The sequence below is a fragment of the Glycine soja genome, chromosome 7, assembly GCF_004193775.1.
Source record: "Glycine soja cultivar W05 chromosome 7, ASM419377v2, whole genome shotgun sequence".
NCBI classification, from domain to species: Eukaryota; Viridiplantae; Streptophyta; class Magnoliopsida; order Fabales; family Fabaceae; genus Glycine; species Glycine soja.
The window spans coordinates 7,146,459-7,216,480 of NC_041008.1; the positions used below are offsets into that span (position 1 = coordinate 7,146,459).

Genomic DNA, 70,022 nt, shown 5'->3' on the forward strand with positions numbered 1-70,022 from the left:
GAACATAAAGGACACCCAAGATAATTTTTTATATGTGTTTATTTTTGCTTCATGATATTTGATACAACAAAAGAGTGGTTCAAACTCCACATCTGAAGTTCTTTTCCTCAATCGGTATATAATACTTGTGTTCTTAGGATGATTATATAATATTCTTGGTGTATTCTTATAGTATATTAATATACTAGTGATTTGATCCCTCGCTTACACAATCATCATGTGAAAACATAATGACCATAGCTAACATGCACACTATTTTTACATGTATCTTCTATTCTAGACATAATCTGATATTAAAAGTGGATACTTCTTCCAATGAAAATTTAAACATTGATTTATTATGAGACTAATAATATCTTCTGTTAGATCTAATTGTTATTACTACTCTTCTTTCTTGTTAATTACGTATATTTTCTTTTAACATACATGACACTAAAATTAAGAAATACAGTTATATCTGTGTGTTATATTAAAATTGAATTTTATTTTTTTAATATGTCATTTTCAATTAACATGTCTATATATATATATATATATATAGAATTGTTGACGAAACCATAGATATGCTCCATGCATTGTAGCTGTCGTCACCAATGGTCCAGAAAACTAGAGAAAGACCCACACTATTTGAGGGGGAGAGAAATACTAATGATACTCTATATCTGATCGATATTCTCTTTTCAATACTCTTTATTGATTAAAATTTATTAAAAAATTTCATTTAATAATTTTTTTATATTAAAATTATGATCAAAACCAATGTTCAGAAAAAAAACAAAGTAGAAAATTGGAAAGGGTGTATGCAAAGAGAGAAAGAAAGTACTACATTGTGCAAGAATCAATGAGAAAATGCTTTCTAATATGATATTTAGTGGACAATATGTATCAAGAGAAGATAAATGAATGAACTTTTTCTTTCATACTAAGTCTAGACAAGTCTTTTATTAAGAGATCTTTTATACACAAGGATTAATATAACTAAATTCTAACTAACCAATAATATTAATTAGAAACTATTAACAGATAACTAAAGATTATCAGTTAAATATTGCGAGTTATAACCGAACAATATTTATAATTGAATATTTAGGATACAAGAATCACAATAGTTCGATCACCAGGTTTATATGTATGAAAAGTACTTAATGAAAAAGATCAATTGATTAAATAAATCTAAAAAATATTTGTTGAGAGAAGTTAATTAACACCTTTAAATAGATTTTGGTATTTAAAAATATATTTCTTGAGAAATTTGATTCCTGCCTAAGAGATACCCAGGTTCACTTAAAAAAAGAATAGCAATATCTAAGATACCTATGGACTACAATTTTAACTAAAGATATTTTATTTGAATAAAGATAAAAGTAAGGGAAAATGGTAGACTATAGACAAGGAGAAGTGGCAACGTTTTCTATTTATTTGATGCATGTTTTTAATTAATAAAATATTTAGATATGCTTTTAATTTTTGTAAATATGGAAAATTTTAGTTTATAGTCAATTGATAAATTAGATTTCTCCTATGTGTTTTTTGTCATTATCATAATTTAAGTGATGATGTGTCTGGTATATAGTTAGACATGATATGTATGTATTATAACTATGATCTAACATGTTTAGATGTATGTCACATAATAATTAAATAATAATAAAAATCATTATTTAAAATTTTTAAAATTTATAAAAACTGAAACCAAAAAAAGTTGAAAAATTAAACAAAAATTCCTATATTCATCGGAACTAATTTCTGTAGTAGTATAACATTTTAAACCTTCAAAAATTATTATGTAGTTTAAGCTTAACAAATTCAGATATTTCAGAATTATGAAATTAATGTTTAAGAGTTTGTTGATGGACTATTTATTAGTCTTATATTAAAACGACCATTTAAAAATTGGACAAAATTAATTAACTAAAAGTAAAAATACGAACGCAAGCAGTCCAAATTATAGTGATGAACTGATGGCTAATGATTTTTGATTTCTGTGGTAGGCACTATCTATCAATAATCGCGATGTCAATGAAAGCTCTGAGGCTGCTAGAGTGATGATGGATGTTTTAAGAAGTCAAATATGTCGTACGTGATGTAAATTGAAATTGAAAGACTATCTACTAAAGAAAATCACTGAGTCAAATAAAACTCAAATTATATATTTGGATGCATATAACATTATAGACTATTTAAAGTGTCCCTCTTTGCTCAGTTCCTTTCCTTTCTATTTGTTTTCCAAAGAAAAACAAAAATAAAAATAAATTGTCCTTGTACAGTTCACTCAGTGCTAATTATTTCCAACTGTATAAGAGTGTCCCCTAGTATAATTTTATTTCCTTTAGTATAATTTTATTTAGTTAGTTCAGTTGGTTTTCATGCTATGACCCAATCAATTAACATCCTTAAACAAAGTTGAATTCCTGCTATTTTTTAATCGATTTATTTGAAAACCCAACTTATTCTGACTGTATTAATTGTTTTTACTGTTAATATAATATATTTATTTATTAGTAAAAAATTGTTTCTTTATTATGGTTTAGAAGGGAAAGATGAATAATACATTCCTATATATATATATATTTTAAATAGCATGTATTTTTTTATAAAGAAATAATCTTCCTGAACATAATATGATTATTATAGATAATAAAATTTGTTAAACCACCAAATAATATTTAACACAACTATATGTGCACGTCTGTTGCAATGTACTAGCATGAAATGTTAAATCATCTAACGTGAGCATGGCATTCACATTGAATGCATCATAAGCCATTCTTAAATAACTATATCAAAAGAGTAAAGGCTCCACCATCTGAACTGTGGTACGAAAAACTCCCAGCATCTCCTGTCTTGTGTTAATTTTTTTGTGTTAATGAAAGTTTAAAACATGATTTGGCCAGCACCACATGTGATAGAGGACTGTGCCAAGAATTTTTGGAGTCTTATGCAAAAGTATCTGAGATACTTAATATAACATAAATAATTATTACTCATTATTTTGCTTTTACCTTTTTTAAGTTGTGAAATCATTAACCAAAATCACTATCTTGGGGTTCCGATTTACTTTTCTTCCCTTGGGAACAGCAAGGAGTTCTCGCAAAACCAAAACTCATTCATTATATTTAAAAAAACAAACAAAATTGAATATCGAAGTTTCATACTATATATTATATATTAAAAAAAATTACATCTTGATTTTAGGTTCTCTTCTCTTCCATCTATTACACCAGTTAGTAAGATAGAGAAAGAGACATAGGATAAGTGAGTGTCACCTGGTTCTCATGTCTCTTTTTCTCTAATTAGAGATTATTACTTTAAGAGAAAAGTTTGAGAATTATCCCTTAAGAAAAGAGAGAATATAAATAGAAAAATAATAAATGTGATTAAATAAATTAAGAAAGTAGAAAAATATATATAAGATAAGTATAAAAGATAAAGTGTAAAAAAATAGAATTATTTAAAAAATGCCCATAGTACTATCTCCTCTTCTATGTAATTATATGTACTTGCTGAGTTACCGGTACTCTATTTTTTTTTAAATGTTATATCTTTTTTATGATTTTCTCTTTATATTAAATGAAAAAAAACACGTTTATATTTTGAAAACATTAAACCATTTAGCGTTTCTTACTTAAAAAATTATAAAATTATTAAAAATGATATAAAAACTTTCTTTTTGACTGCAAAAAAATGATATAAAAACTTAGCATTATAAAAAATGGTTCATGGACACTGTGGGAGTGTTCAAATTCATACAGCATTGTTTAAAATTATTATTCAAACGGAGAAAAAAAAGAGCAGAAGAAGAGGTTTACATGCTCCCAACAGAGTTTCTGCCTCCCAGGACACATCCTCTAGCATTTTTTGCAGAGCTTTCAATTTCTAACTTCCTTACACTTTAATTTTCTGCAACACAAACCACTTGAAAAATACACTTGTCTGTAGTATTAATCAACTACGAAGTTGGTTAAAAAGGGTAGAGTTTTTTCCACTACCTGTTATAAGAAGCCACAATAATTCAACTTTTTTCTTAAAAATAAAAATAAAAATCTATCTGTTAGCCGTGTGTAGTGTGTTCCCCAATCCTGAAGCAGCTTCAACCTGTTCCTCCTGCACTAATTAATGTGTAGCTTTCAAGTAGCCAACTAAGTTTTAGGATCATGTTTCTGAGATATGCTTGTCACTTGGCATCAACTTGTGAGTCAATATGATAACAAAAAATTGTGTGCCCCGGCCCCACTCCCCATTCCTTCCTTCTCATGAAACTTGAACCAGTTCAAAAGAATATTTGATTTGCCATGTGAAGTTGATTATAAATCAGTTGATAAATTATTGAATGAGTTTAATTTTTATGTTTGGTTAGAGTTACATACATTATTAATCAATTAAAAATGATTCTACTAAAACTTTTAGGGTAAATATTGTATATATTAATAAATTTATTATATATAATAATTTGTGATGAAATGAAATTATGATAGTGTAAAAATCATTTATCTTGCCAATGCAAACTTATTACTTTTTCCCTTTCATATTATTTGTCTTTTAAATTAATACATTTCTTCAGAAATTATTAACTATAAAATATATTCCTATTTAAAAAGTTAAAAATATATGTAATTGTAAATTCATTTAAATATTTAATTAAGATATCAATAAATGAAGGTATATAATGTTAAAAAAGAATTAATGTTTTCTTAATTTTCTAAAAAATAAAAAATATTTTAAGATAAACTAAAATACTCAAAATGACATAATATGAGAAAAAAGAGTACATGATATATCAATCATGTCAAGGTACATTTTAGAAGATCTTGTAGGAAGATAATTAATACATTTATTTTAAAAACAAATATTGAATCTCACATCTTTGAATTAATTTTATAACATCTGTTTTTTATGAATATTTTTTTAATTGAAATATTGAACCCTAGAGTGACATTATCAATTGTCATTTGAGATTGGGTTCCACCTTCCAGAATAAATAAAAGCACCATAACATGATCCTGACATCTCAAGGTACATTTTGATGCCTTTGCACTGAATCATATATATAAACGAGTGTAATTTTTTTGGTTAAATGAAAGTGTTGATACCGTATAATATTCCAAGAATTTATGAAGAGTTACTTTCATGAAATTTACCATTCACTTTCATTCAATGCATATCAGCACAGCAAACAATTCCATACATAGTCTATCACATCCTGTCATGTATTATATATTGTGTTTAATGAGACAGTCATATCTGTTGTTCGTCATTACAACAATTAATCTGAGCTCATGCAACCTATACATGAAGCCTGAAGGGTTCTTGTTTGATGTGTTTTGACACGTGCAATAGCTAGAAGCAGTACCAAATCATGATTTTGGTTGGTGTTTGAAATTAAATTAAAATTAATGGACTAATTAAGGATTTAAGTTAACCATGATTTGTAATGTTTTTTTCTCCTATCGATTTTTCTTCTTCTTTCATCTGCTTACTCCTTGTTGGTACTCTACCAAAGTATAAGTTGTTTTACACTTGTTTTCCCCCCTTTTGTTACATGTCTTGTTTATATACATTTCGTGAGAAATTGAAACCAAATAAGAATTTGAATCGGTACTTGGCATCAACAACAAGTGAAACTACCATTTTGCAAATTTTATTTCAATTTTAGACTGCATATGTAGATAAGCCGACTGAGCATAATAAGTGTCTCTAACTTTTAAGCTTTGAGTTTGAGGAGTTGTAGGTTGTCTAACAAGAGAAACCAAAAGTGGACCGTCCATGGTAGGACAATTAAACCTCTAACCTCGGGCCTAATGACTTTTCCTAGTGTAGGATGATTGGACCTTTGACCTTGATTCAATCACATTCAATAAATAAGGGTGACTTCTCCCTCGGTCACTCTAAATCATGCATTCTAGAATTTTTAAGCTACCTTGAGTATATGACTTTAGGGTCTTCAGGAGTTTTGGACTTAAACAAATTTACTATGGAGGCTCGGAACATCTACCATAAATTGTGGCCTTATGGCTGTTTTAACTTTTCTATATTTCAGTGTGCATGTATCATCTTTGTACTTTGAAATAGTCTCTTATCAAGTTCCTGAACTTGTGTAGCTATGATCTGTTTTATAGATACGATCGGAAATACAGGCGCTAGCACGCATGCATATCTGTATTTTTAGTGTGCTATCATATTTTATTGTGTTAAAATTTATATATTAAAATAATATCTCTTATTATATGTAAATTGATGGGTATATTAATTTTATTTTAATATGTTTTGTAATGTATAAATAATTTACTTCTTACATCTCTTTGTTTGTTATGATAACATAATAAATTAATATATTATGGTTGTAAATATATGTCTGTCTATACATAGTTCATCAAACCATTTGTGATATATATTTGAATATCATTCTATTTGATAAATGTATTTGTGAAATATTGAAATAGTAACATTATTGTGTCATGTGTTAGAATTTTTTATTTATTATTTTGATCTTTAATTATCTTTACTCTTAGGGTGTATATACTTCAATTCTAAGGATTTTTTAATATATTTTAAAATAAGATATGTGGTGAAGAGAAAAATAAGAGAAATAGATAAATATATAAAGTAAATATAAAAAAATATATGTGTAGAAAGTAAATATTATCTAAACATTTTTCTAATTATAATTGTAAAACAAAAAAAAAATCATTCAAACCATGTTTCCTTTGACAATATTTTTGAGTTTGTTATCATTTTTTAAATATTTATACCCAAAATTAACAAATTATAGAAATATACAATGATGTTTATTTTTTTTAGAGTTTGATAAATAAGAAATTTCTAGGACAATGAAAAATAATTAATTAATCTTTTTTATTTACTTTTTTAGAAGAAAAAAAAATAAGGATAGTATTATGTTGAACATGTTAAAGATATTAAAATTCATGTTTTTCTTTTGTAACAAAACATTCATGTTTTAATGGCTTACATATTCATTTGATAAACTCTCCCTAAGAGAAAAAGTCATCTTAAACACTTTACAAAAGTTCAATAAAAATTATTTTTTAACATTATCAACTATCAATTAAGTCATTTCTTACAAAATTTGATGTTCATGATCCAAATATAAAATTTAGCAAATTTTTTTTATCCAAATACAAATCCAAAAATTAATTTTAATATAAATTTGTATGACTAAATACTAAAAGCATAACATAATCAAAGACAAAAAGAAAAAGATACATATCATCCATTGTTCCTTTCTTCGTTTTCCTTTCCCATAAACTCATCGCATGCAAACTTCAAATACTCCAACTACATATAAAAATGAGAAAAAGAAAATCAGAGCAATAAAAATAAAAGGAAATTAATGAAAAAAAATTAATTGAAAATATAAATAAAAATAGCACATAAGTAGACAAATAAAAAGTCTATAAAATGTAAGAGATTTTATTATTTTGTCTACCTCATTTTTTCTTTATTTTATCTTCCGATCAAAGACTTTATCAATGCAACTTCATATATATATTTTCATTATCCTTGAATATTAAAAAAAAATATTCTCATGACTTTCATTCACTAAAGACGCAAAGATAAAAAAAAACATATAATATGAATGAGATAAAGAAAAAATTATTCTATTTTTCCTTTTTTGTTAGTAAAAATAATTAAGAAGAAACAATAAAATAAATAAAAATAATACACAAAGGACGACCAAACGAGATGCCATGATTGCTGTCTAATTCTTTATTCTACCAAAATGTATGAATAGAAATAGAAGCAATAAATGGTGGTAACCCAATGCCAAACAGTAGAGAGGAGTATATAAAGAGTACATGAATATTTGAGAGAGAAAAGGTTTAGTGGGCAGTTTTGGCCATAACATGGGGGTAGTATGCAATGGTGGTTACACCTTCATGTAGCTGAGAGAGTAGGTAACGCGATCACTTTGGGATTCAGCCAACTGCAGGTTACTCACATTTTGAAATTAAATTGCCATTTGTATTTTCGGGTGATAAAACATGATTTTACCGGATTATTTTACTATTTTGTTATTACTACTTTAATATTATTAAAGATAAAATAGTCTAAAAAATAATTACACAAAGTTGTATTACGTTTATATATTTGTATAAATTTCCCTAATAACTCCCATTCCATATTACAAGTGGAAAGCTTATTTTTATCATTTTAAGCTAGCAGCAGTTTCTTAATTTACATTTCTTTGCATTCATGACTTATTCTCTGTGTCCACGAAGAATATAATTTCGCAAAACGGGGGCAATAGTTGCTGCATGTTTCATTATATAATGTTCTTTATTACATGACAACCTTAGAAAACATGCACCAGTGGTCTAGTGGCAGAGTAGTATCCTGCCACGGTACAGACCCGGGTTCGATTCCCGGCTGGTGCATTTCTGAGGAAACTGTGATGATAATTGCAAGTGATTGATGGGTCAATCACCCTCATCGAAGTTAGATGAAATTTGCATCTGAGATTCCTTTGAATAAATGTTCTTCTGAGCTTTCTTTTTTCTAATTATTATATTCCCATTTTATGTGTTTTCTCTTATATTTTTGTGCTTGCATTTTGCTCAGTTATAACTTGAGATTTTCCATAAAAATGCATATTTGAACAGCCCAATGATTTCTTCAATTGCTTAGCAGATATAGTTATTGTCATAATGACAAATAGCATATACTGCAAAGCCATACATACATTGCCCTTAATTCTGGTTGTTATAAGTTGAAGCACGGGAGTAAAAATGATTGGATTGAATTACTCCCATTAGATACGTTAAAATTTAAACCTGAGGAAAATTTAGTGGCACAAGTGTTTTATGTTTTTTTACTATTGTAATTGGAGTTTTTGATTTTAAGGATGAATTTTTAAGTATTTTTACAAATTTCGATCCTTTAAATCAACTATAAAACTAATCATCGATTTGAATTTAGTTAAATTTAAAATTTATTATTCTTATCCAATAATGTTATGGGAGGATTGAATCAAAATTGTCCTTAAAAATAAGGTATGTTTTGTTAACTGAGTTAAATGATAGAAAATAAAAAGAAATAAAAGAAAACTTGTAAAAAATAAAATAATTTTTTAGGTTGTTTGATAGAAAAAGAAAATAAGAGAGAAAAGAGAGTTATAATTTTTCTTTTTCACTTAATTTTATAGGAAGTGATAATGTAATATGTGTGTGTAAAACTATTATAGCTCTTTTAATAGTAATGTAATATGTGTGTGTAAAACTATTATAGCTCTTTTAATAGAGATAATAATTATTGGAAAACAATTTTTCCAACAAGTAAAACTATTATAGACAAAAGAACTCTCTAAATATTTAAACACAATGGCAAAACTTAACAGTAGCTACATCTTTTAAACAAAGTTAAAATGCTTCTCACACACATTAATAAACAAGTCCATCTTCTGCAATCACTTTTTTCAATTTAAATTACTTCCAAAACTGCACTCATGCTACAAAAATGCCTTTTGTTTGCATTCATGGCCTATTCCACTTGGCAACAGTAGCACACGTTGCAGAACATTATAATATCACAGGGTAAAATGTGTCAGGAGCACCAGTGGTCTAGTGGTAGAATAGTACCCTGCCACGGTACAGACCCGGGTTCGATTCCCGGCTGGTGCATCCCTGAGGGAGCTGTGATGATAATTGCCAGTGATTGATGGGTCAATCACCCTCATCTTCTATAAGTTAGATGAAATGTGCATCTGAGATTCCCTTCATTTTTTTTCTATTTTGTATTTATTTTGTCTTTTTGTTAATATCACAAGTTCTATAATTTTATTTGTCAATTTGTTGTTTTTTACGCAACTAATTTGTTCTTATATAATTATATTGCATATTAAGCATTTGTTGTCTCACGTCTTTAGCTTTTGTAATTAATGTAAATCATGCTTTTATACCTTTTACTATTTGAACAATTAATCAGATTCTTTACATTTAAGAATTTCTGGAATTTAATTATCAAACGTTTGGGCCAATCCACAAGCCAAGGGGTGTTTGGCATAAGGAAATTTTTTTGGTATATCTATGGGTTACTATTCCTTAAAATCATGAATTCTATGAATGAGTAAATTTGTTTGATTGAACATTAATGTTGTCATATATATTTCTTAGGAATATAAAAGTAAAATAATATATTTACTATAATATTTAATTATTTACCTCATTAAATAATTTAATGATAGTTACGTAATATTTTTATTATAATTAAACTGGTTTTTTTAACTTGGAAAACTTAGATTCCTATTTCTCCTTATGAGAATATTTTTGTGGGAAAGTTAACCAAATTGTTTTTAGTAAACGTTTTATGGAAATGTTATTTTCTAAATATCAAATCCAACATGAAAAACTAACATTCTTAACTTAAGATTTCAAAAACACAAAAAATATTTCCTTGTATCAAACATCCCTGAATGTTTTGTAAACTCCTTTGGGCTTGGGTTGTTGCTTCCTGGACTTCCAAGTTGCTTTCTGCACCTTTTTATGATTTTTTTTTTTACTTTCTGTTTTGGTTATTCCGAAAGCCAAAATCTATACTGAGTCTGGAATGTAATTTAACATTCCAGAAGTCAAAAAAGGGGTATAGGAAGCAACAATCTTGGGTTTGCCTGTTGGCTTTGCAGAACAACTCGATCCAGTCCATTTAATTACAGGTGAGTAGAAACCTGGCTTAAATTAAGTGAAATGGCTTGTATACTCACCTATACTTTCATGTAACAAAACTTGTTGAATAAACTTTTTTTTTAATACGCAAAATTGAGTTTTATTGATAAAGTTCCAATTCAACACAAGATGTGCAAGAATTGGTAAGAAAATGCAAGTTACATATCTCAGAATTGTGACAGCCCCTCCCCTATACAAATCCAAACATAATTGGTAAGAAAATGCAAGTTACATATCCGTTGTTGAACCATGGTTTCAATTTAAAATGTTGATTAAAATATGATAATTAGAATTTAATGATCAAGTACTAATAATATAAAACAGTTATATACTACTATGTTCCAGTCCACTTTGTTCCATTCTCGACCACCAATCCAAACATTACATTCCCCCATTTAAACAAGACATTAATAGCATTGACTAAAATTTGTAAATGAAAACACACCCTTTACTCGAAATTTTAAAAACAATGCTAGTAGTTGGAGCGAACATCAGGGAAGAAGTCTTCATAGACATGGTAGTGAGGAGAGAATTAAATTACACCGTACATATTAGAACATAAGTTAAAAAGCCAATTAGATCAGTGATGGCTGTTTTAATAAATACGCAATGATAAATAAAAGCACTGAATTACAAGTCCTTAATGGCAAAGAGAAAATATAACTAACACTGGCTCGTGCTTTCCATATAAAACTGCACACTCTTCACATCTTAGTTTTCTCAGATCCTAACTTTACTTTCTCTTTATATAAACACTGAACAGGAAAGGAAACCACATCGCTTTGATGCACAGAGAAAGGTAGCCTTGAAAACCTCATCCCCGAAACAGCGAGAAGGAAATTTTACCTATATTAAACAGCTATGTTAGTGGGATGAGAATTAGCTCTTCCAGAAGGTCTTGGTTGCAACTAGGATTTTCTCCCTGCCATGTGATTCAGGTTCTTTATTATATATGGTGGGCTTCCACCTCACTGCACGCACAACCCGAGCTACTTTCTCAATTACTTCAGGGGTATCCCTCACCACAACAGTGCCTTCTGGGCGTAAAATTCGATCGAGTTCCACCATCAAATCAAGAAGGCTACATCTGCAATCAAGTCAAGAAGCGATCAGGCGAGCTCATTATTTACGTGAAACATTGTTGTGTCTGCTGGGATACAAATTATAATAGATAATCATTTTGCATTAGTATAGAGGAAACTGTGGTAAGTTGAGATCTGACATCAATTTAATAGAAGGAAATTTGGAACCTAGGCAAAACAGAACTGCATTTGAGTATCTGTTCAACCACTCCTTGGTCCATACTGTGTTTCTTAATAATTCCAGGAAGAACAATGAACAGACTATGCATAAATGCTAACTAATATGTAACGGTTGCAGTAGTAGACCATAAGTTTTTACATTTGAAAATTTGAACATTTGAATGCAATCAATTTAATGCTGTAAGCATTCATATTAAAGGAAACAAAAGTAATTATGTTAAAACATGTCATAGTCTCAGAGATGCATGGAAAGCTCCAAGCCGTCAACATACTTACAAACACTAAGAGAGTGTTAAGTAGTAAAACTGTTGATTGTAAGAAAAAACATGGCTTCAGACAACTCTAACACATGAAATTAATGACCCACAAGTCAGTTAAGGAAGCAATTTACTAGCACTTTTAGAATGAAAATACCTATTTCTGCCAGAAGCTGGATCCTTTATAAGTGATTCAATGCTTGTCGCATGAATCAGATCATAGGTGCGAGGATATGTTGAGAAAGGTTCACACCTGGGAACAGTAATCAAACAACTTAGATTTCAAATATTTGTCCATTACAAACTGTAATACATGTTCAAAATGCACTAAAATAAGTAAGAGGTGAAGTACTTCACTTCAGTTTTCATTTTTCATAAAGATAACTAGAGGACTACCTAAAAAGCATACAGTTATAAAATCAATTAAATAATTATTAACTGTCTCATGCCATTCAATATTTAGCTTAGTTGAGCAGATTTCAACTGCAACTTAAATCCAAGATACTAAAGCTGATTGAGAACTGGATCATAAAGATAAATTCTGATACATACAAACATACATAGCAAAATACAAGATAAAATATAGTGGAAAGTAGTAACTGCCTGGAAAAGAAAAGCCACAAGGATGACAAACAAGTCAAACTGTAGACCAGGAATCAACTTGTAAGCAAAATAATTTCAGTGAATCCCTAGTTGAAGGAAACAGTCTCTACTCTCTGGTGTTATAGTATGAAAAACCTTTATCATCAAAAACAAAAAAATTCCCACACTAACCTGATTTTCAAGTCATATCAACACTCAATTTACCATTGATTAAGACAAGCCAAAAGATACAACAAAAAGTCCTTTTAAGAGAAACACTAGAAATTTTCAGCAAAAAACTCACCAATCATGATAGACTCCAATAAGACCTCTGTCAAAGATTGCATCAAGAGTTATTGGCTTGTGAGATGGAACAACATTCATTACCCACACAGGATCAGAATTTAGTGCTGCTGCAAATCCCCCAAAAAATGCATTCATGTCCATGACATTGCGTACTGCTGGAGTCCCCAACTTTATTTTTAGGGAATTCTTATAGTGTGCAACCCTCCTTACCCATCGCTTAGTGTCTGCCTCATATACATCAGCACCATTTTTCAGGACTGTGGATCTTGGTAGAGAAGCAGTTAGCCTTTCTGGCCACTTGGGAATCGTGCCAATAGCATATTCACCTTTGACAGAAGACATCCTAGTGATGCATTTCTTCAATTTGAAGTACCTGTGAAATAAATCATCTTATTAGTGGAATCTCAAGTAAACTATGAGAAGTCCATAAACCAATAACAAAGATAGCATTATCCCGAGTGGTATTATTGCCAGGTCCATATGATACAGAAATGTGTAGCAAGCATAAACAATGGATGTTAAATACAGTGATGTGAAGCAAAGAAGTTAAAGAAAACACTAACTAGCAATAGCCTACTGGAAATTACCATGCAAAACTTGGGTCATCTGAATCATCACATAAGTCTAGACCAAATTCATTTTGGTTGGGGAGACACATCTCCACTGCTGGCTTTTTCCAGATCACAGTGTTACCATCTACGGCAATCAATTCATAACACAAAGCTCTTGCCACAGCCTGGAGATCAGACCATTCTTTATCTTGTTTAGGCCACTGAACAGGGGGACCAGAAATGACTAAATATCCACCAGGGCGAAGTAATCTGTCCACTTCAATGAAATAAGATGCATCTGCAAGGCAAGGTTTCTGCATTAGGGCAGTGATGTCTATTTAGAAGTTTGCAAGATATGCAAAGGTCAGCTGCAATTAAGAACTTACTGTAGGCTGTAAAAGGGATTAAACACCGGGAACAATGGACTAAGTCAAAGCCAAATGCAGGAAATGGAAGTCTGCGAGTACCAAGCATGGCAACAAAAGCTGGTACTCCTCTTTCAAGTGCAAATTGAATCTGTGATTTGTGTGAATCTCTTGGAGCAAAAGACATGGTTAATATGTTTTGAGCTAGCAAATATCCTCCAAAACTGGCAACCTGTAAAACAAAAGAAATATTTTCATGCTAAACAACAAATACTAGTAATAAGGTCTCAAAATGAAACAGGAAAATAGATCCCACCCCACATCCCATATCAAGAGCAGTCCTCAGAATACCGCCATTCATTGGAATGTATTGACCAAGTTTTTCAATATACTGCTCTGCTCCATCTGGAAACATTGTGCCACCTCCAGGGAATATAAAGTGAGGACCATCAAGCTTCATCCATCCTTGGTGACCTTTCCTGTCAGCAATCTTGTTGTATGGCATGTTGCTGTGCCATATCTACATGAATACATCAGTGCTTTTAGATAGATAGATCACTAAATAACAAACATCAATCAACAACATTCTAAAAATTAAAAACATTTTTCTGACACATAATATATTAGCTATTCTGGACACAAACATTTTTCATCCTAGGTTCTTAAAAAAAATGTCCTAGGGCCTAGGTTGCTCCAAAACTTGGCTTCCAGATAATTTGAACAGCATTCTATTACATCATCAATTACTTAAAATGCAATCATTATTTTTAAAAGGCCTCACTCAAACACCAAAAACTTATAAACCTATATGCTATGAATCAATCACAAGCTAGAAAACACTCAAAAACAAGCTCCTATCTTCCAAACATGATAATTATCCACTTCCAGTTGCCAAACACTAACATAATAGCTCCCCATGTAGAACCAGCAACCATAATTTAGAAAAAGTGTCCCACTAATGACTGCCCTGAAATAAATAGAAAGTTTAATCAGAAATTTCACTGACGTTGGAGATAGTTGTTATAAAATTGATAGAACCTAAAATGGATGAAACACCAGATAGATGAAGACTAGAAATTGCTGAATCAACTGCTCCTCCAGAATGGCTGGTAATACCACTTAAGGGTGTCCACCCAGTGCTGCTACCCACTTCTACTAAGGCTGAGCTTAATTTCGTTATATTAAAAATCACGGCTTGAAGTCTTAGCAACACTTTTTCATAAAAATTTTCCACTTTTGCTTTGTCATTCTACCTAAAAATTAATTTACAACACACTTATAATGTAAAAAATTTGTATAATCTTCCCCGTAAGAATGTTGACTGAGAAAACATCTAAAATGTAAAGATTTTTTATACTATCATCCTGATAAAAAAATTGACTTTTGTAATATTTACTCTTTTTTTTTTGCCAAGGGTATCCTTGGTCGAAAGCAAAAGACTAGTTTTTTAAAATAAGAAAATCCATTTAAGAGACTGACTTTTCAGCATCATGTTTTTCCATACTCATGAACATAGAAAATAGGGATGAAACCCTCACCAGATAGTTAAATTTGCCAACCATATCGCTTCATATTGGTATATCACTTTGTGAATCATATATCTAGAGTAGTTTAACATGAACACCCACAGTACTAACACCTAGTTGACACTCTTCATTTCGATTGATCTCTCCTATTGTTACATCATATCACCTATCATATCTATATTTTTTCTATCTTAATATCAGTTAACAATGTAAAAAACATTTAGGCAGAGTTCTAATTAGTTAACAGTCCAAGAATCTCAAAATTAACATATAAACAACAGCATTCTGCATTCCCCGTACCTTGTGCAAGCTCTCCGGCCACTGCACCGGCACCTTGTATCCCTTCGGCGGCGGAACGAGGCAGAGCGGCGAGGTCTCGAGCGGCGGGCAGTGCCTCTCGCGGTAGTAATTCATCTCCCTGCTGAGCTGGCTGTTGAGCCGCGGATCCTCGCATGGCATGTGGTCGGCGGCGGTGTCGGCGGGGCAGGCATCGATCACGCGCGACTGCTGACCCGCCTCTATGGCCGCCGCCACATGGAGGCGCTGTCTTGGATCCGCGGAGGCGGAGAGGAGGAGCGTCTGGCGGCCGGAGGCGGCGAGGGAGTCGCCGGCGGGAGTGAAGACGAGCATGAAGAAGAGGAACACCAGGCCGAAGAACGCCGCCGAGATGAGGTCCAGCACGCGCCACTGCCGAACGCGCTTGGAGGCTGGGAGGTTGAGGTGAGGCATTGAATTGTTGGATGGGATCAAAAGGGCATGGGGGGTTTGGCGTTTAGGTGATGTTAATGTTAAATTGTAAACGGATGAAACTAACTAACTAACGGGGAAGAAGCGTGGTGTTGTTGTTGGCATGTATGGATGAGTTGAGACTTGGGAGTCACTCAATTCATGACGGTGGATGGAGTGAGTGAGTGATGATGTACATCTTATTCTTACTAAAATAATAATAATAATAATAAACAAATTAATATTAAAAATAGAAGGAAGATATGAGGCAGGAAATGCGGGAGCCTTCCTTTCCTTCAAGGTTAGATAAATGTCGGAAGCTTGAATTGAACAAAATAATTTAAAATTTTCAGGAAAAAGAAATACAAAAATTGTTTACAATTCTATGTTGTTTCGTGCTATGTTTTATTTTTATTATTATTATTGCAGTTTTTTTTTTTTTTTTTTTTTTATGTTTACTTGTTTAGAATTAGAAGTAACAATAAATATATAAAGTTTCACAATACATATATGATTTTTTTTTAATTTAACGAATATCATGTTACATAACATAATATTACACTGGTTAAAATATTTTTTTACTGCATCTTAAATGTATTTTAGTCTTTATAAAAAGAGTGTTTTTATTTTAGTTTCTATAAAAAAATTCTCTGTATTTTATTCCTCTAAAATTTAAAATTATTGTTTAGTCCTTATAAAATAACAAATTTTAATTTTGGTCCCAATAAAAAATCATTTGATTTTAATCCTTCCAAAATCTTATATAACTATTTTTATCTCTAAAATTCATTTTAAGATAGATAAATAATATTTATTTTAACAATCAAAATCTTTTGGTAGTATCATATAATAATAATAATAGGGATTCAAAACAAAATAGTTATGAGTGTGAAACTTAAATAAAAAACAAATTATAAGGACTAAAATAAATAAAAAAACACTAATGTTATAAAAAATAAAAATATATTTAAGTCTATTAATTTATATTATATATATAACACTTTTCTAATTTGATTCACTAGAAAAAAATGAAAGATTTTAGAAAATAATTGTTGTGGTTGCTTCAAATTCATAAGACATTCAAATATGTTAAAAAACAATATAAAAAAATATAGTCATGATCCAACAATTAAACGTATGCATATAAACCCAAGCAGCCAACCCGCCCCCACCACATTTTCTTGACAGGTCAAGGTTTAGTAAGTTGAAAACTTTAAACCTTTCCTGCCAAAATAAGCAAGTTAAACGAGTTGATTTGACACAACAGGTCCAACCCAGCACAATTACTATCTTCTAAGAGAACACTAATATAATTTTTACCAGAACAAAGAATTCTTAAGACAGATCATGAGAATGTTTTCATCAACACTCAAGTCTTACGCAACGGAGTTACCAAAAATGAGGTGCAGGTTAAAAACAGGAAATGAAGATCTTGTGACGAATTAATTGAGAAATTATGAAAGAGTATATACAAAAGAAACCATAATATGCCGTTAAATGTTTGCACAAAGTACGTTTGCAACCTTGATTCACTCCAGAAACTTGCTTCGTTATAGTTGATCAATGCCTGCTATAAATAAAATAGCAACTTGGTCCCATTATCATCAGTTCATAATCAAAGTTTCCGTAATGCTCTAAGATTGAACTCATGCTTGATAAGATTTGATCTCAGTAACATGGAACGAACATCACGATCAAATTCCCTTCCAGTTTCCAGAACCCTTTGAAAGGTGGCATTCCTTTGATCTGCATGCCGCGCATACAAAATTTTGTTGTGCGAATCAATTCGAGCCTGCAAAGTGCAAAAGGTTCCACCAAAAATAAACTGCTTAAATCCCATACAAGTCTGTTTTATTGTAAAGATACAAAAAAAAAAAGAATCATCTTCAAAAGTTATTTGGCCACAGGCAAATAAAAAAAATGAAAGTATGTAATACTGAGATGTCGATTTTTTCCATTATAAATTCAACCCAATCAAGCTATGGACTAGACAAGGCAAATTAAGTCAAACGGCACCTGTATCTGATTATCAGTAATCAGTGCTTCTAGTTCTTTCTCAAGTCCAGCAACAGTTGTCTTGAATGCATTAGCCATCATGTTCAAATCAACAGACACAAATGGGTGTGTGTACTGGATAAGGGCTTTGTGACGAATTTGATCATAAAGTGTCTCAACATGGTCATGCAAATGTATATCAAGCAATAGGTTTGCTTTGAGGTTCCCGAGGTATTCCAGACATGAAGCATAGTGACTGAGAAAAGGAAGCAAAGAGATCAAGATATATATATTTCCAGAGAGCCAGAGCAAAAACACGTAAAGAAAGAAAGTAAGACATTGCAAAGAAACAATATGAGCAACATATATATGCAAAACAATCAAGAGTAAAATAAATATTGAAAGATGTAATTCATGTCACGAGCCACTTTTCAGATTCCACCAATTCAACAATATTAAAATAAGAATTTAATTAGTATGCACAGACAGTAATCACATATTGTCTTGTATGGTTTGTTTATTGACTTTTGACTTTCCTGGGATGATTTTTAATTAGAGTTGACAATATAAAACTTTTAACATTGCGAAATGCAAATCCTTAAAATATCATGATATTTAAATCAAAAGGACAACAATCAAGAATATCAGTTAACTCTAACCAACCTCCTTATCAAGGGGAAAAAAAAGAAAAAAGGTTCAACAACATCAATAATCAATATAACGAATTCATGTCTATATTCTCCACGCATACCTTCCAATCTAATTTCTTAAAGATCCTGGTAATTTTTTCAGACCAGCTTAGCACCACACACGAAGAACTTCATGTACCTATTTTACCGGTAATTCTTTATAGTTTTATTTTAATTCAGTTAAGCAAGAAAAGAAAAGTGACGCCTAGTGACTAACCCCTAATACATTACATAGGTGAACAACAAAGAAAAAGAGAACATGAGGACCAACTTACCTTGAGTAAAAATCATTTATCAGTTCCCTTACTTCAGGTACTAACTCTAAGAAATTGCGGAAGTTGGAATTGTCTATAACTTTGCTCTGCCAAATATTGAAAAGGAAAAAAGAGAAAACAAAGATAATGTCATCAACGTTTCAGAGCAGTCATTCAAAAGAAGAACCATCGTAACAATATAATGGAGTACTTGCCTTTAACTCTGCCCGATCAAATGTTGCAAGTGCACAAAGTCCTCCATATGTTGCAACATCTTGAGATGCAATTACGTCATTATAGTGACTTCCCAGTTCAGGTCCTGTTTCTAGAAACTGCATTAAATAAAGAAAACAAGGTTGCCAAAGTTATTTGCCATGGTAGTTCAATCGGGATACAAATCATGTATTGGAAAGCTTCTGAATCGAATGGTAAGAATCATGATCAAAAGCATAACACACACACAAAAACATTGTAGGAGCATTTGAACATAAAGAAACATGAAAAATAAAAACATACATATATTATGGTTTATTTAGTTTTTTTTACTATTATTATTTAGTTTATATATTATATGTTATGCTTTAAATAGTTTATTACATTTTGATCACTATGTTTATTTATTGTATTATATTTATTATTAATATATTATTTAATTTGTTATACTATATGTTATGGACTATTTAGTTTTTTTGTAACTACTATTATTATTTAGTTTATATAAATGCCTCCTGATAATAAGGGGTATTACTTGCTGCAGATGCTGCAGGAATTCTATTTCGTAGGGAGTAGTTTTACTTATTGTTTCTTTTGTTTTTTCCATGAATTTTACCACAGAGAGAGAGAGAGAGACTAATCTGGACACAAATTAGAACCCAACAAAAAAAAAAGAAAATAAGGTTGGGCCACATGGCCCAATTTGTCTCCTGAAATCCTAATTCCTTGAGGAGAGATTGCAGCGCCGCAAACAATAACAGGGAGGTTGCAGCGGAAAACAAAATTGCTCCCGCTAACCTGCATGGCCACTGCGATTCAGCCACAAAACGGAGCCAATTCTGCCGCGACAGCAAACATGCACCACACCACTGTTACAGAGTCGGTTCATGCATGAAATTGAAAAGAAACTTGTGATTCATGCGATTCTGGAACAATACAAGCAATTCATACCCAAAAACAATTTGACATCTGATTCGTATCATTGGGTCTCCGAATTGCATTGCATCGCAATACTTACTACCATGTTATTAGCAATTAAGTTCATAGGTTATCATACATCCAACAATGATAAATGAGTATTGAATCCTCAACCTCTGAATCAGGAATTTCATAGACCATGCTAAATTGATCTAAGTCTAGACTGACTCTGAGAAAAAGTAGAGTGCTAAGGAACAGACCTTTCGGGCAGCAAGCTTGTACTTTTTGGCCTCTAGATTAGCCAATCCTGCAGCACATCGTAGCTTTGCAACTGTTACTGCTTCAGGGGCATCTGGTGCCTGTTCTGCCTTGCTAACATAGCTTGTAACATGAGAAAATTGACCCATCTCAATGCTGACCAGAATTGCACTCATACACATATGAATAATGTGCTTTGATGTAGTGCAATAATCCCGAGTACGGACATAACTTTTAAAAGCGTCCCCCAATTGACCATGAGCATAGTAAAAGTCTCCAAAATCATTGAATCCCATCCTAATGCTTTCCTTAATCAAGTTTGTCTGCAAAAAATAAATGCGATGAACAAATTGACAGGATAAGGAATCAATGATAATTTACGAAAAAACAGGTCTTACCAAAATACTCCTCATTGTCCTTATTATAAGGCACTTCAGACATCAATCACACAGACCAATAAAAGTAATTAATTAAGTTGATTTCATTGAATTTTTTTAAAAATGTTACAAATGTACCAATCCTTATTAATAATTAATTTAAGTCCAAGAGTATAATGCATCAATATCAATAAAAAGCACAAATACTTAGAATATTTAATAAGGGAAACTAATGGAAAAAAGATTTAATACTTCATAGGAATTCTAAAATGTCTTATAAAAACGACCATCGGTTCCTTCTAAACTATGCCTTATAATAAGAACCAGAGGGAGTATCATACAAGAGAATGCTATCTGAGTACACGAAAATAAATCAACCTATCCTTTTAGCTTCATATTTTTATTCTTTTAGACTTTTGTTTGAGAGGAATCCATCTAGCTTCTTTACCATGCCAATTATAAGGGAAGGGGGGGGGGGGGGGTCACACATTCACGAGACAAACACAAGGTAAAGCTCCACTTGGAAACTACTTCAAATCCACAACCATAGCAAACAGAAATGACATGACAATTAGTGTGTTTGGAAAACAATTTGCTTCAACATAATCATAATCAATGAGACACTGGTGTTGCTTCTCCATTTTCTGCCTTGGAATGTACAAATGTAAATTTTTAGTGATTCAAACAGTAACCACAAAAGGGTTGGTACATTTTTAACCAAGCCCTCTAACGCAACCACAAAATACAAGAAGCTGCAGAGTTTCCTGTCAAAATAGCACACAACTGAGCACAACAATCATCCCCCCAGAACTCTAAACAAAACTATCTGCGGAACTCTTTGCATAAATAACCAACACGCACCCAACTCTTCATCTCTCATAAATAAGCACTAGAGTATAAAAAACACAAGGTGAAAGCAATGCATACTAATCACCAAACAAAAGCTACATACACATACAAGCTACAGCACATCCCAAAAGATCGTTGAATGTATACAAAACACAATTGTTTGCAGTTTAAGCATCAGCACAAACAAATGTTATAGTCAAACAACAAATTTTATCCAACAACAAACAAAAGAGTTCGAAACAAACAAACAAGGTTCAATCCACCACAACAACAAATAACTCTACAACTGCCCTGTAAGGTCTTAAAAACAGTTAGCAACCACGATTGAGGCCGCAACATCAAGGTTTTTAGATTTGCAACCATAATTGCCACCAAAGTCACATTTGTTCGCAATTTCCCGCAATACCAAGAATCACAACGAAACTGCTACCACAGTTTAAAACCTTAGTCTGCAACTGTGGCCAACTTTCGCAACCGCCAAAGTCACATTTGTTCGCAATTTCCCACAATATCAAGGATTGCGACAAAACTGATACCACAATTCAAAACCTTAGTCTTCACTAACACTACTTATCATCAATGACACGTGCGTTTAAAACATCCTACAATTAAAACCTAAGAACACATTTAATAACCTACATTCAAATAAGCTGAAAACAATAAGCGATTATATTCTATTTAATTTTTAATTGACTAGGCCAACCAAAGACTCTAGGCCAAAAACAAAACCACAGCAATTCCCAATTTTCAACCAAAAAACTATAAAAACGAACCCTATAGGCATTGAGTTCGTTCTCGAGCTTCTCCTTCTTCTGCTCAGCTCTCCGATCCACGGTGTCGCACCATGCCGCGTCCATGTCGTAGTTCGGGCCCAGCCTCCCGTCGATCTTCTGCACGACCTCCCTGAACAGCTGCGTGTTCTCTCCCTTCTTAATCTCGTCGTAGGCCATGCGCAGCGCCTCGAGCTGCGTCGCCGCGTTGTTCATCTTGTCGGCGAAGAAGAGGAGCCTCATGATCTTCGTGCGCCCCGAGTATAGCGCCGCGTACGCCTCGATGTCGAGCTGGTCGCCGCTCATGATTGCGCGGCGGCTCCGCTTGTCTCCGTCGTCGCCGACGCCACCGCCGTTGGCGTAGATTTCGTCGATCATCGGACCCGAGGTCTCGTCGTCGCCGTCCATGTTCCTATGAGATTAGGGTTAGGGTTTGCGAGGGTTTTGTTTCGGTGCGGTAGGGTTCACTGGGTAGGGTGGCTCGCGCGGAGGTGGTTTATTGTGTTACTATGTATTCACGGAGATCGCTAAGTACTCTTCGGTGCTCTTGCTCTACTTGTTAGTACTTAGTAGTACTGTGGAGATAACTGAACGGGGTCGTTTTGTGTTTCGGTGACTTTGTATTCTGAATAGATAAGTCTCAAGTATTTTATAATAAATAAATATTGCTATGTTAAAATATATTTAATTTGATTTATATAAAATTATTTTAATATTTGATATTTTTTTATCCTTATTATTAATCTCCATTAGAATGAATAAATGATGTCATCATTTGATAGTTTCAATATGTCACATTAGAATGAAATATGACATCATCATTAATTTATAAAGATGAAAATCAAAATAAATACAATGAAATTAAAATATAAATAACATATTTGCATGAATGAAAAATATTTAAATTTGAAATTACATATTCAAATAAAATAAACATTTCAAATTAATTTATACACATCTCAGTTTATACACTTTTCTACCTTCAAAATATCTTTTTCATTCATTTTTTTTCTCTTTATCTTTTTTAATAATGATGACAATTGACTATAGTAGTAACAATAATATGGTAATCACATTTATATAGTAATCACATAGTATATAAATAATGGTGATGATAAATTGATAATAACCATGATGATAAATTATTAAGTGTGTCATATTATTAAATGCACAAATTTTTTATAAATCTGAATCAATAATTTTTGAACCATTTTATAGAAGGGGTTCGATTAAGTGAATTACCTTTATAAAATGCATTGATTTTTTTTATATAAAACCATAAATCGGTTATTTTAGGATCGGATCAGTTCAATTTTATCTGTTTTTTACTCATGTATGAATTAATTTTTCTAAAGAACAGATCCAAATCGAATCTTTTTAAAAAAAAATTAATAGAACCGTTTTCAAAAGTGGTTGGATTTATTTTTTCTTCAAAACGATTTATTTTTTATTTTTTTTAAAGCCGTTCAGTTTAATCTTTTAGATCACTTCTAATTTTTTTTCACAGTCAAGTCATAAGTGGAAAACAGTGGAGACTGGAGAGTGTCACACGTCCAACGGACTGAGACAGAGGTTGGGCCCACATCACAAAGTTGAATATAAAGGCTGGCGCGCATCATAGCATAACAATACTACAATCTACACTACACACTTCGCTGAACAGATACTAGTTTTTGGGTTTCTTCCTCAGATCCAGTGAACGATGGCCACGCCGGACGCCGTCGCAGCCTTCATGCGCATCACCGGAGCACCGGAGTTCGTCGCCGTCCGGAAATTAGAGGTCCACCTCAAATTCCCACTCTTCGCTTTTTCCTTTTTCACATTTTATGTTCTTTCATTTTCCGAATGCATTGCGTGGTGCCTCGCCACTTCTGCTGAGACAAATGCCGATCCAACAACAAAATGCAACGATTAAGAGCAACAACTAGGAACGATGCTTAAGTATTATTAAAGTTAGTTAGTATAGAGATAAGAGAAAAATAAGTTGTGTACTATCACCTTAAAACATATTTGTCGAATTTTATAATAGTTACCTGAAAGTTGTACCAACAGTGATTTCTACCAACAATCATTTTTGAATGATTGATAGTACATTACAATAAGAGAAATTGGACTATGTACTTTAGTGTAAATCCATCATCCAATCAGAAATCTTAAAATCATATCTTTTGATTGGTTGATAATAGATAGTCATTAAATAGACTATGTATTGACGGTATAGTTTTACACTAACATTTAATTACAAATCAGTATTTATGATAAGATTGTTATAGTCCCGTGTGATAATAATTTGATCTTAAGAAAAAAAAGAGATTAAAGAAAGAAAATTTTCTCTTTGATTTTCTTGTACCACTTACTTTAATTTTTTTAATAATCGTTGGTGTGAATTTAGGTAGTCATAATTTGTGAAATGCCGTGCATTTTTAAGAATAAAATAGCAAACCTTTATATTTTCTGACTTTTTGTTTAACTGGTCCGCAGGAATACGGAGGCAATTTAAATGAAGCTATCAATGCCCATTTTCTTGAGGTGGATAGGCACATGTATGGCAATGTGGTTTATAGAGTTGCTTTTATTTTCTTTCATCTTAATGCCTTTCTTGTAAATTTTCTTTCACCTTTAATGATATTGTTAAACATGTTCTAAGAAGCTTAGTCTTCTTTTGATTTATTTTTGTACTCTCCTTTTATTTTATTTATTCAGAGTTTGTATGATTCTTGTGACTAGATTATCAGGTCAAGGGCAAAATTTTGCTGCTGCCCCACAATATGATAACTTTGGTGCAAGTAGTCAAAACCGTGGTGGTGGATCAAATGGAATTTTACCTTTTCTCAATGCTGCTAGAAGATTTCGACCTTCACTATTACTTGATCCAAATTATAGGAAAGAACTTAGAGATCTATATAATGGGATTGGTGGTTCTACTTCATTCACGAGTCGCCCACCACCTCTTACTTCCCATCCAGCGGAGGTGACGGAAGTTCCTGCAGGGATCAATAGTGCATTCAATCCACAATATCAATCAGGATTAAGCACTACAGGTGCAGATATGACTGGTCATTTATCATCTCACGGTTTAGGAGTTCGTGGGACAGATGGTTATCAGAACCAATACCCTTTAGCTCAGTCAAACGCCTCACATGTTCCTGATAGTGAAATAGAGGAAGCAATGCTTCAAGCAGCGATAGAGGCCTCAAAAACAGAGAGGAGAGGAGGTTCTTTATGGGAGCAAATTGATGTTCTTAATGTATACTCATAAGCATGAAGCCTACCATCTTGTTTTTACTTTTATTTCTATTTCTATATGCTTTCTAAAATTCCCCCTGCTTTCAATAAAACATTATTTCAGGATTCATCTGATGGTGGGCATCCTCAAGGTCATTTTCAGCAAGAAGATGATGATTTGGTTCATGCACTTTCGTTGTCCTTAGAGGTTTTTGAATATTCATTTTATTTGTACAATTCAATTTCTCCTTTTCCAGTCTTTCTGATTTTTAGTATCATTGAATTTAGACAGCAGAGCACGAGAAAGCAAAGCGTGACCTTCTAGTAGCAGAGGAAAAGGAAGGGCTTGGAGTTCATAATTTACTAGACAAGGGAAAGAAAACCAGCACTAACAGAAGCCAAATAGAGGTGTGTATTTTGTAAGCCTGATTATATTTTTCATATGTATATAGAAGACAAATGGGTATTAAAGAAGAAATGTATGCATGCATCGAGTGGATCTACATTGAGGATTCAGGGGGCCATTGTACAAAGTTTACAAAAAAATTCAATTACGTCTTTCTTTTCTTTTTGGTAAATATGTTCCACTCCCATTAAAAGCCCTTAGGGTTATATATTCTGGTTCTGGCTTTGCTCTTGTACTTTTCTGTTTTCTAACCAGTGTTGTATTATTTAAAATGCATAGAAAATACTACTGCACCATTTCAGGTTAGAAATTTGTCATAGTTGTAAATATTTTTGTAAATTTACAGAACTAGAAAATCTCTACTCTTTCTACTCTTTCGTTTAAAAAGAAATTATTAAAGAAGGTAATTGAGAATTACAAGATAGTGCTATCATTTGAGGTGAGATGTCTAAGAAAGTTAGGAAGGTTGCTAAAACAATTTTGGGTTAATCAAATGGTTTTGTACTAAGAGTTAAGAAATTTGGCAGTGGAATGAAAGTAAGAAAAGGAAAGAAACAAAAGAGAGCATTTTTAAGACCTTATGTGGATCTAATGACGCTGAAAATTGAGTAAGGTATCAGAAGGCTAGAAATGAGACAAGAAAAGTTGTGAGTGAGACACAGTTCAAATTAGAAGTTTAACCTGTGATGAGACACAGTTCAAAGCTTTATTAGAAGTTTTACTGTGATCTTTGGACCAAGAATGAAGGATGTAAGATATATAAGCTTTGCCTAAATTAGGGACAAGAAATCAAGATATTTGAGCAAGTAAAATGTATTATAGATGAAGAAGAAAAAAGATCAAGATATCAAAAAGAGATGGGAGAACTATTTTTGTAAGCTTTTCAATGGTAGGCAATGATTGACCAGTAATATGGGAGAGTTAGAAAGTCAAGAGGACAAACAAAATTTGACTTACTATCACATAATTCAAGTTATAGAGGTAAAAAAATCCCTTAAAACTATGGAGAATGGTAAAGTTGCCAACTCTAATTGTATTCTTATTGAAGTTTGGGAATGTGTAGGAGAATAAAGTATTATTTAGTTCACTTAGGCCTAAACTATTAATGAGAGTTTGAAGGACAAATGAGATATTGATAATTGTGAAACTAAAGAAGGATACAACTTATGAGTCACACTATGAAATTATGGGAAAAAGTTGATCCAACATAGATTAAGTGAAGATACTAAGGTTCTATATAATCAATTTGGATTTATGTTAGGAAGGTCTACAACATAAGCTATTTATCTTCTACAAAGACTGAGGAAAAGGTACCAAAGCAAAGGAAAAACAAACATAAAATTTTTATTGACTTGAAAAAAACATGATCAAATACCAAGAGAAGTTTGTGGAAGGTATTGGAAAAGAAAGGTGTTTGCATGACTTGTATCTGAGCTATATAAGACATGTGTGATTAGGTAACAACTAGTGAAAAGCTCCAAGACGAAAGACTTCTCTACAAGGATATGTTTACATTAGGCTCAAAGTTGAGTCTTTACTTGTTTAATTTAGTCTTGGATGTGCTTACCAAGGACATATGAAATATTATCCCTAAATATATATTTCTTTAAAAATGATAAAATTTTAATTGAGGAATTAAAGAAAGAAATTAACTCTAAACTAGAGATTTAGAGAGAAATATTGGAACAAAGGGATTTTGTTGTATGACAAAGTATATGTATTGCAATTTTAGATAGAAACAAGAGTAAATTTTAATCTCGGAGGTAAAAATGGGAGAAGACAAAAACCATGAATTTCTAAACTTAAGTATCTAGGATCAATATTACAAAATAATGGAGAAATTAATGAAGATATCACAAAACAGGATATCACACACATAGATATTTATAGTTGAAAAGTACCTACCAAACTCAAATTGAAATTTTATTGTACTTTTACATTATCAGTTACACTCTATGATAGCAAATGTTGAGCTTTAAAGGGATAATAAGAGACAAAAGTGAAGATTCACAGAAAAGAGTATGTTAAAATGAATGTGTGGCCTCATAAGAAATGACATGATACAGAATGATTGAATACAAGACATATTGGTGTGACCTTTACTGAAGCCTTATGCGTGCATAAAAAATTCTTGGGTCTCCATCTTCAATGGTAACCTTTTCAGCAAGAAACACATCTTCATTTCGTTGACTGTGACCACCAGCACTGTGGTTTGACGAATGACCGATGATTGGTTGTGCAACATCTTGAGATACAATTTGATCAGATGATGTTCCTAACTTGATTTAGAAAATAGATATATATTTGTCAGAAAGAAAGATATATTGGCCATTCAATCTTATTTTATTAAGTTATTGACCATTCAATCATATTTTATTAAGTTATTGACCATTCAATCTTATCTCACAATGTAGTGGGGTGGTATTTCTTCTGAAGAGCTTAATGAAGCTTTGTTAGCTGAAACTGCACTTTTTGGTGAAATTTCCAATCACAGTTCTCAAAATTTTTCATCCTTGCCTAATCTGCAACATCATCCAGAACAAAATGTGGATCCCAAGACGCAATGCCTGTCCACTTCCATGTCACAATTATTAAATGACTCTCGCTTGCTGAAACAACAACAGGTTTGGATTCTTGCCTGTGATGGCTGTGTGATCAAGGTTTATGACATGATGCATCATTTGCCATAATTTTGTGCAGGATGCTGAATATCTAGAGTCACTACGAGCTGATAAACAAAAGGAATTGAATTCTCTCAATAAAACTGAAAGCCATTCCTCAAAGGAAGAAGAGTCATGCAAAAAAATGCTTGAAGAAAAGGTAACACATTTGCTCAGTTTGTGACTTGTTGACTTTGTTCCTGCTGTTGGTTGTGATATGAATATGAAATGTAACCCTTCATCTACAGATGGTCAATATTACAAGTTAATTAAAGGTTGCATGACTTTAACTCCAGATCTTTTCTATCCATGTAAGATTGAATGGTTGATAACTCAAAAATAGCTCCTTTCTCCACTAAAAAAAATAGTGCTTGTGCTTGACATGCCCCTATGTATGTTTTTGTGTGAATGGGTAGTTATTCTGAGTTTGTTTGGTTTTCCTGTATTTGTAAATGGTGGTTATTCTTAAATATATCATTATTATAAACTATATAAATACAAATCCAATATTAGATGTGGCTAGAGGCAAGCACCACTGAATTGTGTGTCCCTTGTGATTGCAGGGATTGGGGAAAATGCTTGACAAGAAAGAAGTTGGGCTTCCCAAAGAACCGCCGTTATCTGATGAAGTAATTACTATCGTTGTTCGGATGCCAGATGGTGGTCGTTGTGAACGTCGCTTTCTCAAAACTGACAAACTAGAGGTAAAATTAGCATTAGAATATGATGAAAATTAAATTCTGGATCATATTCAGCTTAAAGGAATGAAGCTCAGGTCCTTACTGCATAAATAAGAAATTTCTGATGAAGCAGAGAATACTGCCCCAAAACTTTGAAACAACAACAGGAAAGAAAAACCAGAATAACTCAAGAAGAAAATAGGAACAAACACAACAAAACAGTATACATTCCCCAAGCCAACAACACCTCCATTACAAAAAGTGCTCATATATCCTCCTAAAAGTTCTAGCCACCCTCCCCTTTGTGATTTGCTTCATCATTACGCTTACAATTTTCCAATTCTCTTCCCCCAATCTCCTCTTGCCAGCAGCCCATTATGTTCAGCATTTCCTGTTCATTTCCAAAGGATTTCTCCACTTCCTGACTCCCTTCTTTCATTAAATTTCCATCATTTCCCCTTTTATCTGTTCTTCTCTCATATGCCAACAGACATTTGCTCCCCTTAAGCCCATTTTTCTGTTTTATCTCTCTCTTGTTTGGAGAATTGAGTCATTGTTTCCTACAATCGAATTCATTTTTAATATCACATGAGATCAAATTCTTTGTAAGTTCTGCATTTAAATTAGCATACTTTTTTCAAAGTTTATTTTTGAATTATCAATTTTCTCTCACAAGAACCTAGAGGAAAATAATTTCTCACTTCATTTTAAGTCATTTCTTTTACAAAATCAAACAAGTCTTTTCTATATTCCCCTTATTTACTTCATGAATGCATACCTATGAAATAGGCGTGAAAACATTTTGAGGTGTAATATGTCTATTTTACATTACTGTGAAAGTTGGCATACTTGGCTAACAAATTGTCATTTTGTTACCTTGGTAGCTTCTTTTTGATTTCATAGACATTTGTGGAGCACAGAAGCCTGAAACCTATAGACTTGTGAGTGCCTCTTTCCCTATCCACTTGATTTCTGGATTGAACCTTTATGTATTTTTACTATGGCATGATTTATGTCATGCCATTTGAACACACTTCCTCTTATTGGTTGAAATTTAATGGAAATTGCAAAATTTTGTGGGTTCCACATCTTATTTAATGAATCTTTCTCATGATTTCGTAGTTTTTTAACCAATAAGAAAGAGTGTTGGGAGCGTGTTAGAAAGTGTGTTTCTAGCAATCCTCTTTTTGTCAATAGTGTTGCTAAAGGTGTTTAGTTTCTGTAAATGCTTTTATGACCATAATTTTTTCATTAAGGTTATCGAACTTCATGCTTGATAGTATATGATCTAAACAACTTTCTCAGTGACGATTGTTTCTTGACTCATGTCATGAGTTATGCTGGTTCCAAGTTTATGTGTAATCAATACTTGGGAATGCATTTAACTTATAGTAGTTGAGAATATTTAAACTGTGTTAATGTGGCATGACCATATCAGAATATATTGATTTTCATATTTTTCATACTACTGTCTATTCTATGTGATCCATCAAATACGTTGATTATACATTCTAACAGCATATCCTAAAACGAATTTAGTGATTGATATGCCTTTTTATGAAAACTGACAAAGGCATAGATGATGGCACTTAAGTTTTCTTTATCCTTGGGTTTAAGTATGTAATACATTTCCATCGGATACAATTTTTGTAGTATGGGGACAATTATCTTGATCATTAATTATTTTTAACCAGCATATGATCAGCTATCATTGCTCCAATGTTTTAACAGGTAAAGTCATACCCGCGTCGTGCCTACAGTATTAACGATTGCTCATCAACCTTCAATGAAGTAGGCCTTAGCAAAAACAATGAAGCTTTGTTTCTGGAGTTGATTTAGTTTCATCTATTTTCCTTGAAGTATCTTGATCTTTTTTATTTTTCTGACTTTGTAGTATCTTGATATGTACAATATATAGATTTGGACCCCAAAAAAACTTTTGAGACGGTTGATAAAAAAGAAAAAAGAAAAGTGGACGAATGATATTCATTGAAGACAATAGAGGGCATCTTTTTGTCAAAAGATCTTATTACTTGTCAAGTATTATATTTTGAAATGAAAGAATTGGCTATTAGACAAACATACATGACCATTTTGATCGAGCTCATTTTCTAATATCTACATTATTCATTCAGAGTGATAAGCGTGAAAAGGTTTATTTTTTAGATTTTAGTTTGGGATTAGTGGGAAAAAAATTGGGTGGATCATTGTATGTTTTTTCTTTATGTCTTAAATTTATGAAGTTGAATCTTAGGGATTGTACCAAGAGTTAATTAATCTCACTTTGCAACCACTTGAAAAACAAATAAAGTGAATGCCTTGTGATTTTGTAGGAACCAAAGACTTAAAAGGGTTCAAATTTTACTACATTTGTGTTTGGTTTGGTGTTGAATCACGTTCAACGCCAAATTTGCCTCACATAAATCACGTCTAATGTGTTTTGGAACTGCAATTCTTATAAAACAAAGACACTAAGTATATTAAGAATAACAAAGGCCATTAAAATTTATGGACTACTAACCGTGTGTTTTATGTGTAGCAACATATATTATGTTACAAAAACGTTGTTGTTTTTTTTTTATTATTGCGCTTACAAATAACTATTTAAATAAAAGTGTTTTATACTAAATGTCCATTGAACGGTTTTTGAACCAAGCGTCCGATCATTTTTATACCAAGCATCCAACGTGTTTTTTTTTTCAACAAGCTCTAATATTTTATTTTTACATGGATTTTGCTTTATAAGAAGAAGGATTTGAAATTAAGAGAATTGAAGTTGTAAGGCAAGGATAACCGTTACATGTGTTATGCAAGTATGTGGGAGTGAAGGACCACCTCAAGACAAAGATATGGGTTGCCAAATGTTATTTGAAGTCAACTCATGAATCCTCAATGCCAATTTCTCCACACAAAGCACAAATAAGTACAAGGAGAGTAGATCACCCGATGCAACCCTCTAAGAGAGGCAAAAATTATCTAGTTTGGACCCATTCCTAAGGATGGAGAGATTGGATCCCTGAACTGTGATGAGATTAGTAATTAATACATGAAACCCAAAGTTAAGAAGGAAGGAATGAAGGAAATTCCAATTAACTTATCTTATGTCTTTTTTATGTCAACTTTAATAACAAGTAGACTATTCTTAGTCCTTGTCCTTTGAATTAATGGAGCGCCTACTGTGCCAGAACCACATTCTCGCGAGTCAACATATTTAAGTCTTTGAAAGCCTTGCTCACCATCCTCCAAAGATCATCACCCATGATGAACCAATATTACTTGAAAAAGAAAGGTTGGAAGCCATCAAGTCCTCAAGTTTTAAAGACTTCAAGACATTATTAATTTACCTATTTTTATTAATTAATTATTTATTTTTTACATATAACATTGTCAAATGTTTTGAAATAAAATCAACTATTTGAGGTTTTAAAACGTTTTTTTTTTGGATAACCTTTCTAATAATACAGAGTTTATTAAGCTGTATTTGTTTTCCAATATGGAAATAATATTAGAATTTTTTATTTTTTATGTAGGACTCATAATTTTTACACTCCATTTTAATTAATTTAAAATTTTATTTTCTATTTCTATCTTTTTATTTTCTTCCTCTAAACCAAATACATCATTAGGGAACGTTGGGGGGAGGTTTTTTCATGACTAGGAATTATAAATATGTGAAATCATGTTTTCTGATAATGAATAAAATTTGTTTGTAGATTATTAATAATCTTTAGATAAGTTTTTCAAGAATCAAAGAATTATATATATTTTTACCAATTATTTTAATTATTTATCACATTATATAATTTAATAAATAATAACATGACCTTTATTATATAATAAATGAAAAATTAAACTTGAAAAAAAAATAAGATTCTCACTTCCCCTATCAAAAAGTTTTAATGAGAAATTGATTAAAAAAATATTCCAAAAAACATTTTTTTCCAGAAATATTATTTTTTTAAAATACATACCAAATCTAAAAAATATAAAAAGTAAATTTTCCAACATTTCCGAAAAACCAAGTACTTCTCTCAAAAATGTTCCCTCAGTGTAAGTAGGGGAGCAGTGCAAAGTGTTTCATTTTAGCAGTGTGATTTATTTATTGGTTAATAGATGGTGTCAGCAGTTAGCAGTTAGCACGCGTCTAACGGATTCGGACTTCGCCAAAGTTGAAGTATAAAGTTGGCGCTGCCAGACATTCCCGTAATCATAACAACGTAACACTACACACTTTCACTGCACAGACAACAAACCTTTCATATCAATGGAGAAAACCAAGGCGACGCCGGCCGCCATCGCAACTTACATGAAAGCCACCGGAGCACCGTGGTCCGTCGCCATCCGGCAATTAGAGGTCCACTTCACATTCCCCACTCTTTTTCTATTCTTTCTTCTTTCTTTTCCTCCTTCGTTACGCTTATAGTTACGATACATGCAAGATTGTAGTTACATTACCATAACTACGTACATCTCTTTTTTTTCTTATTTTAGTTCGATCTTCAAAAAAAAAAAAAAGATTGAAGAAGAAAGAAAGAAAGAAAGAAAAATTTCCCCTTTGATTTTCTTGTACTTCTCACTTTAAATTTTGTTTTTTCGTGCATTTTTTTAATGTATTTTTCTGACTTTTTGTTTAACTTGTCTGCAGAAATACGGAGGCAATCTAACGGAAGCTATTAATGCGCATTTTTTTGGAGAAGATACGCACGAGTATGGGAATGTGGTTGATAGAGCTTCTTTTATTTTCTTTGATGATATTATTTTTACTAAAATGCTCTAAGAAGCCGAGTTTAATTAATTTTATTTCCTCAGACTTTGTATGATTTTTGTTGTGACTAGATCATTGGATGAAGAACAGCAAAATCTTGCAGCTTCTGCCTCACAACATGATAACCCTGGTGCAAGTAATCAAGACCCTTTAGCTGAGTCAAGTGCCTCACATGTTCCTGATGTTGGAAAAGAGGAAGAAATGGTTGAAGCAGCGATGGAGGACTCAAAAACCGACACGGCAGTAGCTTCCTCATCGCAGCAAATGGATATTCTCCAAGTATAATACTCATAGCATGAAGCTTGCCATATTGTTGTTACTTCTATTTCTATATCTCTATATGCTTTCTAAAATTTATCCCTACTTTGATAAAACATTGTTTCAGGATTCATCTGATCATGAGCTTCCTCAAAGTCATTCTCAACAAGACTATCAATATGATTTGGAACGTGCAATTTTGTTATCCTTAAAGGTTTTTTAATATTCCTTTTATTTGTACAATTTCAATGTCTGTCCACTTCTACGTCACAATTGTTAACTGACACTTGGTTGCTGAAACAACAATAGGTTTAGACTTTAGATTCTTGCCTTTAATGGCTGTGTGATTAAGGTTTATGACATGATACATCATTTGTCATAATTTTTTGCAGGACCTTGACGATCCAGCGTCACCGGTAGCTGAGGAAGCAAACATGTTGAGTTCTCTCAGTGAAGCCGAAAAAATAGAGTTAACCAGAAAGATACTTAGGGTAATACATTTGCTGAGTTTGTGACCTGTTGTCTTTGTTCCTGCTGTTAATTATGATATGAATACGACTTTATTCCTGCTGTTAGTGGTGATATGAATGACTTTATTCCTGTTGTTTGTTGTGATGTGAATATAAAGGTTGCATGACATGCCCCATGTATGTGTTTGCGTGCATGGGGGTAGTTATTCTAAGTTTGTTGGGTTTTCTTATATTCATTAATGGCTGTTATTCTTAAATATATGATTATTATAAACTATATAAATACAAATCTAATATTACATTGTGCTAGAGGCAAGTGTACTTTGTGTCTGATGTTTAATCTTTACACTATTAAGGGAACATATGCTTGAGGTTTTGTTTCATTGTGTTTACTTATGAATATGTTGAAGTAACTCAATTAACCACTGTTCCTCAAGCTTACTTTTGTCCAACTGTTTGTGCATTAAACCACCCAAGATCAAATTCTTTATATTGGATCATCCCATAAATAGTCATTTGGGCCTTCCCAAGATCAAATTCTTTATATTAAACCACTGTTCCTCAAGCTTACTTTTGTCCAACTGTTAGAAAGAGGGTATGGGTAGCGGTCATTTTTTTTTTTATCTCCAATGTACTGAAAAAATAAAAGTACTTGTAATCTAAGATAAATATGCTTTTCTAGTAAATATAGATGATTAGGTTGACAGTGATGATTTCCAACTTTCATTTGAACAACTGAAATCTTTTATGAAATTCAATCATAGTTTTCAATAGTTGCAATTCATGGAATAGTCATCACAACAGAAAAACGCACCAAATTGTGGCTGCTACTTCTATCTAGGGGTAAAAACACCACTTTGTCCTTCTTGTGTCTCTTCTTGTTTATTATTTCTGTTTCTCTTCTGCATTTGTGGTGTTTGCTACGAAGCATATATACACTTCAAGAAAGGATGTCTTTCAGACACATATTGGACATGTATTATTTACGTGATGTGTAACTGACACTTGTGTTAAAGAGGGTGCAACAATTCAAATTCTACTGAGGGATTTTAAATTTTGCAGTAATACAATGTTAGCCTTTTTTTCCGTGTGTGTGGGTACATTACTCTTATAATTTTTTATTGCTTTGGTAGGAGAATTTCTTGTACTTTGTTTCTAAGAGCACAACTGAATTGTGTGTGCCTCACTGCCTCATGATTGCAGGAATGTAGGGAAAGGGCTCAAGCAATTACTATTGCTGTTCATATGCCAGATGGTCGTCTCATTTGTCGTCACTTTATCAAAACTGACAAACTTGAGGTAGAATTAGTGTTAGAATATGTTGAAAACTAAATTCTGTATAGTATTCAGTTTAAAGGAATGGATCTCAGCTCCTTTTTCGTCCCAAAACAGAGAAACAACAACAAGAAAGAAAAACCAGAATAACTCAAGAAAATAGGAACAAACACTACAGGATAGTAAACACTCCCCAAGCCAACGCCACCTCCACTACCAAAAAAGCTCAGATACTCCTCTTTGTGATTATTTCATCATTAAACTTATGATTCTGCAATTCTTTTCCCCAATCTCCTCTTTCCAGCTGTCCATTATGTTCATCATTTCCCTTTCACTTCCAATGGATTTCTCCACTTCTTAACTCCTTTCTTTCATTAAATTCCAATTCCTGCCACCATGTTCTTCTCTCATACACCAACATGCATTTACTGCCCTTACCATTTTTCTGTTTTTTTTTTCTCTCCTGTTTGGTAAACTGAGGCCATTGTTTCCTACTATCGAATTCGTTTTTAATACCAGATTAGAACAAATTCCTGGTAGGGTTCTGCATTTAAGCTGACATACTTTTTCAAAGCTCATTTTGGAATTATCAATGTTCTCTCACGAGAACCTAGAGGAAAATAATTCTCACTTCAGTTTAAGTCATTAATTCCTTTAAAAAATTAAACAAGTCTTTTCTATCTTTCCCTTATTTTACTTCATGAAGGCATACTCTTATGAAATAGGAGAGCGAAGCACCAGATAAACATTTGAAGAAGTAATATTGTCTATTTTACATTACTCTGAAAGTTGACATACATGGCCAACCAATTGTCATTTTGTTACCTTGGTAGGATCTTTTTGAATTTGTAGACATTGCTGGATTTCAAGAAATTTTGTCTGGAACCTATAGACTTGTGAGTGTCTCTTTCCCTATCCGCTTGATTTCTGGATTGAACCTTTATATTATTTTACTATGGCATGGTTTCTTTTAGTGTTGTAAGTAACTAAAGGTGTTGTTTAGTTTCTGTCAATGCTTTATTACCACAAATTTTACATTAAGATCATCGAACTTCATGCTTGATAGAGTATGTTCAAAATTACCTAGGTGAATCTCAGTGATCATTGTTTCCTAACACATGTCATGAGTTATGCTAGTTCCAAGTTTATGTCTAATTAATACCCGGTAATGCATTTAATTTATACTAGTCCTAATATTTAAAACATGTTAATGTGACATGATCATATCAGAATATGCTGGTTTTCATATTTTTCATACTACTTTCTATTTTATATGATCCATTAAATACATTGATTATATATTTTAACAGCACAATGTCCTCAAATTAATTCAGTGACTGTTATAACTTTTTGTGAAAACTGATAAAGGCTTAGTTGATGGCAGTTGGTTTTTTTTTTTTTAAATCTTGATCATTAATTATAACTAGCAGGATATGATCTCTTTATAATTAATTGAAATGATCCACTTTTCACTGCTCCAATATTTTAACAGGTACAGCATTTCCCGCGTCGTGCTTACGGTATTGAAGATTTCTCGTCAACCTTCGATGAAGTTGGCCTTAGCAACAATGAAACTTTGTATGTGGAGAAGATTTCGGCCCCAAGAAAACTTTGAAACGGTTGATAAAAAAGAAAAAGGAAAAAGTAATCTTTGTGACGGATGATATTCATTGAAGACAATGGGAGGGCATCTTTTTGTCTATACAGATCTCCTAGTTGTCAAGTATTATACTTTCAAATGAAAGAATTGGCAATTGGACAAACATACATGATCATTTGATTGAACTCATTTCCTAATTTCTAGGTTCATCGTTCATTTAGAGTGTGATAAGATACTGAAAAAGTTTATTTCTGTGATTTTAGTTTGAGATTGTAGAATAAATTGGGTGGATCATTATCTTTTTTATTTCTTAAATTTATTCAGTTGAAGCTGAGAGGGCTGAGGGATTGAAAGAAGAGATTTATGCCATCTTCTTGTCCTTTAGTCTAATCGTGCTTTTCACCCATTCTGCTAACAATGAACATGAAGTCATCATGAGCTACAAAGCAGATAGATTATCATGGCCACAAAGTGAATGGAAAACAAGTTGGGTAGTTAACAATGCAAAGTCTAATTATACAGCAAAAATTTTGTGCTTTTAAATTAAAAAAGACAAGAAAGCCAAATTTCATGTTTCAATAATTATTCTTCAATTCAAAGAATTTAAAAAGACATTTTTAAATAAACAGTTTTGGATGAGTTGTGTAGCCCCTCTAGCTAGGAAACAGCTAATTCATCAGCCCTTATAGATTGAAGCATGATCAAGTTGGACCACATTGACAGAAGAGTCATAGTCATGGGAACATAGTCATGTGATTCGGTGAAAACTATTTTACCTAACTTTGCCCGTTTGGATCACTAACTAGCATAGCACTAGAAGTATATTCATTTTTAGCTTGAATTGTATTTCACTTTGGATTGAGTTTTACTTTTTCATTACCCACTTTTTTGACTTCCTATCTGTCCTAACGCCTATGTTATCTCAATTTTAAGGAATTGTCAATTATTTGGATGCATTAAAACTTCAGGAAAAGCTGGTATTGGATGGAAAGTCTGATGGTATTCTGTCCTTGCAACAGGTATCAACATGTGAATGTAATGTGGTGCATTGGAAAAAATAAAATTGATCTTAACTAAAAATTTTAGAGTGAATAGGAGCTGAACTTCACTAGACTCATAGCGACACCAAGCCCATTTTATATCCAGTTATAGCAGTTCGTGAAATGGGACTTGGTGCTTGCAAGTAATGTATAAAAAGGTTGTCTAAATTATGATTGAATTGGCAACTCTATATAGTGTAATTCCGGGGTTTGAGGTTGGAGATAGGAAGATAGGTGTAATTGGTGTTTAAATTTGGGAAGGAATTACTTCTCACAGGCTGGAATTTGATATTAAATATTGCTCCTAATTTGAACTACTCTAGTCTCTAGTCACATTAAGAATGCGCTGAATGTATATAGACCAAATTAAGCATATGCAAGTGAGTTAAAGGTTAACATATGACAACAAGGACCAAACGGGTAACCTTTGCACGTACAAGGACCAATTCAAAAAACTTTTAAGAATAGGGACCAAATTAAAAATCTGCCACATGTATAAACACTAAATTATATGTTTAAACTTTTCTTTATCTTCCTTCCACTCTAAGATTGAGGCATAGCTTTTTAGTTTTTTCAATAAGCACTTACATGAACAAGGCTCAATTGGTAATCTTAAAAAGGTAATCTTTGGGTACGTGATTTGAGCGCCTGTTGTAAGCAATACGTTAATGGAAAGGCCCTATAATTGTTTCATTTTCCTGTCCTCGATTCTTGTTGTTATGTGGCAAACCCCCACCAACTCTGCACATTTTTGCATATTCAAAGTTAGAATTTAGTTGAACATGTTTAGAGATGAAAGTATTGAATTGCGAACTGGTGCAAGGGCATGAACTTGCACACACATTTTTTCTGATGAAAGATTAGACGAGGTAGAAAAAAACTATTTAGATATTTATGGCATGGACATGAATAAAAGCTACTAATGTTAAGACATTGTGATATTTAATTACTCATATAATAGCTTTTGAATAAGGGAACATAAGTAATCAAACATTAAATAATGTCAGATGTCCATTCTATTTAAGGAGATAAGAGGCATGTTATGGCAATACGGCCCATATTGAGACAACTTGGTTTTTACTAATTACCAGTTCCTGTTCCAATCAATTTACATGCTTTCCCACTATATTAAAATTTGATGAAAAGCTGCCTCAAATATTCCAGGGCCCATAATTTTACAAAGAATTTTTCACTTTTACCACTAACAAGAATGAGAGTTTGAAAGAATTGACTCATGAGAAAATTCACAATAAAAGAAAAACAGAATCCTGAAGCATATCAAACTAAGTGCTAGCTGTGTTGGTTTCTCTCTGGTGGTGGGGATGTCCAGTACTCTTTTACTGCTACCAGAATCTTCTGTCTCTCATAAGGCCCTTCTTCATGGTCTGTAATTCTGGCATCCCATTGCATTTCATCTGCAATGATCTTCACCTTCGTCAACACATCCACATCATCTCTCAAAATGACACTGCCTTGTGGCCGCAAAATCCGGTCCATCTCGAGAAGAATGTCCACCATATCACATCTGTGACACATTAATTTGATACATTAGTAAGGTTCTAAAACTTTAATTATAGTCATTACTGAGATAAGGTGTTTCTTAATTTTTAAAGTTAACTAGAAAAAACAGGCGATGCTATATCTATCCCTTAAACTTTTGAGCTAACCAAAATGGCATCACCTCATATGACTTATTAGTTAGGATTAGTTTCCACTTCTTCTGTCCTATAATAAGTGTCATCCTAGATTATTTTACTTTTACAGATACCAAAAAAAACTAATAAATAGATGAAAAAGAGTAATAATTTTACAAAATTAACCAAAATAACATCACCTCATAATGTCATATAAAAACCAAAATGACATCACCCCAAATGACTATGATTAGTTAGGAGTAGCTTGGTGACTACTACACCAACCCTCATCACCTAACAGGTGATGCTGTTTCTTGAATTTTTTAGCTATAAAAACCAAAATGACATCACCCCAAATGACTATGATTAATTAGGATTTGTTTGTCAATATTGGACTTTTAATTTGACAAATAAGATTTAGAATTTTGTTAGACTAAAAAACTAGGTTCTCTAGATTTGGCAATTACGTCTAATTGATTCTAAATCATTACCTGTTCTGGTAGAGGCTAAAAACCGAATCACCATGTATGAAGTCATAAGTTCGCGGGTAAGTGGACATGGCTTCACACCTGAAACAAGACAAAAGTTAGTATGCAATGAAATTTAACTACCATGTCTAGGACAATTTTAAATTTTATTTTTATAATACTAGATTGAAGGATTGCAATTGTTAAACAGTGTTCTGTCTATAGTAAAGGACAAAAACGGGTAGAAATTGAGTTGTGTGTGTAGCACATAAGCAGGCATGATTTACACTCCTTTTGTCATAACGCTGCTGTTGGTGGCAGGCTATGCTATGGAAGAAGGATTTGGTCACGGAAACGCAACAAAACACAGTAAATGTCCAAATTATATGACATGGAAACACCCCCACACAACACTCAAGATGAGTCTTAAAAAACATGTGAAAGGTGTTGTTTCATTCCAAACCGCTCTTAAGCATTACATTGAATTTTTTTTTAATCTCAAAATAAGATGAAATTATCCAACTCAACACAACCTAAGTTGCTCTTAACCTGTTAAAGAACAGATTGAATTGGGTTGAAATCAAACAAAGTTCAATTCTAGTAAGTTTGTGGGTTAGATTGGGTTGACATGTCAAAATATAAAAAAAGAAAAAAAAAACATTAAAAAAGATGAACTGACTCGCATGTTGACTCACTAAATAAATAATTTAAATATTCAAACATAAATATAATAGTACAATTATAAAAATGTCATCTTACTAAATTGATTTGATACAAATACTTTCTAGAATCTAACATCATATTATATTTTATTCTAAAAAATATTTTTTTAATATCACTAATGTGTGTCCATTCATACAAAAGTGTTTTGCTCACAAGTGTATGAATCAACAAAAAAATATTTCGTTAATTAAACACTCAAGAAAAAGTGTCCCGTAAATGTCATAGAAGTGTTAGAAAAGTGTCAGTGTTAATGTGAAAAACAATTTGACACCGTGACACATCAAATGGGAGAGGTGTCCATACCCTATAGGTGATATAGGTCCTTGACCATATAAAAAGTTTTAAACTATCAACTAAGAACATGCTGATTATCTAATTATGATTTTCAAAATACCTTTTTTTCACTCATCTACCTATATTGCTTGTCTATTAATAAATCACTGAGGTTCTCCCTAGTAAAAGAAGAAAGGCATACCAGTTCTGATAGGTTCCAATCAATCCACGTTCATACACAACACCAAGGGTGTTGATTTCAGCCTCAACAGGGACAATGTTCATGACCCACACAGGATCATCAACTAGTGCAGCTGCAAAGCCTCCCAAGTAAGCATTCATATCAAGCAGATTTCTGTATCTCCCACGCTCCGCTAGTTGATGATCCAGTTTCTTGTAGTATGCCAATCTCTTTTTCCATAACTTGGTATTTTCTGTGAACATCTCAGCCGTTATTCCTTCCAAACTCTCACTTCTAATCCTTGGGGGAATTGAAGTTAGTCTATTAGGCCAGTTAGCCAATCCCCCACCGCCACTAACTTCTTTGATGTTCTTTACCTCAGGAAGTGGGGTCAAGCATGTATCCAGCTTAGTGTACCTGCAATGAAAAAGGCTTGATAAAGCAAAAATAACCTAAAGAAAAACATGCATTAAAAAAAGTTTAATTTCTATGCTCTATTAGCATACAAAATTCTATGATGTCAATCAATCAGAATTCATAGTAGGTGTGACTTTTAAGAGTTATTGTAAAAGTCAAACAAACTTATTATATATGACAACTTGTAATTAGATTACAATATAAAATCTCTACATATATCAGCATATAAATTATTCTCTCTTAAAACAATTGAGTGGCAAAAAAGGAATGTTATCATCTTGTTGCCCAATAAGATGTAGGAACCTTTAGAAATGCAGTATGAAACAAGGAAGAATATGCAACACAAGCTTAAGTGGCTAGGTAGTATGTTCTAAAGATAGGCTTACTAACTAAAGCTGACATCTGACTGAACACATTGTGCTGACTAGTCTCTTTACCATCCAACTAGTTTTGGTATTACTTCCAAACTCTCTTTGGCAGCAAGAATAATTTTCTCTTTTCTTTTGGCAAGAAACACTGTAAAAGCTAATGGAAAGGAGGCAGAACATAATAGTCCAACTAATTCCTCCTACCAATGAATTCATGAGATCAATATCAAAGCTGAAAAATGTGACATTACCATGCTGTGTCTGGATCCTGTGCCTCACCACATAAGGGTCTACTACCACTCTTGAAGATCTTTCGCTTGAGTTTGCAATGTGCATGATTGGTTGGCTTCTGCCATACTGCAAGGTCGTCCTTTTGCACCAACTTTTTCCAGCATAGACTCTTAGCTACATCCTCAATACCATCCTGTTCTTCTTTGAGACTTTCATGAGTCCTTTCCCAACCTCTCCAGTGTTTCTCATAGTTTATTGGTGGCCCTGATAGAATCCAATACCCCCCTGGACGTAGCACTCGATCAATTTCAGTCAAGTATACTCCATCTGCCCAGGCCACAAACAATGCATTGTCACATTTCATGCAAACACTCATTGGAAGCCTAGAAATGTGAACATGATTTACATTATATTTAGGCTTTGGATAAACTTCTCCCCATAAGCATTTATAGGAGAAAAAAGTAAGGTAAAATGAATTAAATATATCTCGCAAGCTAAAATCAACTCAAATGAATGTTAGTAGCATTTTTCTCTTACACTCTTTTTTTAACACTCTTTCCAATTCATAGAGTGTCAACTACTCACTAGCATTCCTTAATCAACCTATGCTTTTCATTTTTTATGGATGTTCTCTCATCTAATTTTTCTTCGGAAGTTGAAGTGATAAGTTTATTTTAACTGAAAAAAAATTCAATTCATTTTACCTTTTTATTCTAGATACTTAAAAGAAGAAGTTTATCCATATAAGATCATGTTAGGGACTAATGGATGTACCATACTGGCCCCAAGGAATGAGGCAACGAGAGCAATGAGCCATGTCAAAGGCCCTTGAAGGGTATGGAAGCCTGATTGTGGCAAGAATTCCAATCAATGCAGGAATACCTCGTTCAAGAGCAAATTGAACCTGGGATATATGAGTATCTCTTGGTGCAAATGACATTGTTAAAATGTCACGGGATAGAAGATAAGCTCCAAAGCTTGCAACCTGAGTTGTAAATTGCAAATTGTCAAAAGGCCAAAATAAAATGTCATACAAAAGACTGAACTTATGCTTATTAAAAAAATCTAATGCGGTTGTTTTGAGTATCTTTCAATAGATGAACACATGTTATGTCACTAATACTAGTGCCTGTTGTAGTTACTGTGATGTTGATAGTCATCCCAGGAACATAAATGTTACTTTTTATTATTATTATTATTATAATTTCACATATATCGCTATAAAAATAAATATTACAAAAGTGGATAATTAAATATATATATATATATATATAATATAATATAATTAGATAACTAGATAATAGTGTACAAAATCTTTGTGGTATTAGGATATTTTAATTAAATTCTATTACTAATTTACTATCATTATTACTACGCATGTGGAGGGAGGAGGTGAAGTCTTGATTAAGTAACTTATAATTCAGGAAACGGGAAGTATGATTGAGATGGTTAGGTTGTAAGCTGTCATTTTCTTATTGTGCTTTTCACCTATTTTCCAACAAACAATGTCAAGACAAAAACAGAAAAGCAGATTATGATCGCCACAAAGTGAATTAAAAGACAGTTTGGACTGTTTGGTAATTTAATATTGCAATGTTTAGTTAAATCATTGAACCAAAAAAGCTTCATGCTTTCCAAGAGAACAAATTTTATAACCTAAATAGTCATTTTCGTTTTAAAGGTGTAAAACACAAATAAATTAATCTTAAAAAAATGAAAAATTCAAATTTTAATATTTGAAAGGAAAAAAGAAATACAATAAATTGATTTATCCGTTAACTTAATGTTAACAAAATAAGTCTATGTGGTACATTGAGGAACGAATTTGTCAGCACTCTACGCATTCAAGACGAAAATGACTATTTATCCAAAATATAATTTAATTTTTATTTTTCACTCCTTTTTTAATTGTTATAAGCATAACATTGCAATAAATACTTAAAAAAACAAAAAAAACATAAGTTAAAACAAACATAATAATAAGTATAATATTGATTAATAGACATAATTTTTTTATTATTTTAAAATTTCTAATGTGATAAAATGTTACTATAATATAAGACTCAAGCAAAAATGTACCACCATTAAGTTAATTTTATAAAAAAATGATATCTAACTTGATTCTGTCAATACTTATATTGTTATGATACAAATTTCAGACTAACAGAAAAATTATGTTTATTAATTAATATTATATTTATTATTATTATATTTTTTAAATGTTTATTATAATATTATATTTTTAACGATTAAAAAAAATAAATCAAAATTAAATTATATTTTAAATAAATAATTATATTTATTCTGGATATATAGAGCACCCACAAATTTATTAATAATATGACTAAAGTAAACAGATAAATTTCACAATCTATACATCTAGTATAAAAATAATTATTTAACTAATTTTATATTTTAATAATTATGCTTTACTTCGATTTGAAGTAAAGTAGAAGATTTTTTTTTTCAAAGCCTTTCCTGATTATTCTCCTTTGCTCTCGACTATCTACAAAAGGAAAATAAAATAATAAAGGCAAGAGAAAAAGGTAAAAATTTTACATAACTGACACACGCATAGATTTGGTTCAGTCATTAAAACAGTGTTTGAGGCCATCTGGCCATGCCTAAATTTAATTCAAGGGGCCCCACTGACCTGCACAGAACACAAGCTGCAATTTGGCATTATTTAAGACAACCATGAACAATTCCACCCTCCACTGATTTCAAAGTGGTTTTTTCGAAAGAAAAAAAAAACTATGTACCAATAAGATCTTATCAAAACCCATTAACTACCATAGATGTCACATAATTAATCCATAGGAAATTTCGTCAAACTTTTTGAAACCACACCGGACTCAACCACCAGAATATAAATACTTTTCCCATAAACTCAACGCCCACTATCTCACGCATACTCCTATAAGGAAACAAATGTATGATTTAGGATGTGTCCGGGAAAAAAGTTCCGTTGAACAAACCTACTTTAACTTCAATACAAGGTAGTTTTTTTTTGGTGGAATTTAATACTCCTACAAAGTATAGTTGCTTCAAATCAAATTACTCCCAAAATTCACTTTCAATCAGAGAAGGAAAAAAAAACCACTAAACGGAAATTTCAGGACTAGTGAGGACCAACCTCGAACTTTACCCCAACCAATACCATTCGTGCACAAGGGTTCAGCCTTCTCTGGATTCGTCAAACTACCTATAAAAAACCGGTCGAATCTCCCTTCAAAATAAACCCAAAATTTTGTACTCCACCCACCAAAATTCTATAGAAAACTACTGCCACTAGTTATTTCCATGTCTAGATCCAAGATCCTAATCACTTATTAAAAGCATTAGCACTTTTTAACACATTTTTTCCATTAATTAAAATTCATTAAATAAAGTGAATTCTTTTGTAATTTTCACTAAATTTTATATAATGTATTATTAGAATGTGCTAGTTGGACTTAGAACTTAGAAATAACGTTTATTATGCATTGACTTATAGCAAAATGGCGAATACTCCGGTCAATCCATAATTTTCATGAATCACTATTGGCGAGCATAATCCGACAATAAAAACGTGTGGTTGTAGTTGTAAACGAAAGAAAAACAAAGAGCAAGACACGGAACCGGTTCATCCGACCGGAAATCCGGTTCAGGAATAAATAACATAAACGTACGTACCCCACAACCGGTGTCAATGGCGGTTCGGACAGACCCATCTCTGAGATTAATAAGCTTCCCAATGTCGTTGATGTATTGGTCGGCGCCACGTGGAAACATGGTCCCGCCGCCGGGGAACCTGAACCGGTTCCCATCGAACCGGACCCAGTTCTGGCCTTTTTTCTCTACGGTTAATTCCTTGTGCGGCGCGTTCGCGTACCACGCGGCGTCGCGGCTCGCCGGCCACCGCAGCGGCTGCCGGTATCCGTACGGCGCTGGAATCCGGCACCGGAGACGCTCCTCCGGTGCTGGACAGTGCCGCTCCCGGTACGCGAGTCTGTGTCTCGGGAATGAAAGGGATCGTTGTTGGTCCTCGCAGGGGGTGTGCTCGGAGAAGGGGGACGCGCAAGGAGGGAGGTAGGGCCCACGCGCCACCGTGGGAGGCAGGTCCGGGAGGAGGTGGTGGGCGGCGAAGTCGAGATTGGTGGATGATTGGGTTGTGGCGGTGGTGTTGGGGTGGAAGCATAGGGAGGAGGATTCTGCGACAGCGGCGATGGCAGCGGCGGTGGTGGTGGGGTAGTGGCGCCAGAGGCCGAGGAAGTAGAAAAGGGTACAAAGAAAGGTAGCAAAGGTGAGAAGGTAGAGGTTGGTGAATAGGGTGTTAGGTTTTTTGCGGGTGCAATTGTGAAGTTGGGTTAAGAAGTTATTTGTGTTTGCCATGGTTTATGAGTTTCTTCTTCTTTCACTTCACGTGGACAAAGTGAGAAAGAGAGAGAGAGTGGTTTTTACTGTTGGAAGTGTTGAAGTGATGAAGAATAAGTAGAGTTTGAGTTAAATGGGAGACCAAGTGTTAAGTATTGGGTGCTGAAGCTGATTATTGGTTAAGGAAGGAATAATAAGGAGTGTGGATAGGTTGAATTTTTCTGCAACTTGTACGGTGATGGTGATGGTGATGCTAAACCCCACTATAAATATCTGCTCCTCCCTCTCTCCTTTTCTTTCTCTTTCTTCTTCTATCTGTCCCCTTATCTTCCTCCCTTTTGTCTTTTCATTTAACATGAATAAACAAATATCCATGTTGTTGGTTTGTTAAAATATCTTTTAATTATTGGACAATGATGTATGGGTAGCATTATAATATATGTGGCACTTGTAAAAAATATATTTTTGTTTCTGTTAAATAATCAAAATATACATTTTATCCTTATAAAAAAAATCATTTTTTATCTTCATAAAATTAAAAAAAAAAAATTATCTCAAATTAGGTTTGATTGACTCTTGTATCTATGTGTCACTTTCATTCATACTTGTCACTTCCTCATTTGCTTCATCATTTGTTACAATTTCTGTGGTTAATCTCCCCTCCCACAAATTAAAAAAAGTCGCAATTTTTAAACCTTTTTTTCCAACCTTATTCGTCTTCCGACGACTATGTTTTCCGACGCTGACAACAACTCGTGGCGTCACATCGGGCACGATGCGCTAAGAGTCAAAGTGTTGTTTGACAGTGGAAGGAAGCTTAAAAAAATATTGTGTGTGTGGTTTAAGAAGGAAGAAAGTGGTTAAAAAAAATATTGGTTAAAATAATAAAATTTATACTAGCACTTAATTAGAACACTAAAAATTATATTAATAATGCAATATAATATTTCAAAATAAGTTTTTCTTTTGGAAAGGTCCAAATTATTAAAAAGATATAAATGTAATTTATACAAGGCATAGATTAATCTTTGTGATATTAAAGAAAAAATTATTAGAAAAAAAAGGCAAATTGAACAATTCTTTTGGACCAAACATTGATACCAAATATTTAATAACTTTGTTGATACTATTAGTGAAATTTTTTTCTCAATTATATTTTTTTCATTCAAAAATTTGAATTTGATATTTTATTTTAAAAAATTAAACCTAATTTTACTTGGAACAACATGTTAAAAAATTGGATAGTTTGCATAGTGTTCTAGATTCAAATATTATTGTCAATTAATAATGCGCCTCCATGTACTATTCATTCTATCGTTAAGTAAAGTAGTAATTTGATTCGTATATAAATAAAAATAATTAATTTTAAATTGATTAAGAAAAGTTATTTGATATCATTTAATTTTATTAATCACAAGTATAAAATAAAAGTTATTTTTAAAAGACCATTTATTGAACTTAACATCATAAATAAAAAAAAGTTATTGAAAATAGAATTAGAATTAAGTGAAAAATATTTGAGGAACGGTGATTTTATATATATATGAGTTCAGAATTAATATATTTACATATTGCTTACTACATATAAACAATATGGTATTTTCTACACGTAACAGGAAGGAGATGAGAAGCATTATACTACATACTCTATTATCCATTTAATCATGCAAGTAAAACCGACAAATCTAGTTGGCCATTAATGGATCATAAGCAAAACCATTCAGAGCTATAATAATGTTTTCCTTCAAAATGGATGTTACTGCTCTAAGACAAATTAACTAGGGATATGTCCATACGAGTGAGGTGGTAAGTGATAATGGCCCCAATTGGATATGAAAAAATGGAACTGACCCTACCTACCAAATTTTAACTTTTTCTCTTGTCTTCGTTTGCCAAGAAAATATTCTTGAGAGGAATGAATGGTGTCTAAACTTGGAGACATAATAGATGAATCGTGAGAATGGGTCAAGAATTAATCCCCATAAGTGCACATGGGACCTACGTGAATTTTATTCATTGATGATTACTAGATCATAGTCACGGGCTCATCAAATACAAGTTCCTACCTTAGGCAAGTGGGTAAATATTTTCCTTCCAGAAAGGATTCGATAATTGATAATTTGAAATAATGAACTTTCAGTCAGTACTACTAATTTATTTTATACAAAAAAATGTCGGATCGAAGCTTTTATTGGGGGAAGGTATATATGTATAGCAGGACCCCTAAGGGTTGCGTGGAGAGAGGGAATGCATATATTATATTGTCACAAATAAAAAATACTACCTTTCTTTCAAACAAAATAGGTGAATTTGGTGGAAAGAAAATTAATAGAATGCTAAAATAAAGTCTGAGATATTTCATAGTTAAGTTTATGTTTGGATTAAAGTTCAAAATATTATATGTGCCTTTCAATATAAATCAAACATATAAAAGCAAAAACAAGAGTAGCCATCCTTCGATAAAATTACTTTTGCTTCAAAAGTATTTTTTTACTTAAAAATCAAATATACACTTAGTTATTCCAAAATATAGATGGGAATTATTGTTATTATTATTTTTCATTTTGCTTCACTTTCTTGGTTTCTCTAACTATTAAGAGTGTGTTTGCATAGATGTTCAATTAAACGCAACCAATTTTCATCCAAAAGCTTCATTTTTTTTTTATATTTCGTGTTTTTTTTTATCTTAGAAAGCATGAAATGTCCATTGAACGCGATTATCCAAACACATTGTACAAGTTTTCTTCAGCTCTATTCAAAACAATGAATTTTGAAGTGTGTTCCAATGTTCTATACATGTAAATAATAGTTAATGGTTAAAACTTAGAAGTTAAAAGGGTCAATCTCCATTCTCCGAGATTTCTCTTATATATATATTTTTGGTCAACTACAAGATATTTGTTTACAGAACTAGTAGTATTTTCTAACTTGAGATTTTTGACAGGCTTGGTGCATAAACAATGAAAGTGGAAGCCCAACCCAACCGCACCGGCGTTTGGGCACATAGGTCAATATAATAGCACATGGTTGCATTGGTTGTTATTAGTAAATGTGTGAACTTCTGATCTTTATTAATATATTAAAACATTAGAAGAAAAAAAATTAAAACAGAAAAAAATGTATAGACAATACATGTTTGGATAAGTTTTTAGAAGTATTTCTAACAGAAAAATATAATAAGATGAGTTTCTTCATAAATTAAAATGAAATTTTTGTTAATTAATTATTTTGTAAAAAAAATCATATAATTTTTCTAAAAACTAAAAAAATATCTACAAATTAATTAATGATTAATTAATATAAAATTTATTTTTTATTTTTTCTTTCCTTAGAAGTATTTTTAGAGAAACTTAGCCAAACATATTTATTCTCCTTCAATTACAAACTATTGTTACATTGTATCCATTTTGCATGATCATAGAAGACCTTGTTTACTTTCTGAAACTTTATATTTTATTTCTCTACGCTTGTTAAAAAATCAATTTCCCATCTTGCATGATCATAGAAGACCTTGTTTTGGTCCCCAACTCCCACCCCCCTTTTCCTTGTTAGCTTTTAAATCAGTGCCAAAATATTGGCCCGATAATTTGGAATTGCTTTCATTTTTCTTATTTTTCTTGTTTCCTTACTTCTATTAAATCGAATTAGGCCACCTTGACTCTATATATTTTCTTTTTAAAAAACATAAAATACAGAAAAGGAATGGAAAAGAAAACATATAAAAATAATAAAGAAGAGAGAGGCAACACAAGCTTGCTATTCTGAGTACGATACAGGGTTCTTTCTCTTGGTCTCTTGTTTCTTTCCCATTCTTCTCATTCAAATTACAAAGAGTAACAGAGACATTGCATGCTGAGCGATGTTGCATGGTTTGGCAATTTCTCACCCACCTCCAACTAGGGAACCACGCCTCAACATCACAACATGCATGTGGAGGTACAATAACAAGATTTAGCAAAGTTATAAATTATAATTGGTAGATAACTTTAGTTTTTTTAAACATATTATCAAGAATTCAATTCATTTTTATTGAGAGAGATAAATACATCTCAATAATTTTTATGTCTCGGAAGAAATTAGTCTCCAATAAGATATCCTTGATGGAAAAAAAAATGCATGTACACAACTCAGACCAACTCAAACATAAACGTGCAACAAGGTTAGTCTATAATTATAAATTATAAATAATTGAAAAAGGATGAAAAGAAAGGGATGAAGAATTCCACATAGAACAGAGCCACTCCTCATCATTCTTTCCTCTTCATAAATCCTCTCCTTCGTACTATTTTACATCTTTTTCTTTTTTTACATATACTAGTTTACATCCTAATCTTATAAATATATAATAATTCCTTTCAGTATATTAAGTATTATAAACTCTAGTACTATTTTCGATTTCTACAAATAAAAAAAAAATCTTTCGATATGGAAAGTAACATTCTGAAAAAGAAAGAGAGGTCTTTCTGCTACGAACCATGTCTTCTTCTAAGCCCCAACACCATCATGGGTAGTTTGCTGAGCTTAGTCCGGTTTCTAGAACAAATCTGATTTTGTATTGGGCTTAAACCACTCCTTTGCACCATAGTCCAAATTATCGTTTCTAAATAACTAGCAAATTGAAAAGTTTAATTAAGCTTAATTTCTTTTGATAACGATAAATTAATAATTAATAAAAATATAAATAAGATTAATCCACACCCCAAATAAATAATTATACCGAAAATTTGTAGCATTACACAATCTTGTGTATATCTTATTTGCTTGATATTAAAGCACACACATAACTATATAATTTGTAATCATCACTACCATAATTTTTTGTTAAATTATTTGTCAATTTAAAAACTAAAATTTTTAAATATACAATTTTAATGATTTTATTTATTTTTATTACCATTAAAATAACCTTATGTAAATTAAGTTCATTTTAATAATATTCTTAATTTTATAAGATAAATGCTACAAATGCGTTCCGTATCACACTTCCTTAAACACGTCCTTAGTTATTGGGATACATCACCCAATTTTTAAAATCTCCTACTTTGTAACTAGTTCTCCCTCTTTATTTTATTGTTATTAAATAAAATCAACATTTTAATTTTTTTTAGCAAGCAAATTTTTTTAGAAGTTTCTTTAAAGTAATAAAATAAATGAAAACTGACATATAACTTCTACTTTATTAAGTTGCGATTTTTAACTTTAACTTAATATTACTTTTAAGTAAAAAGAAAAAAGTTATTTTAGTTGTAGATAACCTCTACAAATCGAATTGAAGATCGTCCTATCAATAGTTGATTCAAAGTCTATTTTATTGTTCTTCGGTAGCCTAAAGGACATTAATATTGGATTCACATTTATAATTTGTTTCTGCTATTGCATATTTGTTTCCCCATATTGCAGGAGGAACATCTCTTCATCAACCGTTAGAGTGTACACATCATCAACTAGAGTAATTGGACATTGGCCAAATTAGATGCCGAATTCAAGGTTAGTGGGTTGACAAGCTAACCCGCCATGTTTGAAGAAAATTAAACTAAATTTAAATTATATTAAAATTGTTATATTATATCTAAAAAAATCAATTTTCAAACCATAAGTTTTAAAAGAAAAGAAAATTAAATGCATATTTTAACAAGTGACCTTATATCTTGACAAATAAAATAGGTAGTAAGATACAAGATATAAAAAATAATGAGAATGTGACTATACAAATACAATAAATATATTAAATGATGTATAAACCCAATAATAATAAGATATAATTTCAAGCTTAACATTAATATTAACTAGAAGAGTAAAAAAGGAAAATTCATGTTATATTAATATTAATATAGTTTCAATACAATGACTTGAATAGAGTATAATTGTGCTCATACATGATTGTTATACAAAAACAAAATGCTCTATGACTTATACACTATTGGAAGGAGTAATAACTTTTATATGCGTCTATTTACATTGTTCATAGAAAAAAGTAAACATTGTTTATCTAAATCTATTGTAGGACGATAAAAAGTGTATGTAATTGACAAATTATTTTAGTTATTTTGTCATATAAATTATAACATAATTAGTTGATTATTTTAAGTTATCAACTTATTTTACAACTAATTATAATAGTGATAGAGATAAAAAAAATATAACACATACATATACCACGGGTCAACCCGCTCGTCCGTGTCTCGATAGGTTGGTGGGTTATGCAAGACAGGACAAAACAGACTGGTGGACTCAAATATTCACCCCGTCTTGTTGAATTTATGACAGGCTAGTCCATCAAGCTTGCCCTGTCTTACCATCCTTACTTGGTAGTTGACATTGACCCAAACCATGAAAGATACACAACTCCCGTAGTCTTTTAGTTTTAGGTTGACAATTTTCCATATTCTCAATCAAAAGAAAAATATTGAAATCAATGTCTAATTTTAACTCTAATATGAGTACTCTAATCGATAATAGAAAAGTAGATCAAACATATTCTAACATTATGTTTGGATAAGAGTTGAAATAGGAAAGCAAGAATAGAAATTGAGACAAATTTAAGATTATTTGGATTAATGAAATTATGAAAGAATACAATGAAATAATTTCTTTTTACTTGTTTGGTAAGATTGAAAAGTGAAAGAAAATAAATATGAAAAATATGAAAAAGATAAATTTATCCTACATAATAATAATACTAATAAAAGAGATCAACACTTAATTGATAGGAATTATAAAACATAAAAAACTTTCCCATAATTATAAGTAATAAATTTTATAACATAAAAATTGATATTAAAACAATAGAATGAAATTTTGTTTATAATGAACAAATAAAGAAAAAAATATACACCCTAAAAAATAAGTTTCATAACAATGTCAATCTAAATAAAATAGATTTCTCATGAAAAAGATTTGATTAAGCATGATCTCTTTGATATAGACAAAGAAGAATCAAACTCAATTTTCTTAAAAATAGAGAAATTAGAATCAAGGCAAAATGATAGGGATCAACCCCTATTCTTGCATTTTTGTATAAAAAATCTTACCATTTTTGAAGTAGCTAAAATTATATCTTTTTTTATTTTAATTCAAGAGTTCTTGTATGTTTCCACCTGTTTGTTTTTATTCTATTTACCTAGGAAACATAATATTGAAAATATAGAACAAAAGGTGATTATCCGTATTGAGTTTTGTTGGAAAATTTTGGTTCTATTTCACATTATAAGTGAAGAGAAATACAATTAGGTGTCACTCACAAAAAAAATAATCATTTATGTTCTCATTTGAGGCTCATCTAAACGATTGAAATAAAATCTATCTTCTCTCAAATTTACTCTCTTCCATTTCAATCCTCACTAAATAAATGCATCCTAATAGAGCATAAGTTTAGGAATTCAAAATGAAATTGGTATCAATGGTTGTGTATGACTCAGCTATGTATATAGATAATGATCAATCATGCGCTTAATTTTATGATTAAGCATTGATTCTTACGTGTGTGGCACCTCATGAGCACATTACATACAACTGGAGAAAAATTGTTAATATTTTTTTGTATCTTCTTCTTTGTTCTTGCCGTATTAAATACTAATATATTAATATGCTTATCAAGCAATTTCTGTCTCATATTTTAATTAAAAGCAATTCTCTTTTATTGGTTTTTGTTCATGGCTTCGGGTTTGTGTATCGAGGAAAATGATTTTAAGGACGACAGTGACACACGTGCTAACTAGATACGAAGTAAAAGAGCCCCTTTAATAATAATATATTGAGCTTTCCTTTATCTTTTTAACTACCCATGTTTATGTTTGCATAATTAAAACTTACAATAAATAATTATTTTTACATATATATAAATTATATTCTAATTAAAAATTATAGCAACTAAATATTTTTAACATGTATATGCTAAATAATTTATAGTGTTATATAATATTTTTTATTATTAATGATTTTTAATAAATTATTGAAATTCAATTTTAAAATAAAGGTGAAAAAATAAATTGAAACCGAGAATCAGTTAAAAAAAATAAACATATAAAGATAAGAAAATAATTTAAGAAGGTTGAAAAAGAAATTTTTACCTAATTATCAAAATAAATTAAATTAAAATTGAAATTGAAAATTATAAAATATAAAAAAGAATAATTAAATACAATATATATATATATATATATATATATATATATATATATATATATATATATATATATATAATTGGAATAAAACATTTAATTAAATAAGAATGAAAATAACTACTGAAACATCTTATTTTAAAATAACTCTTTAAGATATTCTCATTTAAAAAAACATTTAACAACACTTTCATTAAAAAATCTAAATTGGAGACACATAAAGCATCAACACTTTCGATCAAAGTTAATATTTATTTTACATCATCAATAAATATTTAATTACATAAATAAATTCAAATATAAATTATTTTCCCTCTAAAATTAGTGTCTAAAATTGATTCTTAAACAAACAACTATTCATTTTTTTATTATGTTCTTACTTAAATAAATTATTCATAATTTTCTTCTACCTCAATAAATTTTATTTTTCTTTTATACATCAATATGTATATCTCAATATTTTAAAATAAAAATAATATATAAAATAGTACATAAGGATGATTTTTTTTTTTAATTTTGAAAGCAAGTAGAACTTTTTTTATTTAATTTATAGAGATTAACATTTTACATGATGTCATGTTAATATCTAAATTATTATGATAAAAAATTATTTTTTATGAGAATATGAAAATAAAAATATAGCACATACTATTATATACAATACAAAATCCAATTAAAAAAAATTAAAATTGTTAACTCTGTGCAATGCCCAAGTCAAAATCTAGTTCTCATTTAAAAAAAAAACATTTAACGACACTTTCTTTCAAAAATCTAAATTAGAGACACATAAAGCATCTTTGCATAACATAATAAATAAATTACGCTCGATCTGCGCATAATTAAGTTAGTTGGCTCTATGATTGATTCTATCTAGGAAATCTAGAAAATGTCAACAAAAACCTAGTATTTGGATAAGAACTAGATTTCTTTATTCCAATAGATAAGAATGAAGTCAGCCAACATTAGAAAAGTTATTAAATATGTATTGTTTCGATAATTAAAGTACTATCAATTATGTTTGAACAAGTATTTGACAATTGACAAAACTTGAAATGGGAGTATAAAAATTCAAACGTAGCATTCCATCTTGCCTGCTTAGCCCACGGTATTTTCGAATAATCAATTTACACTCAGTGTACCTACACAAAATATAAAATAATTTCATATACACTTTATCAAATAAGTGCATTCTACTTTATTTTCTATAAAATAAAAGTTGAGGAAATGTATTTGCAGCACTTCATGCTTTCAATATCCCCCCAAAATATCAGCATGAATTTGTGTTGTTTACTGAAATTATTGTGTAATCCGAGATCATGATATATATTAGTTGTGGCTCCGACTAATGAGCTTACAACATGTGATTTTAAGGAGAGATTCTAACTTATTGCTGATAAACGTATCTGAAATTTAAAAATAAGATAATCAATTAACCAAAAATCACGTTTAATTAGATCGTAAGAGATTAATATTCGAAAATAACTGCCAAATTCTTATCACCAATCTTGCACAACAACGAAAAAGATAACGCGCGCCTTCTGCCATTGTTGTACCAATAGAAAAATGCAAAACTGCTCCCCCATTGTTGTACACAGACGTGCTAACATCGTTTCGCTTCCATACATAAATTATTGGATTCCCAACCGTTCTAAAGCTCCATTCTTGCTGGTCACTAGATTTTAGAATCTTATGCTTACTATCAATGTAACTTAATTTTTAAGAGATGAATGAAACAAATGTGCTGCATTGAATTCCATATATGTTTTGTTATAGATTTCTTAGGAACTCTTAGGTTTATCATTGCTTAATCAAAATGAAGATTAAGCTCTCAAGTCGCGATGGAGGTATTGATAGTCAATTGTCGTATATAAAATTGAGAGAAGACAACAACACACTACGAATTTATAGAATTTAATGTGGGAGGAATTCCTTGATGAATAGTGAGTTTCTCAAAAACTTGAATCACATGTTGACGAGATCATCCACTGGGACTTTGCGTTTTTCTAGGTACAACAATGGTAGAGAACGTTATGTTTTTTTTAACTTTTATTTATGAAACCGAGGGTGTTATGGTTTCACTGTGCAGGATTTGTGATTACAATTTGATAGTTATTATTGATGAATTAATTAACGTGATTTGCAATTAATTGATTATCTTATTTTTAAAATTTCAGATTTTCTCATTCACAGATAATAAATACCTCTCCTTCAGATCACATGTCACATATTCATTGGTGACAACTGATGTGATAATTCCCAACCACACTATAATTTTTCGTGGTTTACATCTTACACAGGCAAGTGAGTGGCAACATGTATACATGAAGAGGTTGATGCATTCGATTTTTTAAAGCACTCACTATCCACAAGTTTGACTTGTCATTGCGCAAATTCAAATGATGATAGCGAGTAATAGTTTAATCCATTTTGTTATGGTAAGTTTGGTCCATTCTTAAGCTTATACAATAAATGCCTTTTGTGTATGCCCCAATCTTTTTTTTCTTTTCTTTTCAGTGCAGCAAATGAGAACCAAATCTAAGATGTTACCCTACTAAAACTTTTACTACTTAGTCGATATTAATGAGTCTTGATGTTTACTCTTTTTAAATAAGAACAAATAATTAAAATAACCCAAAATTTTAAATTCACTTTTAATAACAAATTATTAAATACAATTTTGATCCTCCTATTTTATTTATTCTGTGATTTTGGTCTATCTATTTTAAAAAAAAACATTCATTCTTCCTATTTTTTAAATTTCATAATTTTAGTACTTCTATTTCAAAATAGAAATATTTGATCATTATTTTTAAAAATCTATAATTTTGATTCAATCAACAATTTTGTTTATGTTTTATTTATTTTATTTTTATATTTTATTTAATTAAATTATTTCTTGATAATACTTTAAAGGAATATGTTATATTTATGATTTAATTAGATTAAAATAAAAAATAAAACATAAGAAAAATTTAAAATAAGAGAACAATAGAAGAAAAATGATTAATTTTCTATTTTAAAGGACCAATATTACATATTTTTTAAAAAATAAAAATCAAATATCTCTATTTTAAAATAAGAGAATAAAAATTGTTAATTTTTTAAAATAGAAAAAAAAATTCTTTATTTTAAAATAGAGGAAATGAAATTATGGATTGAGTAAAATAAGACAAAAAAAATTGTAATTAATCCAAATTAAAACTATAGAGTACATTCCAAGATCTAAATACATGGTAGGTTATTTTTCTTTCTAGAAATACAGTGTTTTTTTTTCTAGTGGTATAAAAAAAAAAGGAATATTAAAAGCTTCTAAGAAAAGTAACACCAACTATATCCGCTCTAGGAACAATACAAATAAAACTCAAAAAAATAAATTGTGGATTATTTAAACAATAAAAATACATTGTGGATATACATGCCGTGTTCCAATCCCCAACTCATCTCTTTCGCGTATCCAATTGCATTGATACCATTTATACATTGTATCCGGTATATAATATGTTTATGTGCCGTATTCCAATCCTCCACTCCACTCCTTCACATCTAACTCTAAAAATTCAACTTCAACCTTCAATATTGCTTTTAGCAGGCAAATTCGACATCATGAAAAAAAATACAAAATTAATACACATAATTTAATTAACAACAAAGTTTAACATGCTAAATATCTTAGTTCTTTCTTTAGTTATGTTAACAAATGTTTGATTTTCTAATTGTATTTAAGAAAAATACTTTATTGGAAGAGATAAATCTCACTTCAATAATTTTTATGTCATTAGTCTTATGACTTTTGATTATAGGATATAAAAAAAGAAGATACACATAGTTTTTATAATTAAGATAAAATAATATAAAAATAAATAAATTAATAAGTGTAGTAACACATGTTAACTAAACTCTTTAAAAATGATTTATAATTTTTCATTAGATTTTAAGATTCTTTTTTCCCTAATGAATCAGAGGATTAAGATAAAAAAATATCTATAATTAAGTATATTTTAAAAAATAAGTATAAATTATGTGAGTAATTTATAAGTATATAGAAAATAAAAATATAAAGATAAATTATATAATAAAAAATTTATATAGGTTAAATTAACCTGTAAGTTCCTGTATTATTGTAAATTTTTTAATTATGTTTCTATACTTTATCTATTTTTAATTGAGTCTCTATAAGAATTAATCAATGTATTAGGGATGAAGTTATGGTCTTCAAAATACAAAATTCACATTTTGGAATTGAGTTGCAGTTTGAAAGATAATGAAAGAGTTGAACATGAAAAACAAGACGTGTTGAGGCGTGTTAGATAATTCCATATACAACAACTAGATCACTGACAAAATAATACTTAACATCTATGTGTATATATGATGAAATATTCTGTTAAATTTAATAAATTTCATTAATAAATTAATATACAGATCTAATTACAAATTTAAAATTAATATAAGAGTTCAATTAAAAAAAATATAAAGTATAAAGATTTACGAACTAGTTTTAACCCCTCCACACACATATATATATATATATATATATAATTTAGATTAGTTTGAATCAATTTTTAAAATTAAATTAAAATAAAATGAAACTCAATCATAATTTTTAGTTATTTCAATTTTCAATTTATTATATTTTTAGGCAAAATAAAATATAGAACAAACACCTTATTTTCTTAATTAAGATATTTAATTTTTCTATTTTCTTAAATTTATGATTTTAAATTTTCATATTTTAATTGAAATATCTAGTCTTTCACATAAATTAAGAATTTAGTTTCTTTTTTTTATTTAAAATATTTTTAAAAAATATACAAGATTTTTAACGTTAGTTAATACGTATCTATTTAATGGTCATGTATTAAATGTAATTGCTAATAAATTTATTTTGTAAAAAGAATTAAAAATGATAGGAAGAAAAAAACCACAAATTTAATAAAAATAAGAGGATTAAAATTATGTTTTAGTTTTTTTATTTTATTCTTTTTTTAGAAAATTATAAATATCTCATTGAGAATACAAACAAATTAAACAACATGACGCGCTGGTTAGAAAGAGAAGCGCGTAAGAGGGGAGCGAGACTACCATACTGACAACTCCGTGACAGTCCAGAATAATCCCTTGTAGTACTGGATAAGAACCATCAACCTCGTATTCCGATCGTCATACAGTTCATGCATCTCAACATTCTCAGCGATCTGAGTTCACCTGCGACCAAAACGGCTTGTCTCTTATTAGAGCAATCCACGTTCGCTCCTCGCATGTTGATGTCGTTTTCGCACCCGATCTCCTTTAAACGACTCCTGGGACTCCCCAAACACGCGTGGTGAAAAGCCTCCTCCATGAAAAAAAATCCCGAAAGAAAGAGACATCCCTGACGATCTGGTCTTAGCTTCTCACGTCTCCTTCAAAATCTCATGTATTTGACTTCTATCGCTGTTCTCTTCACTTTTCCCTCTCTAGCTCTTTCTCAGAAAATCGACAAATTCAGATTCAAACTCAAGTTCTGAGGCTGATTCAGATTCTGGGTGTGTGGAATTCGTAAATTCAGGTTCAAGATCAAGTTTTTAGTTCAATTCATATTCTGGGTGTGTGAAATTGGGGAGAAAAGAATTCAACTTTGGGGAGGGGGGGGGGGGGGGTGCAAAGTGGTTTAATTTGATTAGGTGTGTGTTAATATGGGTGCTAGTTTTTCGATTCTGGTGTGTGGAATTGAAAAGTTCAGGTTCCATATCAAGTTTTGAGTTCAGTTCATATTCTGGGGGTGTGGAATTTAGAGAAAGGAATTCAACTTTGGGGGGTGCAAAGGGGTTTACTTTGGTTTGGTGTGTGTTAAGTGTCAACATGGGTGCTAGTTTTTCCTCTTGTGTTTGTGATGGTGATGCTACCCCTTCGAGGCCAAGGCTTGGGGACATACCCGAGAGTTGTGTGGCATTGGTGTTGATGTATTTGGACCCACCGGATATTTGCAAGCTTGCACGATTGAACAGGGCGTTTCGCGATGCTTCGGTGGCGGATTTCATTTGGGAATCGAAGTTGCCTTCGAATTATAAGTTCATTGTGGAGAAAGCTTTGAAGGATGCCTCTGTGGAAGAATTGGGGAAGAGGGATATTTATGCCAGACTCTGCAGGCCTAATTCGTTTGACAATGGGACCAAGGTGAGTAGTTAGTCGTTACCTTTGCCCATTAACTTAGATGCAGTTCTATCAGTGCTTTTGATGTTGTTTACTTATCACAATGGGAGTTTGACTTTGATAATCTATGTTGATCTTTAAAGCAAACCTTTATTATGCTGATAATTAGGCGAAACTTCAATTTTAGAGTCAATTTGGATAAATTTCTCCACAAACACTTTTAGGAGAATAAAATAAGAAGGAAAAATGAAATTAGCTTCTCTAAATTGAAATTAACCGCATAAGCTAATTTATAGAAGCTCTCATTAACTTCTCCAAAAACTTATTTTTAATTTATAGAGAAGTTCATTATATTTTTTTTTGTTATTTTCTTCTCCTATAAGTGCTTATAGAAAATTTTATCCAAACATACCAATTGAAAACAACATAAAAAACACTTATAGTACTACAACTAAGTTGTCCTTTTTTATACTCTTCTTCATATATACTTTTCAAGTGCTTGGTGTTTACTTATCAAAAATGTTACGTTGGTCTAGGAAATTTGGCTGGATAAGAGGACAGGTGGGGTGTGTTTGGCGATTTCTTCCCAAGCTTTGAGGATTACAGGGATAGATGATCGGAGATATTGGAGTCGCATTTCAACTGAAGAGTCAAGGTGAGATTATTGTAGGTGAAACTATGTTGCTCTGGACAATAAGTAATAATATGTAGAACTGGCCTATGCTTGACTTTGTTTTATTGTGTTTTCATCTTCATGGGTTGAAAATTGAAATACAAAATATTTTTTTTGCTGGATTTTTATTTTTGAGCCCTTTTGTGGATTAAGGCCACTCATTTTTCACCTTGTGGCTTTGTTATTTAACTTAATTATAAAGCTCGAAGATTGAATTTTCCATACTTTTCCAAATCCATTTTACTAATATTCAAGGTTATCTAATACTAAATTTCTTATGTAAGGCACTAAATGAGTTTAGTTATCAGTGAATTATTCAAACTTGGTATATTGAATGTTCATTTAAGTTCATTTGTAGTTAAGTTTGATTATTTAAAAGAATCAAACTTAAGATTTGTAGGTTTTACCTTAACAGTGTGTGAATAACTGGTATATACATGTTTAACTTGGACAATTTCAATTTACTTTTTATATTTACTTAAAAAAACTGTAACCTTTTTTATTATCTTCTTATATATATATACAATTTATTTAATGTCAATTTTCAAGAGTCACACTTTAAATGAATGACTGCAATTTTTTTTTAAAAAATTGTCATTTTTATCATCTGTGATTTGATCTCCAATCTTAATCATTTTTAAGAATACAAAACTATATTTTATCTCAGTTTCACTTTGCCTTCTAGCTTGACATTGATACCAATTTAGTCATGGTTGCATGTATGTTCTTAGTTCTTACTCCATTAGTTTTTCTAGTGGCTCCTCAATTTTAAGTTTTAGCCACCTTCTGCTAGAACACATGAAATTAGGCACTTTAAAATTGGATGACCCCTGTTTTTCTATATGAGGAAACCTGATGTATTATACTATTTTTGTTCATAACAGATTCCACACAGTTGCTTATCTTCAACAAATTTGGTGGCTTGAAGTGGAAGGAGATGTTGATTTTCAATTTCCTCCTGGGTCATACAATGTGTTCTTTAGACTCCAGCTTGGCCGGTCATCCAAGAGATTGGGTCGACGAGTTTGTAAGACGGACGACGTTCATGGCTGGGATATAAAACCTGTAAAATTTCAGCTAACAACTTCTGATGGTCAGCATGCTGTATCCCAAAGTCATTTGGATAATCCAGGGAACTGGATTCTCTACCATGCAGGAAACTTTGTTTCCAAGAATCCTAATGATCTGATGAAGATCAAAATTTCATTGACTCAAATTGATTGTACGCACACCAAAGGCGGTTTGTGTGTAGATTCTGTATTTATATGCAATAGCGATGTAAAAAAAGAGGTGTAGGCTGTTTTTGTAGGAAGGGAATCTGTATAGTGGAAATGAGTCTGAGGCACCTGAGTTGACTTTTGTCATTTGGGTTACAGGGAGTTAAGTAGAGGTGATTATTCCAAATATGCCCCAACAACACTTCCCTTTAGATTTTTTTTTTTTTTTGTTTCTGTGATATTCATAGTCCCTTTAGATGTTTTGTTTCTTCAACAGGACAATGTTTTAATAGGTTGAACAAATTTCTTACCCCCTTTTTGGGGCATAGTATATGTGTGATTTGTGTATATTTCCTCTTTTGTTGGTACTGGGAATTGAATTGATTGATGTTGTTTTCTCAAAGAATAAAGCGGTTCATGTGTTGTAATTTTAGCTAGTATGCCTGGATAGTTTATCTTTTTTTGTGGATGTTCTCTTATGATGAATTCTTGTCCATAACTCAAAGACTTCGCTTGATAGTCTTAATAGGACCTAGATGTGGTTAATTATTAGTACTTCTCATCTAATCCGTCAACTTTTGCTAACCGGCTATTTCATTGTCACAAGTATTGTTTCAATTCAAATACTTTCATAAACATACTTAACATGAATTAATGCAAGTGTGCATCAGTAATCAATTGGATCGTTATTGATAGGAGCTAAGCGGCTAACCCTAGGAGGAGTACACGGCAAGCTGTGGTGGTAGAGGTGCGGCACCGTTTAACCTCTTGGGAAAGTAAGCATATTTTTCTATGAAAGGTAGTTTTGATAAAATGATCAATTTTGTTGTCTCTCCTGACCTTTGTTCTTTCCTTCTTCTGAGCACCAAAGTTTGGTGGGATGACATAAATACTTTGGGGGACCAAAACTACAACCAAATTGATTCTCAGGTATGCTCCATAGAAAGGTGGGAAGGGGGAAGGAAATTCTTTTTTTTGCATGATCCATGGATGGAGGGTGAGGTGCTAAGGCAGAGATTTCTAAGATTATACAATATTGTGAATGATAAAGGAGTTAAGGTGGCAGATATATGTAATTAACAAAAATCTATAGGATTAGAGCATTTCTGGATAAGCCCCTTCCTTCAAAATTTAGAAACCTTTCTTGTTCGGAACTGCCATTGTTTGACAAACTTGACACCGTCCATTGTGTCTTTCTCTAATCTCATCAAGCTTAATTTAAAGGATTGTCGATTATTGAAATATTTGTTCACATTTTCAACTGCCAAAACATTGCTTGTACTGAAGGAAATGCACATAACAAATTGTAAATCAATAAAAACAATAGTGGTTAAGGACAGAGAAGGAGGCAATGATGATGAAGATAACGATGAAAATGGAGGTAACGGTGAAGGTGATACAGATGAAGATGGGAATGAAGGTTAAGATGAGATTACATTCAAGAAGCTTGAGTTTTTGACTATCTGCTCATTACCAAAACTTAGAAGCTTTACACTGGGAGTTCCTCTCTGAACTTTCCATCCTAGCAAGGAGTGTCATTTAGTCAATGTTACAGTGTGAAACTACCAAAGAAATTCATGGTGCTGATAGACGGAAACTTCTGTAAACGTGATATTAATTCTGTGATCATGCAACACAGGCATCCTGAGTTAGTAAATATGATGACAGATTCCCTTGACTTGTAAGTATAAATATGAACAGCTTATTCTCATGGACATTCAATAATATGAATAATTGAGTAAGAAGATCTCATCCTTTACACATATGAAGAATTGAGAATGTTAATTGAATACATATATGTTCTATCTGAGTTGTTTTGATCTTTTCTAGTTACCTCACTTTAATTTGTTGATAGTATGCATCAGGAAAATTGTGATCTGACCAGAGAAGCTTATTGCCATTGTTGTTCACTTATGCTAGCCTTGAAAACGGGTTGTCTTTTTCTGATGCAAGTATGCAACATACAGAGCAAATAACATGGAATCCTAGTGAATTTGTTTTTTTTCTTGCACATTATTTTTTCGTTGTATACAAGCATGGACATGAACATAGTAAAATATAAAATGACAGGTTAATTTTGAGAAATATTTTTAAGAGATTGAACATGATAATGTATTCAATTTGATTTTGAATAGGTAGAAGCTCAAAGTTGTCATAATAACTTGTTTTATAAATTAGCCTAGCCAAGAAATCATTAAAACACCAAAATTTAATGTTATTGTTTTTTTTTTTAAATATCATGGGGGCCAATCAATATGTACGGTGGCAATTAGATAGTGAAATAAAAAGAAATATGTCAGTATTTTGTATTGTCTTAATCTTATCTTAAGTATATACAAACAAATCATGTTATTTAAGATATAAATAAATTTTAATTAATTTTATTTATTTAAAATATTATGTATTTAATTCAATATTTTTTTTTTAAAAAAATCAATAACCATTGATTTTTCATAATATCAATTACCTTACCTTTAAAATAAAGAATTTTTTTTTATTATAAAATAGTTTCCTAAAGATCATCTACAACATATCAACCAATACAAATTTTATTTAAAATAGTTTTCTATAAAATTGAATTTTTTTTCATTAATTAATGTGAAAAAAATATAAATAAATTTGATTTTTAAATGAAATTAAAAAAATGAAATGAGAATAATAATATTCTTAGCCTACATGAATTACTCCATTCGGTTCTTTTTATAATATTCGATTAACTAATGGTGATTAAGAAAATTATTTAGTTTATTAATAACATTAAATTTATTTCAATCTCTCTAATCGTTAATATTTTTATTGTTTTAGTCCATATTTAGTAAAATTAACTGAAAAATTAGTTGTAAGTTGAAACCTAACTAGAAGTTGGTAACTAGAAATTGAAAAGTTAGATATTATTAAATTATAAATATTCGATAAATTTAGTTGTTAAAATAAATAAAAAATATAAAATGACATAAAAATAATAAAATTATAATTTATTTTTAAAAAATAAAATAAAAATTGATAAATTTATTAAGAATATAATGAAAGAAAATATAAAAAATGTTACTTCAAGAGTATTTTAAAAATCACTAAAATTATTTACTAAATAGTCAAACAAATTTTTTAGTTAGTAAAAATAATTAAAAAATAATTAAAATATCTTATTAAAAATGACCTTAATTTTTATTGATCATACATGTAAATAGACAAAAAAATTCTCATAATGCTCCTTAATTATGATTCAAAGAATCTAAATATTTTAATGTTTTTCACTTAATTACTATTTTAATTGACTTTTAGTTTTTTTGTTAACAATTTAGTATACAAGATGGATCAAATTGATGGTCCATTTCATAAGTGAAAATCTTTGAAAAGATATTCTAGATTCATTTTTAAAAAAAATAATTAATACAAAAATATTTCAGATTTTTTTTTTTTTTTTACAAAAAGATACTTAAATATGACATTTCATTGGTAGTCAAACATTGAATAAAAGCTATAACATGATAGAAAAGTGAGAGACTAGGGATATTCAAATCTAAACCGATCCAAAATAAAAATTTAAAAATGAATAAAAGTGATTCTTTTTTAATTTGTTTGGATTTTTTTTTTCAAATTGATTTGATTCAATTTACAGTTTATATTTTTTTTAAACCAAATCAAACCACAATATTTATATTAATACTTATATTACTTTAGTGTTATATATTTTATATGTATATTACTTGAATTTTATAGTACTATATATATGAAACTTACATAATGTATATCATTGATTTTCAGATAATTTTTTTTGAAATATATTTGATTTAAAATATGAAAATTTGAAAGATTTTTATTATAAAAAGTTTTAACATATTAATAAGTTTGGTGGATTGTTATGAACAATTTTTTTTAATGTAATCTAATTTAAAAGATGAAAAAAAGTATATCAGTTTTAATGAAATAATATTTTTTTAAAAATCACAAGAATCAAACGGTAAAATATTGATTTGGTTTGATTCAAATTTTAATTTAAATAAAAATTGAATCAAACTAAACAAAGTTTGACTAAGCTGACTTTTTGATAAAAAAAAAAAAATCAAACTAAATTGAGCCAAAAACTCGTTATGAGAGACCAGGAAAAGATATTACCATTTGTTTGTCTCTTCAAGAAAATTAAATCATAAGACTAAGGTTTCATTTATATATATATAAAGTACAACAGAGATCTAGTAATGTGGTTTTTTCTCTCCTTATAGGTAGTTTTTTTCTCTCCTAATTGTCACATCATAACACTACTTTTTTTTACAGATAATATATGTTAGAGAACATGATTGTGTATTAAATTTTAGTTAAAAAATGAGTATATTAAAAGTTAAAATTAAATAAACACAAAACTAAACCCATGTGGCCGTGACCCATCTGATGAGTACAATTAATCCTTTTAACAGCTCTACCCCATTTAACTTTCTAACATCCAATGGGATAAGCAAATTAATCAATGTTTGCATTAGGTGGCCAATCAATATGAATAGCGGCAATTAGATATTGAAAATAGAAATAAATATGTCAGTATTTTGTCTTGTCTTAATCTTATCTTAAATATAAACAAACAAATCATGTTATTTAAGATATAATTAAATTTTAATTAATTTTTGTATTTAATACTATATTTATTTAAAATATTATGTATTTAATTCAAAATTTCAAAAAAAAATAAAATCAATAACCATTGGATTTTCATTATATCAATTACCTTACCTTTAAAATAAAGAAAAATAGTTCCCTAAAGATCATCTACAACATATCGACTAATACAATTTTTATTTAAAATAGTTTTCTATGAAATTGAAGTTTTTCATTAATTAACGTGAAAAAATAGAAATAATTTTATTTTTTAAATGAAATTAAAAAAATGGTATTAAATAATATTTTCAGTCTACATGAATTACTCCATTCAGTTCTTTTTATAATATTTCATTGACTAATGGTGATTAAGAAAATTAGTTTATTTATTAATAACATTAAATTTTTTTATTATTTCTCTAATCGTTAATATATTTATTGTTTTAGCCTATGTTTAGTAAAATTAGCTGAAAGAAGCTGCGTTAGTTAGAAATTGAAAAGTTAGGTTATTAAATTATAAATATTTGTTGATGTAGATGAAAAGTGTAAAATAACATAAAAATAATAAAATTTTGATTTATTTTAAAAAATATAATAAGAGAATTTGATATATTTATTAAGGATAAAAATGAAAGAAAATATAAAAAAATTAGAAGCTAAAGACTAGCATTTTAAATTTTTTTACTTCAATTTATGTTTCAAAAAACACTATAAGTTACTAAAAAATCTTATTTATCAAACACTAAAACAAATTTTTTAACTAATAAAAAAAAAAGACAACTAAAATGTTTTGTCGAATGTAGTTTTAATTTTTATTAATTATACATGTAAATACACAAAAAAAATATCATAATGCTCCTTAATTATGTTTCAAAGAATCTAAATATTTTAATGTTTTCCACTTAATTACTAATTTAATTGAATTTTAATTTTTTTAACAATTTAGTGTACAAGATGGATCAAATCGATGTTTAACTAATAGAAACTTGTTTAGGATTTGTTCTAGTATAATCCAAATCTACAGTCCATTTCATAAGTGAAAATGTTTGAAAAGATATTTTGGATTGATTTTTTTTAAATAATTAATACAAAAGATATTCTAAGTTTTATTTTTTCAAGAAAAAAATAATTATGACATTTAATTGATAATCAAAGATTCAATACAAGCTATAACATGGTAGAAAATCGAGAGACTAGAGTGTTCAAATCCAAACTGATCTAAAATAAAAATAAAAAAATCAAACTAAATTGATTTTTTTTGGATTTGTTTGAATATTTTTTTTCTTAAATCAACCAATTTGATTCGATTTACAATTTGTGTTGTTTAAATCGAACAAAACTACAACTCTTATATTACTTTAGTATTATGTATTTTATGTGTATATTACTTGAATTTCATAATATTTTGTAGTGTTATGTATATTAAACTTATACAATACAATGTATACCACATTCTATTTTAGATGACTTTTTCAAGATATGATTGATTTAAAATATGAAAATTTGACAAATTTTTTTGGTAGAAAATTTAACATATTAATAAGTTTGATAAATTGTTATGAATAATTTTTTTATAAATATAATTTAATTTAAAAGATGAAAAGAAAATATATCAATTTTAATGAAATAATATTTATTTAGAATCACAAAAATTGAACCGAATCAAACCGGAATATATTAATTTGTT

General features: G+C 30.7%; 6 protein-coding genes and 3 non-coding genes across 9 annotated transcripts; 6 read left to right on the forward strand and 3 right to left on the reverse strand.

Annotated features, from left to right (window-relative positions):
- The first annotated feature begins 8,322 nt into the window (after positions 1-8,322).
- Positions 8,323-8,393, forward strand: TRNAG-GCC. The gene has a single exon. It is a non-coding gene; the product is annotated as a tRNA-Gly (tRNA).
- Positions 8,394-9,564: 1,171 nt separating this feature from the next.
- Positions 9,565-9,635, forward strand: TRNAG-GCC. The gene has a single exon. It is a non-coding gene; the product is annotated as a tRNA-Gly (tRNA).
- A 9-nt stretch (positions 9,636-9,644) lies between these two features.
- LOC114420774 lies at positions 9,645-9,726 on the forward strand. Its single transcript, XR_003668407.1, has one exon. It is a non-coding gene; the product is annotated as a small nucleolar RNA snoR114 (small nucleolar RNA).
- Positions 9,727-11,155: 1,429 nt separating this feature from the next.
- Positions 11,156-16,452, reverse strand: LOC114418488 (probable methyltransferase PMT13). The gene is made up of 7 exons (XM_028383854.1): positions 15,826-16,452; positions 14,316-14,519; positions 14,021-14,231; positions 13,671-13,932; positions 13,082-13,456; positions 12,353-12,448; positions 11,156-11,763 (listed from the first exon to the last, which is right to left on the reverse strand). The coding sequence occupies exons 1-7, from the start codon at positions 16,252-16,254 to the stop codon at positions 11,556-11,558; spliced, it is 1,785 nt and encodes a 594-aa protein (XP_028239655.1). The 5' UTR covers positions 16,255-16,452; the 3' UTR covers positions 11,156-11,555.
- Positions 16,453-17,564: 1,112 nt separating this feature from the next.
- LOC114418489 (COP9 signalosome complex subunit 1-like) lies at positions 17,565-23,154 on the reverse strand. Its single transcript, XM_028383855.1, has 6 exons — positions 22,578-23,154; positions 20,581-20,901; positions 19,405-19,521; positions 19,211-19,296; positions 18,268-18,502; positions 17,565-18,043 (listed from the first exon to the last, which is right to left on the reverse strand). The coding sequence occupies exons 1-6, from the start codon at positions 22,980-22,982 to the stop codon at positions 17,867-17,869; spliced, it is 1,341 nt and encodes a 446-aa protein (XP_028239656.1). The 5' UTR covers positions 22,983-23,154; the 3' UTR covers positions 17,565-17,866.
- Positions 23,155-24,100: 946 nt separating this feature from the next.
- On the forward strand, positions 24,101-31,629 carry LOC114418490 (plant UBX domain-containing protein 13-like). The gene is made up of 10 exons (XM_028383856.1): positions 24,101-24,354; positions 25,056-25,117; positions 25,302-25,821; positions 25,924-26,007; positions 26,088-26,207; positions 28,620-28,829; positions 28,906-29,025; positions 29,429-29,569; positions 30,430-30,486; positions 31,277-31,629. Exons 1-10 carry the CDS (start codon positions 24,277-24,279, stop codon positions 31,382-31,384), a joined length of 1,500 nt encoding a protein of 499 aa, XP_028239657.1. The 5' UTR covers positions 24,101-24,276; the 3' UTR covers positions 31,385-31,629.
- A 4,562-nt stretch (positions 31,630-36,191) lies between these two features.
- On the forward strand, positions 36,192-38,218 carry LOC114417846 (plant UBX domain-containing protein 9-like). The gene is made up of 3 exons (XM_028382876.1): positions 36,192-36,337; positions 37,147-37,209; positions 37,806-38,218. The coding sequence occupies exons 1-3, from the start codon at positions 36,284-36,286 to the stop codon at positions 37,926-37,928; spliced, it is 240 nt and encodes a 79-aa protein (XP_028238677.1). The 5' UTR covers positions 36,192-36,283; the 3' UTR covers positions 37,929-38,218.
- Positions 38,219-39,941: 1,723 nt separating this feature from the next.
- On the reverse strand, positions 39,942-47,861 carry LOC114418491 (probable methyltransferase PMT15). Its single transcript, XM_028383857.1, has 6 exons — positions 46,923-47,861; positions 44,022-44,232; positions 43,268-43,574; positions 42,253-42,648; positions 41,079-41,156; positions 39,942-40,478 (listed from the first exon to the last, which is right to left on the reverse strand). The coding sequence occupies exons 1-6, from the start codon at positions 47,619-47,621 to the stop codon at positions 40,244-40,246; spliced, it is 1,926 nt and encodes a 641-aa protein (XP_028239658.1). The 5' UTR covers positions 47,622-47,861; the 3' UTR covers positions 39,942-40,243.
- Positions 47,862-60,759: 12,898 nt separating this feature from the next.
- Positions 60,760-64,179, forward strand: LOC114418492 (F-box protein PP2-A13-like). Its single transcript, XM_028383858.1, has 3 exons — positions 60,760-61,879; positions 62,392-62,510; positions 63,413-64,179. The coding sequence occupies exons 1-3, from the start codon at positions 61,565-61,567 to the stop codon at positions 63,822-63,824; spliced, it is 846 nt and encodes a 281-aa protein (XP_028239659.1). The 5' UTR covers positions 60,760-61,564; the 3' UTR covers positions 63,825-64,179.
- The last annotated feature ends 5,843 nt before the right edge of the window (positions 64,180-70,022 follow it).

What these genes read in the sequence shown, in the direction of transcription:
- LOC114417846 (XM_028382876.1), top strand. Translation starts at nt 36,284, where the DNA reads ATGCCAGATGGTCGTCTCATTTGTCGTCACTTTATCAAAACTGACAAA. An exon ending in TCAAAACTGACAAACTTGAG is followed by an intron (nt 36,338 to 37,146) that starts GTAGAATTAGTG and finishes TTACCTTGGTAG; the next exon opens with GATCTTTTTGAATTTGTAGA. An exon ending in TGTCTGGAACCTATAGACTT is followed by an intron (nt 37,210 to 37,805) that starts GTGAGTGTCTCT and finishes ATATTTTAACAG; the next exon opens with GTACAGCATTTCCCGCGTCG.
- LOC114418492 (XM_028383858.1), top strand. Translation starts at nt 61,565, where the DNA reads ATGGGTGCTAGTTTTTCCTCTTGTGTTTGTGATGGTGATGCTACCCCT. An exon ending in CGTTTGACAATGGGACCAAG is followed by an intron (nt 61,880 to 62,391) that starts GTGAGTAGTTAG and finishes ACGTTGGTCTAG; the next exon opens with GAAATTTGGCTGGATAAGAG. An exon ending in ATTTCAACTGAAGAGTCAAG is followed by an intron (nt 62,511 to 63,412) that starts GTGAGATTATTG and finishes TGTTCATAACAG; the next exon opens with ATTCCACACAGTTGCTTATC.
- LOC114418490 (XM_028383856.1), top strand. Translation starts at nt 24,277, where the DNA reads ATGGCCACGCCGGACGCCGTCGCAGCCTTCATGCGCATCACCGGAGCA. An exon ending in CTTGAGGTGGATAGGCACAT is followed by an intron (nt 25,118 to 25,301) that starts GTATGGCAATGT and finishes TCTTGTGACTAG; the next exon opens with ATTATCAGGTCAAGGGCAAA. An exon ending in CTAACAGAAGCCAAATAGAG is followed by an intron (nt 26,208 to 28,619) that starts GTGTGTATTTTG and finishes CTCACAATGTAG; the next exon opens with TGGGGTGGTATTTCTTCTGA.
- LOC114418488 (XM_028383854.1), bottom strand. Translation starts at nt 16,254, where the DNA reads ATGCCTCACCTCAACCTCCCAGCCTCCAAGCGCGTTCGGCAGTGGCGC. An exon ending in GGCCGGAGAGCTTGCACAAG is followed by an intron (nt 14,520 to 15,825) that starts GTACGGGGAATG and finishes GTATTCATGTAG; the next exon opens with ATATGGCACAGCAACATGCC. An exon ending in CTCTTGATATGGGATGTGGG is followed by an intron (nt 14,232 to 14,315) that starts GTGGGATCTATT and finishes TTTGTTTTACAG; the next exon opens with GTTGCCAGTTTTGGAGGATA.
- LOC114418491 (XM_028383857.1), bottom strand. Translation starts at nt 47,621, where the DNA reads ATGGCAAACACAAATAACTTCTTAACCCAACTTCACAATTGCACCCGC. An exon ending in CATTCCTTGGGGCCAGTATG is followed by an intron (nt 43,575 to 44,021) that starts GTACATCCATTA and finishes TGGCCTGGGCAG; the next exon opens with ATGGAGTATACTTGACTGAA. An exon ending in CAGGATCCAGACACAGCATG is followed by an intron (nt 42,649 to 43,267) that starts GTAATGTCACAT and finishes TTTTCATTGCAG; the next exon opens with GTACACTAAGCTGGATACAT.
- LOC114418489 (XM_028383855.1), bottom strand. Translation starts at nt 22,982, where the DNA reads ATGGACGGCGACGACGAGACCTCGGGTCCGATGATCGACGAAATCTAC. An exon ending in ATAAATGATTTTTACTCAAG is followed by an intron (nt 18,503 to 19,210) that starts GTAAGTTGGTCC and finishes TCCTTTTCTCAG; the next exon opens with TCACTATGCTTCATGTCTGG. An exon ending in TTACTGATAATCAGATACAG is followed by an intron (nt 18,044 to 18,267) that starts GTGCCGTTTGAC and finishes TGCACTTTGCAG; the next exon opens with GCTCGAATTGATTCGCACAA.